The sequence below is a fragment of the Lycium barbarum genome, chromosome 1 (assembly GCF_019175385.1).
Source record: "Lycium barbarum isolate Lr01 chromosome 1, ASM1917538v2, whole genome shotgun sequence".
NCBI lineage: Eukaryota > Viridiplantae > Streptophyta > Magnoliopsida > Solanales > Solanaceae > Lycium > Lycium barbarum.
Genome location: NC_083337.1, coordinates 68,246,401 through 68,318,489, shown reverse-complemented (window position 1 = coordinate 68,318,489; position 72,089 = coordinate 68,246,401). Strand labels below are relative to the sequence as shown.

At 38.2% G+C, this 72,089-nt stretch overlaps 3 protein-coding genes across 4 annotated transcripts; 1 reads left to right on the top strand and 2 right to left on the bottom strand.

Annotated features, from left to right (window-relative positions):
• Positions 1-7,818: 7,818 nt before the first annotated feature.
• Positions 7,819-9,426, bottom strand: LOC132639616 (uncharacterized). 2 transcript variants are annotated; one of them, XM_060356117.1, is made up of 2 exons: positions 9,202-9,426; positions 7,819-8,496 (listed from the first exon to the last, which is right to left on the bottom strand). In XM_060356117.1, exon 2 carries the CDS (start codon positions 8,470-8,472, stop codon positions 8,089-8,091), a length of 384 nt encoding a protein of 127 aa, XP_060212100.1. In that variant the 5' UTR covers positions 8,473-8,496; positions 9,202-9,426; the 3' UTR covers positions 7,819-8,088. The 2 variants fall into 2 exon arrangements, with proteins under 2 accessions (XP_060212100.1, XP_060212060.1); XM_060356077.1 differs by lacking the exon at positions 9,202-9,426 and adding an exon at positions 8,606-9,189.
• Positions 9,427-32,888: 23,462 nt separating this feature from the next.
• Positions 32,889-35,439, top strand: LOC132612117 (uncharacterized). Its single transcript, XM_060326454.1, has 4 exons — positions 32,889-33,169; positions 33,496-34,046; positions 34,158-34,768; positions 34,999-35,439. The coding sequence occupies exons 1-4, from the start codon at positions 32,889-32,891 to the stop codon at positions 35,437-35,439; spliced, it is 1,884 nt and encodes a 627-aa protein (XP_060182437.1).
• A 1,663-nt stretch (positions 35,440-37,102) lies between these two features.
• Positions 37,103-42,487, bottom strand: LOC132612109 (uncharacterized). The gene is made up of 14 exons (XM_060326449.1): positions 42,161-42,487; positions 40,472-41,146; positions 40,046-40,291; positions 39,835-39,969; positions 39,615-39,749; positions 39,396-39,521; positions 38,922-39,062; positions 38,751-38,764; positions 38,430-38,640; positions 38,100-38,331; positions 37,865-37,987; positions 37,615-37,751; positions 37,471-37,524; positions 37,103-37,390 (listed from the first exon to the last, which is right to left on the bottom strand). Exons 1-14 carry the CDS (start codon positions 42,485-42,487, stop codon positions 37,103-37,105), a joined length of 2,844 nt encoding a protein of 947 aa, XP_060182432.1.
• Between the last annotated feature and the right edge of the window lie 29,602 nt (positions 42,488-72,089).

Sequence of the window (72,089 nt, the reverse complement as noted above, 5' to 3'; positions counted from 1 at the left end):
CCAAGTGTTTAACATTCGAGGACGAATGTTCTAAAGGGGGGAAGAATGTTATACCTCGGAAATTTCTCCGTGAACTTACAACGAGTAGACCAACGAAGTGTATGAGTGTGCGATGTTTTACTAAGCAGGGAATAACTATCTATGAATTTTGGAAATGAGGAAGTTACAGATCTGCACTTCGACCCAGTTGGTCATAAAATAGAATACGGCCCATAAAGTAGTTTACGGACCGTAAAGTAGTTTACAGACCGTAAACTGCCATCGTCCTTCAACATCCCAAAAACTTCAACTTTCTGCCAAATGACGAAATGGTTAAATACGACTCATAATACGGACCGTAAAGTGAAATACGGACCGTAAACCAGAATACGGACCGTAAACTGGGTTTACGGCCACTGTGCATCCCGACTACTGTTCATAAAAATCAGATTTTGTGATTAATATAAGGGACCCTTTTCATTCATTTTCGTTTCATTTCTCATCTACACAACTCAAGAGAACTCTAGAACATTCCAAACATTTCATCCACAAGAATTTAAGGGAAATTAGTGGTCAACTACATGAAATCCATGGAACCAAGGGTGTGAAGCTCATCAAAGTTCATCTACACCAAGAAATTGCAAAGGAAGTGAAATAGGGTTTTTGGCATAAAAGAGTGTTGTTGCACAAGGCTTGTTCCAACACTACCCAAGGTAATTTTGATGATCTTCTCATGATGATTGAAGCATTAATACATTGAAACACTTGGATTATAGAAGAGTGTAGTAAATGGGTCATAAAATGTGAATAGTGCCATAGTTGAATGATAGTTGGATTGCATTATGAATGTTGATGAGTTGGTAGACCATGAAATAGGTGTGATGATGAGCTAAAACCCATAAATGTGGAGAAATTAGAGAAAAATGGTGGAATGTGGAAAATGTAGACAAATGACGATTGTTGAATACAATATTGTGAACGTTGTTGTGAGCGTTTGGGAGTTAATATAGAATATGGGAAAAGTAGTATAAACAAAGGAAGTGCCGCCCAATTTTCCCTAGAAATAGTAGCGCGTTCTTATAGTCGATTAACTAACGTAAATGTGAATTCTCTTTTGAAGGTAGAAACGCGATATCGAAGGAGAACAAGCGAACGATAGCTTAGTTAAACGTTTAGGGTATGTGAGGCTAGTCCCTTCTTTCTAATGACATGAATCTCATAGCATAATTTTCCTCCTCTTCATGAGTCCCTATATTCCGGAAAGCTAAAAGCCTATATTCATGAATGGTAATATAAGATAAGAGATATGATATGATGATCTTAAAATGGCATGATGTTATTTATTGCTCACACTCACCTTATGTGTTAGTTCCTTCAAGGTGAGGCAGGATGTCGATAAATGCTACATAATGAAATCGGGGGATCACGACCTTACGTCACCCCGATAGAGTAAAGTTGTTCATAAGCCTTATGCTCGTATTGTGATAAGTATGTTACGATAAGCATATTATGATGAGCATGTATGATGATGATTTAACACCGCGCCTAGTTGGCCGGGCAGTCACCGCTAAGGCGGGCAACTATACAATACACCATGGCCAAATGGCATGGGCAGACACCACTAGTGGGCGGCATGAGATGATACCCCGGACGCGGGAGGCCTGGACGCAGGCTAATGTTATGATTATCACACTGATCCGATATGGACGGGTATCTTATACATTATGCATACATGATATGATGACGAGTATGAGTAAGACAGCATGACTTAATTCTTTTATACATGACAGTCAGATATAGATGTTCCATATTGATATTTCCTTTATGTTATTGTCATATTTCATTGTTTATGCCTCTCATACTCAGTACAATATTCGTACTGACGTCCATTTTCTTTGGACGCTGTGATCATGCCCACAGGTAGACAGGGAGGAGAGCTCGACCCAAACCAGCAGTAGCCGTCAGCTGATTGAAAGCACTCCTTTGTTCGGAGGTGCTTATGACGATTCTTTTGTGTACATTCATGTATATGTATTTTTGGGCATGACGGGGTCCTGTCCCGTCCTTATGCTTAGCACTCCAGTAGAGGCTCGTAGATGCGCAATGTGGGTTAAATGGTCTCACGAGATGCTATTATATGTATATATTATTTTGATGGCCGAGAGGCAAATGTATTTAAAAAGTATTTATGGTTCCATATAAAATATGATTTTCCTACAATTTGAGTATAAAGTTGATAAAAGAGCATTAAAGGAGTAAGACGAGTAGTAGAACGAGCGGTGCTCGGTGGCTAGCCCCGGGTACCCGTCGCGGCCCCTAGCTGGGTCGTGACAAAGGGCATACCCGACTAAGAAACCATAGGTTCTACCACTACGCACACGAGGGGTGTAACATTCTCTCCCCTTTAGGAACATTCGTCCCCGAATGTTCGAACAATCTCTAGTTATAAAACTTTCGGCAGAATTTCCCCTGTACTTATACCAATCCACCCTACACGCAACAACCCAAAATAATGCCACAGAGGGCCACCTACTGTAACAAATAATGCCATGGCCTCACACGACCAATCACGACAACTGAAATGAAATAATACCTGGGGGCAATAATGCCTCAGACTGAACCTCCCGTACTACTGGGAACAAATGCGGGTACTCCGTATTCATTGCCTCTTCCGCTTCCCAAGTCACTTCCTCAACATTCTTACTCCTCCATAAGACTTTAACCGAAGCTACATCCTTGGTCCGTAACCGACGGACCTGTCTGTCCAATATTGGCGCTGGAACTTCCTCGTTCGATAACTGCTCGGTCACCTGGATGTCATTCACTGGAATCACTCTTGAAGGATCTCCGATACACTTAAGAAGCATTGATACATGAAATACTGGATGTACCGATTCTAACTCAAAAGGCAATTCTAGTTTATATGCCACTGTACCCACTATACGAATGATCTTATATGGCCCAATATATCGAGGGCTCAACTTACCCTTCTTACCAAACCTCATTACTCCCTTTATAGGAGAAACTTTCAGGAACACCCAGTCGCCCATCTTGAACTCTAGCTTACGTCGTCGATTATCCGCATAGGATTTTTGTCGACTTTGAGCTGTTAGCATGACCTTTATGAAATGAACAAATAACGTATATGTATGCTTCTAAAGAAAATCTTATTCTTAGAGCCACTAGGATGGATAATATCTTTGACTTCCATAAGCTATTCCATATGGCTTGATACGTATTTATGATGTTCGAAGATTCTAATTGTTATGTTTCTGAATGTTGTTCGAAAGAAAATCGAGATGACTAAAGTCTTTGATGAATATTTTGATACGTAAATATGGTCCTAAAGTCTCCATTTGATTCGATCCATAATGTTATTCGAAAGTTACCTAATATGAATGATACTTGAATTTCCAAATATGGCTTATGAAATGTTTTTAGAAGGTTCTGTACTTCAAAAGCTCGCAACTTTCTTATACTAATTCCGATTGACCCGAAACTTGTTTCTGAACCTTCAGATGCGGTAAATATATTTGTCCATTGAGTTTTGAAATTTATTTATTTATATGCATATGGTTTTCTCACTACTCCGCTCGTGCATACTACTATTACATCGTTCGCCGGGTCCCGGGCCGGTTTTGTCATCGTGCGCACTATGTTATATTCTGCAGTATGATGTGTTACGGTTCCCGAGTCCCTCGCCATAGGGCCGGGTACCGCTTATATACGGCGTTATGATGTGATATGGCATATGATGTGTTCTGATGTTGTGATATGTTATGATGATACGATATGTTCGGGGATTGTACGGAGATTTGAAACCTTCTGGAGTATAATGTGTTGTGGCGCCAGTGTCGGAGTGGTGACCACGTTCCTGAGCCCTATGCATGATTTTTATTTGCATGATTTATGTTTTCAGAAAAGGTTTTAATATACTAACTCTGTATCCATTTCCCGTACTCCTCACTTCAGTTATGATTTGGATTAATGTATTTCATGCTTTACATACTCAGTACATATTTCGTACTGACCCCCTTTCTTCGGGGGCTGCGTTTCATGCCCGCAAGTGCAGACGTTTGTTCTGGTGATCCGCCAGTGTAGGATACATATTCTGCTACTTTGGAGTACTCCTTTGATCCAGAGCCCATATTTTTGGTACATATATTTTGTTGTACATGTTTCTGTATATATGACTATTTAGGGGTACGGCGGGGCCCTGTCCCGTCATATGTTTCTGTTATGGTTTGTCGAGGCCTGTAGATATATATATGGGTCATGGGTCATTATTGTCTGGTTCTGTCTGTGATCGGTGTCTTAAGCGGTCCCGTTTACTGTGATGGCCGAAACGGCCCATATGTGTGTGTATGGATGTGTATATTTGGGCGATGTATTTTCCGCCAGCCTTGCCGGCTTCGGTATGATATTTGCTATATATGACCGCTTAAGGCGATATCTGACTTCAGTATCTATACGACCTAATGTATGATAAATATGGATAAGTCCTAGATATATCGATTTGGTAAGTAAGTGTGTATGGGTGTCCAGCTCGGGCACCAGTCGCGGCCCACGGGGTTGGGTCGTGACATCAGCACCCATTGGCCAAATACTAACCTTCCAACTAATAACCCGAAACGCGCCTTGGGAACCAAACCGAACATCCCACTAAGTCACAACGACCATCCGAACCTCTCGGAATCGACGGATTTCCAAAAAAGGTTCGTTTACCCACAAGTCAACTATTGGTCAAACGTTTTTCACTTCAAGGCTCAATTTCGTAAAAGATATCATAATCTAGCCCGATCACCTTGAGAACCATACCACTCATCCCCGCGGGTCAAAATCATACTAGTAGGGCTCGGGGAAGGGTCAACGGGGGTAAATGGGTCAAAAGTGCTATAACGACCAAACGGGTCGTTACATAGAGTAACATTTTCTAAAGTTTTATTATCTATGATAGCATTGGTTTAACATAAAATAACCTTTGTTGAAATGTTTTAATCAAATCTAAACCCAATGGAGGACTGGCCGGCCGCAACGATCCTTAGAACCCTCTTTCCTTTAAACTTTGCTTAAAAATAGATGGGAAAAGCTGCAAATATGCCCCTCAACTTTGTGATTTAGAGCAGATATATCCCTCGTTAAAAAATAGGTGCATATATACACTAATTATTTGAATATACCCTTTTTGCTGACGGAAATTTTTTAATTAAAACAAAAGCCACTGTAAGGGCATATTTGCACCTTTTACCAGAGTTCCGGGGTATATTTTCACCTTCTCACACATGTTTTTTTTTATTGGCTTCTTTAATTCAATGATTAGTTTGAATTTATTGTTCTGATGATCCAATTTCTTTTTGTGCTCATCTTCTTATTAAATCTACCGTAGATGCCCCGAATTATTTTTATGCAGATGCAAAGAATAAATTGCAATTTGGTCACTTATGATTATTGGGAATAAATTAGGAAAATTATTTAATTTTTAATTTAAATCAATGAGGCGGCATGAACAAATTTGAGGAAATGAAGAGGATGGGTCATGGAGAAAAGTCGGATCAAGGAGTATTAGACAAATGCGAAATATATTCTTCTTTCCAAATGAGAGAATATATTTCTTCATTTTTTTAGATTGAAAGTTATTGAAGCAAGATGACAAGATAACCTTGTCATTTTGAAGAAAGTAAACCCCTAGGCCATTAATTTATACTCCCAATTTTTATGGCTCACATTTCTTTTTAGTTAGCCTCACAAAAAATAATACTTAAATCTTTATAAATAATCTAACTTCACACACTCATTTTATCCTTAATGCAATGTGTTACAAAAAAAAAATGTCTAGCACATTTTAGATCATAATTTTTAAAAAATCAATAAAAATCTCAAGATTCTTATTATTCCCAATAATCATAAGTGACCAAATTGCAATTTTTTTTTATTTTTTTTTTGCTTGTGCATAAAAATAGTTCGGGGCATCTATGATAGATTTAATAAGCTAAGCGTAAAAAGAAATTTGATCATCAAAACAATAATTTCAATTAATCGTTGAATTACAAAGGCAAAAAAAAAAAAAAAAAAAAACATGTGCGAGAAGGTACAAATATACCCATGAACTTTGCAAAAAGGTGCAAATACACCCCTACAGTGGCTTATATTTTAATTAAGAAAATTCGGTCAGCATAAAAAGATATATTTGCATTATTAGTGTAGCGACAGGGTATACATGCAAAGTTGAATTTTATATTTGCATCTTTTACTAAAGGATTGTGCAAAAAGGAGCAGATAGCTTGTTTCGATCCAGCGACTTCAGGCTTGAATGCAACCAAGCGCTTCTGACCATCAGACCACACAACACACTGCGTCAAGTGGTGGCATTTAATTGTATATAGGGATTTTGAAACTTGTTTAGATGTGTTTTTAATTAAAATTTCCAGCGAAACAGTGTCACCTGAACGTGCTTCCACCCCTGCACATAAGCAGGACCTTCTACTTCAAATATGCATGAAAAAGAATCACCTCATCCTTGGAAAGAAATATGGTTCTGAAGTAGTAAATTATTTGAATAGGATTAAAATTTAGAACTACAAAAGATACTAAGTTCAGATGAATTAATTTCCTGCTAAATAGAGATCTAACAGTAGAATCTGATGGTAATAAGCATTAAACATAGTGAAATTTAACAGCTGTGAGTTACTTCATGTTCTGTATTATGTACCTCATCTCTATTGCCAATGCACAGCATTAGAAGCAGATGTCTGTACTGAGAATACCTTAAAATCTGACCAACGCTTTGAATGAAACAGATAAATGGGGATAACAAATAACACACAACAAACTATTAAATTCCCTGGTACGGCTCAAGTGCCATAGATCAGCATCCTTCAGTAATTCCTTTATTGGCGGAAAATTCACAACTAAAATTCTTGTATCGATCACGTTATTTCCGTTTCATTCACATTTAAATCAAGAAAGCATTCTCTGGAAGTTCCATCATCAGATTATAGCATTAAAATCCGAGTCCTCACGCAAAGTAGCAAGTATTTCACATCAATCATCCAAAGAACAAACAGATGTTATATGCAAACGCGTTGTGGACACCACAAGTCCACAACAAGTTTAAAAACGAACCCTGGCACGTCAATACAAGTATAAAGCAAACTCAAGATCTTCAAGCATTTGATCTTAGTAATGGAAACAACACCAGCAATTCACACAACCATTTTCATAGAATTACCTTTTTAAACAATAAATTTAGGAGTTGGTTGCTGGTTAGGAAGTGAATTATCATGTTTAAAACCAGCATAACTAGTACCATTTTAGTTGCTATGTATAAAATTAAGTACACCAAGTACGGTGTTTGGTTACCCGCTTATAATCTTGCATAACTAATAAATGTATAAGTTATGAGGGAATCTATACATTATTTTATGTAGGATAGAAGATGGAATAATTGATACATGAACAACTAAACCGTGCAGAACTAATCTCTGCATTACTAATACTTGCATAAATTTAATAGGAAACCAAACAAACCCTTAGTAGGCTAAAAACTAGAAAAGAAGAAGAAAAAATCAGAGATAACCAAGCAGGCATTCACAATTGCATCTGGGACAATTGGTTTCGTTTTCCACATAATGAAAATATCAATGTGAATAAATATCAGGCAATACAACTAAAGGGATTGCTGTACCTACTCTAACGCATGTACCCTGAATTTAGCACCTACCATATGGCAGTTTTCTGGCTTCGTTACCATCTAAGTAAGGTATTAAGAGTTCATTTTGAGAAAACTTTAGTTACCAACCAAGAAGATAATTCATGTTTCTCAGATTTTCACATATATCATTAATAGCATAATACATAACTACCATTTCATATAAGGATAAAGAAACAAAAATTACAGTGAGTAGGAAAGTAAGTTTCTGATTCTACATAACACATGCGAAATGAGAGAAGTAGCTAGGAGATCTAACAGCAATGCATTCAGTAAGACTAAAACTTGCTGCAGAAATCTACACAAAATTGAATTGCTCATATTAATGTAATTGCAATAATAAAAAAAACAAGAAAATATAATGAGGGCTAACTCGCGAATTGCAATAATCATCGCATTGTTCATCTGCACTCAACACCAACTTCAGCAGCACGTCTAGGCTTGTTTTTCCTTCTGCTCCCGTTTTGTCTGAATCCGACTGACTTTATTAAGTCATTGGGGCTAGCTTTGGTGCCAATACAGTTTTCCTCTTTCACTGAATCAACGTTTTCCTTGACCTGCGAAGATCTCTTCCTCTTTCCATTCTCAGCAGCTTCATCCTTGGAGATATTCTCACCGTCATCTTCATCTTCCACTAGTTTCTGGACTCCTTCTCTGTCCTCTATTTCATCCTTCAATGGCTTCTGTGGTCTACCCCTTCTCCTCACGGGTATCTTTTCTTCTTCGCCACTTCCAACATCCTCACGAACAGATTGCTTCTTCCCCTTCCCTCTTCCTCTACCCATTGGAAACTTTCCTGCTCAAGATTTCTGCAATAAATCTGAGCTTCAGAGGCCTTAAACTAGGATTATGAACCTCAACCTAACTGAAATATCCTATGAAATAAATGAAAAAAGTATAAAATGGATGAGCAACAACCACACGATTTTACAGGACCAAATGTATGGGGAGGACGTGCTTCAACTCATGAATAACGCCTCTTAAGAAGAAAATCACACAGGAAAGAATGAAATAAAGATGAAAACGTTATCTTCGATAGAGGTATATCCGGAAAACTCAATCTGAAACGGAAACAAATATAAACAAAAATTAGAAATAAATTAATTTCTGTCAGAAACAAACAAAGCTATGTCTTCCACTAAACCCGTGGCCAAGAAAGGCAGAGAATCATTTCAATGAAACAAGATTTCATCATGAAAAACTCTAATACAAGAATAGAGCTCAAACAAACTAAAGTGACAAAGAAAACACTTTGGACAAAACACCTCAAACAAAAAACAAAAAAAAAAGATAGAAATAAAAATACCACTGAAAAGAATTAACACAAAACCTGAAACTTGAAGCAATATCAATAAAACAAATCAAAAACATCAAACCACTCATGATACCTTTACATTCAAACAAACGTTTTTTACAGAACTGAATAAAGATTGAAACTTTCAATTAACCCATAAGGAAGCCAATATAAAGTTTTAAGATGCCTTTGGAATTGAAACCAAGAGAGAAAAACATACCAAATGAAGCTAACTTGTCAAGAGATAGCCACCATTTGCATCTTTAACCAAAAACACATGCCTTAAAATCTGATCAAAGCAATCCAAAACTAACAAAAGTTATTGCGGTATAATATCTTTATATTATTTGATATTATTTGATAGCATATTTGTAGGGAGATAATTACCATATATTAGTTAGTTTCCTTGTTTCACTAATTACCATATATTAGTTAGTTTTCTTGTTTCACTAGGATCTTAGTTTCCTTGTTTCACTAGGATTCAAGATTGTATCCTATATATATTCTCTCTTGGTGAATGAATGGAACAAGTTAAGATTGTATAGTTTCTACATGGTATCAGGCCACACATTTTTTTTTCTTCTCTTCATCGTAAATTTTCATGGCCGGTGACGCCGTACCTCCTCCACCACCACCCAGAATTGAGTCTAATTCTCCCTATTTTCTCGGTCCTCAAGACCGACCCGGGGACTATATCACGCCTACTCGTTTCAAGGGCGCATCAAATAACGCTGCCGTCGGTCAGCACTTTACTTCCGAACAATGGAAGGCTATTACGGGATTTTTTAGTAATGCTACAATTCCCGAAAATCGCTTGAATGGTAAGTTTGATGTTTTTTCTTGGATTATTGACACTGGTGCTACTCATCATGTTACCGGTGAGAAATCTTGGTTGTTTGATGTCCATACTGTTGATTGTCCTATTGGTTTGCCTAATGGTGAAAAGGTGTTTGCTTCTTTGGAAGGTTCTGTTCGACTGTCAGATAAAATCACCTTACATCATGTCCTTTATGTGCCTTATTTACGTTGCAACTTACTCTCCGTCCCCCAACTTACTGATAATTAACATACTATTGTCTCTTTTAATTCTTATATGTGTGCTATTCATGACCCACTGAAGGAGCTGATTGGAACGGGAGTTAGGAGGGACGGACTATACTATTTTAGCAAACCGGACGTGGTGCAACATGTGTCTACTGTCGTGGCAACGTCCGCATTGGAATTGTGGCATCGACGATTGGGGCATCCTTCCGAGAGAGTAGTTAAGTTGCTTCCTCATGTCAGTAGTGATAAGAGTAGTTTAGCAAAGGATTGTGAAGTGTGTTTACGTGCTAAGCATCCTAGAGACAAATTTCCTTTAAGTGATAATAATGCATCTAGAATATTTGAGAAAATACATTGTGATTTGTGGGGCCCATATCGCCATGTTTCGTCATGTGGAGCTCGTTATTTTTTAACAATTGTTGATGATTTTTCCCGAGCTGTTTGGATTTACTTGTTGGTTGATAAAACATAAGTGTTTCCGATGTTTATGGCTTTTGTTGCTATGGTTGATCGACAATTTAATCAAACAATTAAAGTTGTACAAAGTGATAATGGTACATAATTTAATTGTTTGATCGATTATTTTTCCGCCACTGGTATTTTGTTTCAAACCTCTTGTGTGGGTACTCCGCAACAGAATGGGAGGGTAGAGAGGAAGCATAAACATGTGTTGAATGTTGCGAGGGCTCTCAGATTTCAGGCCAATTTGCCTATTTTTTTCTGGGGTGAATGTGTTCTTGCTGCATCTCATCTCATAAATCGTACCCCCACACCCAAATTGGAAAATAAAACACCTTTTGAAATTTTATTCAATAAACATCCTTCTTTTGATGCTATTCGTACTTTTGGGTGTTTGTGCTATGCTCATCATCAAAAAACTCAGGGTGACAAATTTGCTAGTCGGAGCAGAAAGTGTTTGTTTGTGGGATATCCATTTGGTAAGAAGAAGTGGCGGTTGTTTGATCTTGATACGAAGGAATTTTTTGTCTCTCGTGATGTAAAGTTTGTGGCAGATGTGTTTCCTTTTGCTTGTCCGGAAGATGTTAATATTTCGTCTAGTTTTTTTGATGAGGGTGCTGAAATTGATCGTGATTTTATGGTGTACGGGGATGAATTAGGGGGCGAAGTTGATAGTTCGAAGGCCGTCGAGCAGCAGCCGCAAACCACTGCCCAACCAGCGCCTGCTGGCAGCCAGGCCGAGCTGCAGCCAGCGGCCACTGTCCAGCCCGCTGGGAACCCAGTGCCAGCTGGCAGCGAGGCTGAGCGGCTGCCAACAACCACTGCACATCCCGCTGGGAACCCAGCGCCCGCTGGCAGCGAGGGGGGGCAGCAACACCATACCCCAGTCACGAATGTGGAAGGTGGTTTGGGGTGTGGTTTTCGGGAGAAATTTCCCTCTATTGTGCTTCGTGATTATGTGATACACTCAGTTTTTGCTAATAGTCCGTCCCCTACAACTCCTGTTAACAATCAATCCTCAGGTACTCCCTATCCTTTGGCACACTATATTAATTGTGACAATTGTTCTGTAAATTATCGTAAGTTTCTTGCAGCTATTATTTCGGGTAAGGATCCTAAGACCTTCAAAGAAGCCATGAAACACGAAGGTTGGAGACATTCAATGAAAGAAGAGATACGTGCATTGGAAGACCAAGTTTTTGTCAAATGGAGATGTGGAACGACTCAAATCGCGCTTGGTTGTGTTGGGAAATCATCAACAAGCGGGGATTGACTACAATGAAACTTTTGCTCTGGTCGCCAAGATGACTACTGTTCGAGCCTTCCTAGCCATTGCAGCATCCAAAAATTGGGAACTTCACCAAATGGATGTTCATAATGCCTTTTTACATGGTGACCTTGATGAGGAGGTGTATATGAAGCTCCTTCCCGGGTTTGAAAGTCCAGATCCTACGTTGGTGTGTCGTTTGCGCAAATCGCTGTATCGGTTGAAACAAGCCCCTAGATGTTGGTTTGCAAAATTGGTAACTGCTTTGAAAGGGTACGGTTTCCTTCAATCTTATTCTGATTATTCTCTTTTTACATTTACTAGAGGGAATATTCAGATTAATATCTTGGTTTATGTTGATGATCTTATTATTTCTGGGAATGATTGTGCTGCACTTGCAACTTTCAAAGCCTATTTGAGTGATTGTTTCAAAATGAAAGACCTTGGGTCTCTCAAATATTTTTTGGGTATTGAAGTAGCTCGTAGTTCATCAGGGTTGTTTTTGTGTCAACACAAGTATACTCTTGATATTATCTCTGAAGCAGGATTGTTAGGTGCAAAGCCAAGTGGGTTCCCTATTGAGCAAAATCATAAACTTGGCCTTGCAAATGGAGATTTGTTGTCGGATCCGGAGGTCTACCGTAGATTAGTCGAGCGTTTGATTTATTTGGGGGTCACTCGACCGGACTTGGCATATTCTGTTCATATTTTGTCTCAATTCATGCAAGAACCCCGGATTGAACATTGGGAAGCGGCCTTACGAGTGGTCCGTTTTGTGAAAGGCACACCAGGACAGGGTATTTTGTTATGTGCCGACAATGAATTGACTTTGCAGGGATGGTGTGATTCTGATTGGGCGGCTTGTCCGCTTACTCGTCGTTCGTTGACAGGTTGGCTAGTATTTCTAGGTCAATCTCCCATCTCTTGGAAGACAAAGAAGCAGCACACAGTTTCTAGATCTTCTGCAGAGGCTGAATATAGGTCCATGGCTGCGGTCACTTGTGAGTTGAAGTGGCTGAGAGGTCTGTTGTTGAGTTTAGGTATACAACATCCCAAGGCGATCAAATTGTTTTGTGATAGTCAGTCCGCTTTGCACATCGCAAAAAATCCGATTTTTCATGAACGAACAAAGCACATTGAGGTAGATTGTCACTTTGTTCGTGATGCAATTAATGAAGGTTTGATTTCTCCATCACACGTTTCAACATCTTCACAATTGGCAGACATTTTTTCCAAAGCTCTCGGCAAAACTTAGTTTGACTTATTGCTTTCCAAGTTGGGCATTTTTTATTCCCATGCTCTAACTTGAGGGGGGGGGGGGGGGGTATTACGGTATAATATCTTTATATTATTTGATATTATTTGGTAGCATATTTGTAGGGAGATAATTACCATATATTAGTTAGTTTTCTTGTTTCACTAATTACCATTTATTAGTTAGTTTCCTTGTTTCACTGGGATCTTAGTTTTCTTGTTTCACTAGAGTTCAAGATTGTATCCTATATTATATTCTCTCTTGGTGAATGAATGGAACAAGTCAAGATTTTATAGTTTCTACAAAAGTCCACTAATCAGATTGGTTCATTTTCTTAGTAACAAAGGTTGTAACAGTTATAGAAGCAGGAAGAGCTTCATATTTTCAGTTGATCTGAGGGAAAGCATATAGGAGTATTGGAAAGGGAGATCAGAAAAGTAGTGAAAACATTAACATGTGATTTTAAGCTGAGAGGCGACAGCCAAAGAGAACTGCAGAGAAACAGAAGCGAAGAGAAGGAAAAATGGGACAGTGTACAAGCACACATAGTAGAAAATGTTGAAAACGTATTTATTTATTTTATCTTAAAGCTACTTATTAAATTAGGGTAAGGTGTAAAAGAAGGAAAAGAAGAATACTAGTACTCCCTCCATTTCATAACAAGTGATTTTTAGGTTTATGCACACCTTTTAAGAAATTGTTCACTCCTAGAAAATTAAGAGTGTTTTTACTAATTTATCCTTAATTAATGCCTAAAAAAGAAAAAGAAAAACTTAATAATTCTTGATTATGTAAATAAGGGTCATTTTGGAAGAAGAAGAACAATTTCTTCTTGAAATCCTAAAGCACCACTTATTTTGAAACAAAATGAAAAACCTAAAAAGTCACTTATTATGGAATGAAGGGACTATTAAATTATTTGAGATAATTTTCATTGGTTTTGGAGACATTTGTGTATGATTTTAATTTAGGGTTCATACTTATGAACATTTCTGCTCTCCATACTTCACTTATGGGAGGGTATGTTGTTGTTGTTTGTATTTATGAACATTTCATGGCTTTAATTAGCTTGATAAGAAGTAAACCTAGTTAAGTTACATCATGGTTTCTTTCGTAAAACAAAAAGATACTTATGGATAATTTAGTAGACTTGAATATTGGATACTATTTTAATTTTAGATAACAAATGAAAAATAAATTGTAACCAACCAATGAACTCAGGGAACCGCAAAGATCTCGTTGATTAATAATAGGTCAATCAAATACTTAACTCAGATAAGATTTTGATGAAAAAATCAATAAAATTTATTTAGGGAAATGAAATTATTGGGTTGCCTAAAATTATGTCTTACTTTACATGATAGAGCAAAACAAACTCAGCATTAATGTGCATTTTGCCAGTATGTATGTATATTTTACCATGAAACAAAAAATTCTTTTGAGCTACTCTATACACTTGATAAAATATTTTTTTATCCATGTAAAATTAGTTTTCACAACTCTTAGCCAATCATTCCTTATCTTTTGATTATTATCAAATATGACCTAGGAGTAGTATCATAATTTCATTTCTCGACGAAATGCATATAATCTGGCTACCCTTTTAGTGAAATGTGTTTATCCTTCCGTATGGTCGGTTGTAACCATGATATTCGTAAGAGACCTATTTTCTTGGTGTATACGGTAAAAATCGGACATATGTTAGAACCGGTAAGACCAGAGATCGAAGGAAAAGAGGGAAGATCATCATCTGGTCCGATTTCTCCATAGCCGAATTGATCGTGGCCGTTGGTCCGTTTGATCATGGCCGTTGGTCCGAATTGATCGTGGCCGTTGGTCCGTTTGATCGTGGTCGTTAGTCCGTTTGATCGTGGCCGTTAGTCCGTGTAATCGTAGCCATTAGTCCGTTTGATCGTGGCCGTTAGTCCGTTTAATCGTAGTCGTTAGTCCGTTTGATCGTGGCCGTTAGTCTGAGAGATCGTGGCTGTTAGTTCGGGAGATCATGACCGTTAGTCCGTTTTGGTCATGGCCGTTGATCCGGGAGATCCGTTACGCTGTTGCCACGCGTCGATAGCATCCTGCCATGCTCAACTGCCAATCGTACGGGTGTCAGACCGTACGGCCAACCTAACCCAACCTAATCCAACTCAAAGCTTTTTCATCATTATTTTATTGTTCATGTTGTGTGAAGCCCATAGGGCACTACTATAAATAAGGGGCATTGTCCTCCTCTTAAAGGGTTGACTTCCTCATATCAAGAACATCTTGTACTAGAAAATATATGCAAATCTCTCTCTCAATATCAGATTTTGGTCTGGATTCATTGTATTCATCTTTAGATTTGTCCAATCAAACAATATCCAATATATTGGCATATACGTTTAGTGTTGAACATTAAGTATTGTTTGGATTATTCATAGGTGATTCTATTCCATTTCCTCTCAATCAAAAATAGATTAAAGTTCAACCACATATCCTATACCTCACTCAGAAATTTAATTCATTATCCAAATTCGGGGTGAACAGTTTGGCGCCCACTATGGGGCTAGGATAATAGTGGTCTTTGATCTTGATCTCTATCTTACCCATCAAAATCAAAAACATCAACTGTTCGTCTCTGAAAAAACGGACCAAATGGCTAACAGAGGGCAATCTGGTCATGTCAACAACAACGAGATCGTGGCCGAAAATGAAGGCAGCGGGCCACGAGGATTGACAAACCCCACTGACCCTTTAAATACTAACAATTCAATTACTTTGTCCGGGACACAAGTCTGGAAAGAACCGGATACCCCGAATGATAATATTGACTTGCGTTTAATTTTTGAAATGTTGCAGGAACAGAGAGCGGCGATTGCCGAACAGGGAATCACAATAGCCCAGTTGCAAAACGGAACTGATAAAACGACTCCGGAAAAGGCGAAGGGTGTTGCTGAACCCAGAAGAAATGAGGCACGGATGGTTGAAAGAAATGGCTCCGGAGCTGGTTCATCCACCGAGGTTCTGAGAATGCTCGAAACGTTGGCGAAGCGGGTAGACTCGACCGAAAAACGGGTGGAGACATACAACTCTCGGGTGGATCAAATCCCGGGGGCTCCGCCTATTTTGAAAGGGCCGGATTCAAAGAGGTACATCCAAAGGCCTTTTCCTCCGAGTGCGGCTCCGAAATTGATCCCGAAGAGGTTCAAAATGCCGGATATCCAAAAATATGACGGTACAGCGGACCCTCACGAACACGTGACCTCATACGCCTGTGCTATAAAAGGCAATGATATGGAAGAGGATGAAATCGAATCCGTGTTGCTGAAAAAGTTCGGGAAAACTCTGTCAAAAGGAGCATTGACTTGGTACGATCATCTTCCCGAGCATTCAATCACTTCTTTCGAAATGCTCGCTGATGCCTTCATAAAAGCACACGCCGAAGCCAAAAAGGTGCAGGCTCGAAAGACGGATATTTTCCGTATAGCCCAAAGAGACGAGGAGTTATTGCGTGAATTTGTCAACCGGTTCCAAAGGAAATGAGTGGAGCTCCCCCCGGTTCCGGAGGAACGGGCCGCACAAGCTTTCACAAAGGGGCTAAATGCTCGGAGCTCGATGGCTTCGTTCAAATTAAAGGAAAGCTTGCTGGAATACGAGGTTGTAACCTGGGCGGATGTCCATAACCGATACGAGTCAAAAATTCGGATAGAGGATGACCAACTCGAGCTTCCCCCGGGGCCCGTAAAAATGAAAAAAATCTCGCAGAGATCACGAAAGAATTACGAACCGGAGGCCGGACCATCGAGGGAAAGGTATCGGCCATACTCTCGAAAACCAAGCTTCAGGTCGGAAAAATCAAGGGATGGTCCGAGTCATTTCTCCGGGCGGGGGTGATAAACGGGCCGAGTCCCCGGTTCAGGTATACCACCGAGGAGTCAAACGAGGAGGCCATGGCTGTGAAACTCGATCTCACGGATGAACTTCGCGAAAACGCGTTGGTCCGTATTGCAGCCCAGAAGCAGAGAACGGAAAGGTACTACAGTCGGAGAGCCAATTTTCGACATTTCTAAGTTGGGGACTTGGTGCTTCGGAAAGTTACCTTGAGCACCAAGAATCCCAACGGAGGAAAACTGGGTCCGAACTAGGAAAGACCGTACAAGATAACCGAGGTAACGGGCAAAGGATCGTATCAGCTGGAATCCGTGGACGGGCAGCGATTGTGCAACAACTGGAATGTGGCTCATTTGAAGGGATATTACTGCTAAGGTATGGACACCTCATGTTTTACCTTTTTCTTTTTGCAGGAAGTCAAGTACCGGATAAAGTTAGGATCTAGGTCTGAAAACGCGTGTTGCACTCTTTTCCTTAGTACGGTTTTGTCCCAAAATGGGTTTTCCCACAAGGTTTTTAATGAGGCAACAAGTACAACGTGTTACTTAACAGAGATAAGGACAAACGCCCGGGAACTCGGGGTCACGACCTACGAGTGGGGGCTTGATAGCGCTCGCCTGATCTTGCAGCTCGGATAAGTACTAGGGGACTTATACCCACATCGAGGTTTACTCCGGTTAATGGAAAGCGGAGGAGCTCAACATATCAAGACCGGACCTTCTGCATTAGGTTTCGGTGCAAGGACCAAACGATCAAAATGAATCGTGTCCCCTCAATATTTGCTACGGCAAAATCAAAACCGGACCTTTTGCATTCGGTGTCGATGAAAGGACCAAACGATCAGAATGAATAGTGTCCAAAAAGTATTAGCTACGGCAAAAGCAGAAGGAACCAAAATTCTCATATCTTGTACAAATACTTGCAATACAAAAATCATCGAAAGTTTGGATAACGATATCTCGGATGTCTTCTTGTTAAAATACTCTACCCCGATGGTTATTGCCGTATTTCGGCATTACTTCATTCGTATACCCTATTCCGGGCACTACGGTCGAAATTCGACAAAGGCAACAAGGTCATAGTGAACCGACCCAAAATCGTTAACCCCTCAAACGGGGAATGTTACATCGAAATTTAGCTAAGGCTGAGATTCAGGTGTCCGAAAAATACCGGCCCTAAAAAACAGCCAAAAAATACCAGCCCTAAAAATGCCTATCGTGATTCGGAGACGTCTGAATTCACAAAGCATAAGATAAGTCCCGCGGGCAAAAACTCCATCAAATTCCCGGACAAACATACTGGATGAAGAGAAAAGCCGATATTCAGGCACAGCGCGGAATAATGACTCCGAGTCTGCTTGTCCATAAATCGGATCGACAACTCGGACAAAGGTCATAACAGATATTCAAGCAAAAGAATAAATAAAATCAAGAAAAATGCATGTTCCATTTATACGAAGGTCTTTACACCGGAAACCCCTACAAAAGCAAAAAACAAAAGGCTAAGTATAGCCCCTGGTATATCCGGTATGGCTGGATCCAGAGTGTTCGGACATTGTCCGCTCGGAGTCGTGGGAGTCAGTCTTGAGGGCTCTCTTAGCTTCTTCCTCGACCCTCTTAGCTTCAAGTATCAAGGCCGGAAGATCCGCAAAACCATGCCCGGCTTGCTCAAGGGCGATCCTCCGAGACTTCCACCGTTCATAATACAAACGATGAACCAAAGGGGATAAACGGTTAAATCAGCAACAAACTTGAGATGGAAGATGGTTAGAGGTGACGAAATAAAGAGAGAATAAAGTGAAGTGAAGAAAATAAAATGGAGGAAGAATGAAATGAAGGCGTGATTCATCCACTTCCCGTTACTCCGATAAAACTACGGTCCGGAAAGTGTGGGGGCTATCTGTATACGGTAAAAATCAGACATATGTTAGAACCGGTAAGACCAGAGATCGAAGGAAAAGAGGGAAGATCATCATCTGGTCCGATTTCTCCATAGCCGAATTGATCGTGGCCGTTAGTCCGAATTGATCGTGGACGTTGGTCCGTTTGATCGTGGCCGTTAGTCCGTTTGATCGTAGCCGCTAGTCCGTTTGATCGTGGCCGTTAGTTCGTTTGATCGTGGCCGTTAGTCCGTTTAATCGTAGCCGTTAGTCCGTTTGATCGTTTAGTCCGGGAGATCGTGGCCGTTAGTCCGGGAGATCATGGTCGTTAGTCCGTTTTGGTCATGGCCGTTGATCCGGGAGATCCGTTACGTGGTTGCCACGCGTCGATAGCGTCCTGCCATGCTCATCTGCCAATCGTACGGGTGTCAGACCGTACGGCCAACCTAACTCAACCTAATCCAACTCAGAGCTTTTTCATCATTATTTTATTGTTCATGTTGTATGAAGCCCATAGGGCACTACTATAAATAAGGGGCATTGTCCTCCTCTTAAAGGGTTGGCTTCCTCATATCAAGAACATCTTGTACTAGAAAATATATGCAAATCTCTCTCTCAATATCAGATTTTGGTCCGGATTCATTGTATTCATCTTTAGATTTGTCCAATCAAACAATATCCAATATATTGGCATACACGTTTAGTGTTGAACATTAAGTATTGTTTGGATTATTCATAGGTGATTCTATTCCATTTCCTCTCAATCAAGAATGGATTAAAGTTCAACCACATATCCTATACCTCATTCATAAATTTAATTGATTATCCAAATTCAGGGTGAACACTTGGCAAAATACATCAAATCCATCCCAAACTATACCCAAAATGTCGAGTTCACACTCAAACTATACAGGCGACCTATTACACACCTGAACATCTAAAAACTGAATTTATTACCACCTCAATACACATATAACCAGTTGCATAAAGGGAGTTGTGATACACTCGCTGCCACAACAGTGACACATCAACGCCACGTTGGATATCTTTTAAATTTTAATTTTATGTTATTTTCCTTTTATTTATTCATTTGATTTCCTATTGTTAATTCTATGTACCCTAATTAATTTCTAATTAACCATAAAATCCTCCCATAATTACATCTTCTCAATCATTAAACCATCTCACCACCCCATTTTACTAGAACCACCATATCCGCCACCACCCCCACCACCAATTTCACCACAACCATATCCGCCACCACCAAATTTGCCCCGGCCAATTTCACCACCACCATCCGCCACTACCACCACAATCAATTTCACCACCACCATATCCATCATCACCGTCAAACCTAACATCAAACCCACCACCACAAAATAAAAAAATTAACCACAAATTTCACCACCCACAACCAAATCAACCATTAAATCGCTTCACAACAACTACCACTATAAGACATTGCAAACAATCACCATAAATTCAAGATTACCGCCATTAAACCACCAACATTGCCGCCAGCCCGCCAACTAAATCCACCACTGAATTTACAAATCATTATTGATGATTTTTAACAGTGTAATATTAAGAACATGTTAAAGTGAGAGAAAAATAAAAGAAATTGAATATTGATCGAAAAAAATGGAAGCTTGCCGGAAATTTTCCAAGATCTGTTACACTATTTTCATATGATGACAATGAAGACTCTTGTCCTACAAATCTTATAGGAAGAATAATCCAAATCAGAATTCAAGAATTTTTTTACGAACAAAAAATAAATGAAAAGACAAGTTTTAAAAATAGAAGTGCAATTGAAAGAAAAAGGTCAATTTATTAGAAGAAGAGGAATTGGTGGTGAACGGTGAAGAAGAGGAATTGGTATTGGTATTTTGATTTTAGTGGTGGTGGGTTTAATGGTAGCTATTGAAATTAGTGGAGGTGGTGGCTATTGAAATCTAGTGTTGGTGATATATATGGTGAAGAAGGTGGAGGGGAAAGGGGGCGGCGTGGTGGTGGTGAAATTTGGGGCTAGGGCTGGGGGTGGCGTGAGGGTGGAGGAGGCGGGGGGGAGGGAGCAGCATGTTAAATGAAAAAGAAAAAGAAAAAGAAAAAAAAGGGAGCGGGTGAGCGTGTGCAGTGAAGAAGAAAGGAAGGAGAAAGGGAGGGTTGGGTTGGGGATTATAAAAAAATATTTTTTTAATTAAAAAAAGAAAATAATAAATAAATTTTAACTAAAACGCGCTTCTTTTTTAATTATTTTTATAATTTATGCCACATCAGTTTGTAGGGTGGTAATAAATTCAGTTTTTAGATGTTCAGGTGTGTAATAGGTCGCCTGTATAGTTTGAGTGTGAACTCGACATTTTAGGTATAGTTTGGAGTGGATTTGATGTATTTTGCCTATTTTCTTCTTTTCCATTTTTGGCACTCTAGTCAGGGGCGGAGCTAGGTATATGAACCCCCTTTGACGAAAAGTTACACTGTTTATATATTATTGAAATTATTTTCTATGTATATTTAGTAGATGTTGATTTCTCTTTGACTTCTTCGTTTGTTCACTTCTACATATTTTAACCATTTAGTAAAAATTCTGGTTCCGTCACTGTTCATGGTAACCTTTACCTTATGATCACTGTTGTGCTATTACTATCTTTTTTTATTTTTAGACTAATAATATTATACTCCCTCCGTTTCAATTTATATGAACCCATTTGACTGACACGATATTTAAGAAAGAGGGAAGACTTTTGGAACTTATGGTTCAAAATAAGCCTTGAAAGTTTGTGTGGTTGTAAATCATTCATAAAGTGAATTTGTTTCCAAATTAGGAAAGAGGTCGTTTATTTTGACACCGATTAAAAAGAAAATAGGTTCAAACAAATTGAAACAGAGGGAAACAGAGGGAGTATAATTTTCCATGCTTTTTGTACCCAAAAAAAGAAATTATCATACTTTTCCCAATCGGAAAAGGGCCAAATATACCCCTGTATTATAGGAAAAGGGCCAAATATACCCCTCGTTATACTTTGGGTCGTTATATTATTGGTTCAAATATACCTATCCACCGTTAAAGTTGTTAAAGGTGAACATCTAATCTTACGTGTTACCAACATTTGATGAGATTGATGTCACGTCATCGCCACTAACCCATTTTACCCCTCCCTTAATTTTCTTCCTTCCGCCGCCATTACCGCCACAAAAGTTGAAGATGGTATGTGTGTGTACGGAAAATAGAAATATATATAGATAGGAGTAGATATTACTGTCAGCAAATTAGTTGCTGCCCTTCCAGCATTACAAATAGACGCTGCTAAAGTTCCTACCGACAGCAAAAACTCCTCTGCGATCGATGACTAATTGACAGTCCAAGCTTCCAGTAGCATCTGGGGCCAATTAAAAAGAAAATCGAATTAAGTTTCATAATATAAATGATACAAAATAAACCACAAAAACCGAAAAGATAGAGGAATTTGATAAAGTCCATATACTGGGTTCCCTATAGACAATTTGTTTGTTGCCCCAACTAAAAGAAACCCAGAAACTATTAGTACATTCTAAGCATAATTACATTCTAAGCCTAATAAGAATAATGAACTAACTTATACTTCTCTGTCTCCAACTTTGTGGTGGTAAGTAGGAACAGTAGCAATGGTGGTAGAAGGGAAGGTAATTTTAGTGGTGGAAGAACAAATATAAAAGGGAGGGGTAAAATGGGTTAGTAGCGATGATGTGACATGTTACGTGGCATCCAACTCATCAAATGTTAGTGACACGTAAGATTAGATGTCCACCTTGAACAACTTTAATGATGGAAGGGTATATTTGAACCAATAGTATAACGGTAGGGTATATTTGGACCCAAAGTATAACGAGGGGTATATTTGGCCCTTTTCCAATAATACAGGGGTATATTTGACCCTTTTCTGTTTCCCAAAAACGCCTAAATGTTCGTGCAAAGATGAAGGGAAATCTCTTGTGGTCCCCATTCAATGTTTGACAAGTTCAAACCAAAACATCAAAGTCAGAAATTTAATTCTTTTTAATTATTTTCAGAATATGAAGGGTAATTTTGTCTTTTGAGAGACAAGCTAATTCCGATGACTTTCATTTAATTATGATTAGCAGTAATATTCCTTACGTATTTGAAAAGGTAAAATTTCTTAAATGACTACCTTATTGTAGCTTCCTACCATTTGTAGCTATCCTTTTTAATATTACCATTCGTAGCTAAAAATCAGCTGATTTGTGTATATTTTCGAATGTATTTGTTGTCAGCAAATACATGAGCATACGGTAAAAAAAAGGAACAAGTTCCTTTATTTTAGCCTGTAACGGTGGTGGTATTAAATGAGAAATTAATATATTTTTTACCTTCTTTTCCACAAAATCAGCTGTAATATTCCCTTTCCTTACACGTATCTCCTCTTCCATGCATTCTTCAACATTCAAAACGTAAAAATTCAAATTTCAAATTAAATCTTCAACACATCTGAAAATACATTAACAAACACAAACACGTCAATCATCAGTAATTCGTGCAAAAACACCATTTTTTATTTCACAAATTTCGTCTATTCAATTTGTATTTATGTGATTTCAATTTTTTTCTTGGATCATAATGTCAAAGTTGTTTTATTCTTCTGATTTTTTTTTATTTCTATCTTCATAACTGATATTCGAAAATAATGATGTAATCTCATTGTAAGCGTGTCAATGAATGAATAATGCTCTTGAAAATTTCGGTTGAAAGTATGTTAATGTACATGAATGGTTAGGAATAAAAAAAAAGATCCAGTTCATATCTTTTATTTATCTGAAGCTAAACTATGTAATTCTGAACTATTTTTCATATCAGTTGCAATTTATGCTAAAACTATGTATTTCTGAATTGTAATTCAATATGTGTATGTTATATTTCAATATGTTTTCACTTTTACATGTTCCAAAAACTTATCGAAAGCTTTTATCAATAACTTTGCGAAGATCCAGTTCATATCTTTTTTTTTTCTAAATCTAAACTATGTATTTTTGAAGTGTAATTCAATATCTAAACTATGTATTTCTGAACAATGTAAACTGAACTGTCTAAACTATGTATTTCTAAAATATCTAAACTATGTATTTCTGAACTATCTAAACTATGTATTTCTAAACTAGCTAAACTATGTATTTCTGGACTATTTTTCATATCAGTTGCAATTTATGCTAAACTATGTATTTCTGAAGTGTAATTCAATATGTGTATGTTGTATTTGAATTATTAGTGAGTAATTCTAATTTGTATAAATTGTTCAAATTTGAACGTGAATCTTATGTAGGGCATACATATTACAGGTTTTATGTTGACACAGTGATTCAAGGATTTTCTTTTTATAAAATGACCAATATTTCATCGTTGATTAGACACTCTGGTATTTGGAACGATGAGAATAAATACGTCAATTACAAAATCGCTGCTGTGACTTTCAAGGAGTATTCGACGTATGAGGAATTGTTACAAACAGTTGCAACCCAATTGAATTTGGACAAGAAAATGAAAAACATAAGCATAAAATACATGGTTGAAGGTGATTATATTCCAATGGAAATTCACAATGACATGGGTGTTGTTATATCCCATATTTTCATACATTGGGACGTTTTAAACTAAACGTGACAAGTTAAAGACAAGACTATTTTAAGGTACGAAGTAGAGACTTTAACTTCCGGTTTCGTTTCAAATCACAATTTACCTACAATTTTTTTTGGCATGAAAGTATTAATGGAAAAATTGGGATTAAACTAACCATAATTGGATTAATAAGTGGGATTGGAAAGACAAAAATCAGTCCACTTTTAAGCCATGTTTGGCCGTGCACTATAGTGGGATAGTCAAAGAATCTTGACCCAAGTTAGTGGGATACACATGTCCAAATCATGGGGGAAACATATATACAAAAAAAATCTGATTCATTAACAATACACAAGTTCATTTCAACACTTACAAACTAAGAACACTTAGAGAGAGAAGGGGAGCTCTCGGCCAAGAACTAGCCGAGAGTGAGGTCCAAAATTTGCTCCAAAAAAATCAGTTTCTTCACCAATTTTACTCCACATCTAGTGTACAAGAACGTGTAGTAGTTGTGGAAAAGAAACAAGGAGGTGTAGCACCTCTATAGGGTTGAAGATTCGGCCAAAGTGAAGAACAAGTTGTAAGGTAAGAATGTTTATTGTTCTTGTGTTGCATGATGATTTGAATGTATAGTTCATGAAGGTTGTTGGATTGTTGTTGTAGTTGAAGTAGGGGGTGAGCCGTGAGTAGTGGTGAAGTCATGGTTGATTTCATTTTGCTTGTATTGTTGATGAATTGAATATGTGTCAACATACGTAAATGAACAAAGCTTTTAGAAGTTGGTTTATGATGTTGTATGTTGGTATTGGACTGTTTTTCTTAAAATTTAAATGAGCCGTGAGTTGTAGGCTTTAATGGAATCATGTTTAATCTTCTTGTACATGTATTGGAAGTGGATTGAATGTGTTGTAGTATGGATAAATGGATGAAAATCATGAAGTTGTTGGAGTGGTGTTGTAGCCGTGTGAGGGGACTGTTTTAGGGGAGATTATGGACTGTTTTGTGTCACATTTTGATTGTTGTTGTTATGGACATTGTGGTGTATTGTATTCATGTTGAATATGTGAATTGAGGTGTTAAAGAAATGAATTATGTTGAAGCATACAAGCAGTCCCAAAACAGTGGACTGTTTTAGTGCTAGAAGTGAATTTGTATGTGTTGAGTGTTGATTCTTGTTGTGAACGTTTAGTGAAAGTGAAGTGCAATGATTCAGGTAGAAATTGGAATGATTTGTGGGCTGTTGTAAGAATGGAAATGATGCTAAAACAGTTCCAAGAATCATGAATGTAATGTCATTAAACGTGTTGTTGTTGTTGTAAGTTAAAACTGGAAAATTGCTAAGTGAGAATGGAAATGCTATGTGTGTTGTTTAGCCGTGTGTATGAGACAGTTTTGAATGATGTATGGACTGCCCAAGTTCCCTAAGTCATGTTTAAACAAGTTTGGATTAATATATGAAAGAACGATTAGCAATGTTGCTTGTAGCGCTAGTTGGTTTGAATGCGAACGAAACGTCGTTTAAATGTTAGAAAGGGATTGTGAGCATCAAAATACGTATTGAATTCCCTTGTAGACTAATTGTAGCTCCTGATATCTTGATATAGGATAAGTGTTTTTGGGCAGCAAGTACAAGTTATACTACGACTAAACGCTAAAGGTATGTAACGCCTATTCCTTCTTTCTTTTGGCATGTCCTAGACGTAAGTATGAAACGATATGAACCTTGGGGTAAATTCTACTCTCTAGTTCCATGCATGACTTATGATTCTATATTTCCTTAATGCTATTGTCACAAGCCTACTATATGATTGACTAATGAATGATGTATAGAGGTTCCTACTCTTAAAGAATTGCACAAATAGAGGCATACTTGACTTTCAAAAGCTACCACCATGTTAAGTCGGTACATGTACACGAAATCTGAAACGTTTCTTGTTATAGTTTGTTATGAGACTTAAAAAGAACTGAATATGAATATTATTTTGACACTTTAGAGCTGGTTAGTGCTTGTCCATTGAGTCTCAAAGAATTAATTGCATATATGTGGTTGCTATTTATTCTGCTCGTGCTTACCGCTATATCCTTCACTGAGTCCCGGGCCAGGACACGTTCTCGTGCACATATTTACTATATTAATCACCGAGTCTCTCACTAGAGGGCCGGGACACGTTATATATATATATATATATATATATATATGATATGATGATATGATGATATGATGATGTGATGATATGATGATATGATGATGTGATGATATGGAGATGGTGGCCAGGAGGGCATATTCCCTATTACCGAGTCACTTATTAAAGGGCCGGGACACGTCTTTATGTTTATGTTTCATGATGCTATGATTTTAATTACCGAGTCCCTCACTAAAGGTCCGGGACACGTTATATATGTTATATACAGAATGATTATGCAGCTTAATTACAAAACTCTACATTGATATTGTTATGAGAACGATACAAATGAAATATGTCCAAAGGTAAGTTTTATGAAATTCTGATTGTTGCATTGAGTCCGATACACCTTGTCTCAGTATGAGTATATTACTATGTTTCATGCTTTATATGCTCAGTACATATTCCGTACTGACCCCCTTTTTTCGGGGGGCTGCGTTCATGCCCGCAGGTACAGACGCTCGTTTTGGAGATCCGCCAGCTTAGGATATCTATTCAGCTACTTTGAAGTGCTCCTTTGTTCCGGAGCCTAGCTTGTGGTATAACTCCCTTTTGTTGTATATGTATGTGTTATTCGGGGTACGGCGGGGCCCTGTCCCGTCATAAGATACTATCATTACTCTTAGAGGTCTGTGGACATCTTTGTGGGTCCGTATATAGTTGTTGTTGCGTTGTATGACTATGACTTATGTTTGGGGCGTACCCATTCGTAATGGCAGCCTTGTCGGCTTGCATATATATGTATGTTTGGTATGTTGCATATCGTGGCAGCCTTGTCGGCTTGCGTAGAAATATATACGTTGTTGTTTAAAAATTGTAACTCCTCAGGAGACAGGTGCCTACGACATACAGAATTGTGACAACTTTAAATAACGTCCTGCCGTTTTTATGTAAATAGGTTCATGATATGCTGGTTGCAAATGATTATAGTTAACGGATGATATGAGTGTCCAAGTCGGGCACTAGTCACGGCCTACGGGGTTGGGTCGTGACAGAAGTGGTATCAGAGCGGTCCTTCCTCGGAGTGTCTACAGACCGTGTCTAGTAGAGTCTTGTTTATCGGTGTGTTGTGCACCACATCTATAAACAGGAAGCTACAGGACATTTAGGATTTCATCTTTCCTTTCATTCTAGATCGTGCGATAGAGCTGTATTATCAGGATAATCTTTCTCTAACAGATTGTTATGTTTACAGCGATGCCTCCAAAGAAGGCAACAGCCGCCCAGAAGGGCAAAGCGGTAGTTGGAGAGACCAGTGGGACCCGGAGGGTCACTAGAGTTTATTCCCAATATGTGCCTGAGATTAGGCTTCAGTCAGTGAGCTCCGCTACACCATCATTATCAGAGGAGCCTAGGGCAGCAACAGCTGCAGATCAGGAGACAGATTTACCACCAGCTCCTGAGGCTCCAGTACCCGAGCCTCCAGCTCCCCAGCCTGGGGCGGAGGATAGGGATATGCGTGACGCAGTACAGTTATTGACCAGGTTGGTGTCGGGGCAGGCTCGCAGACCCGGGTTAGGAGGTGATTATGCGGACAGACACGATAGTTTGAGGGTCCGTGATTTCTTGACTTGTAACCCCCCAGAGTTCTATGGGTCAAAGCCAGCAGAGGATCCACAGGATTTTATCCGACATATGTTGCGTACGTTGAGGGTAATTAGAGCTACCGAGACCGAGTCCGTTGAGTTGGCTTCATATCGGTTGCGTGATGTGGCTATTAACTGGTACGAGTCCTGGGTATTATCTAGGGGCGAGGATGCTCCTCCAGCAGTATGGGATGAGTTCGTGGAAGCCTTTTTGGGTCATTTTCTGCCTCCGGAGATGAGGCGGGCCAGGGTTGATAGATTCCTACACCTGAGACAGGATGGCAGAAGTGTTCGAGAGTATAGTCTCGAATTTGATTCGCTGGCTAGGTACGCACCCACTATTGTAGCTGACATGGTTGATAGGGTGCATCGTTACGTGATGGGGCTGGATCTTTATTTAATTGATAGCTGTATGGCAATGGCTTCTCAGCCCGGTATGGACATCGCTCGAGTGCAGGCATATGCACAGGGAGTTGAGGGCCGACGTAGAGGGCGCCAACCTGATAGAGAGTATGACAGGGGTCAGCATAAGAGAGTTAGATCAGCTGGGTATTCTGGTGAGTTTCGGGGCGGGCAGCCCCAGCAGCAGTATAATAGCTATCCTTCTCAGCCGGCACGGAGTGAACCTCCACGATTCACTGGTAGAAGGTTTGATAGCACAGGGTATTCAGAAGCTAGTCAAAACTCCATGACTTCAGGTTTCCAGATGCACAGGGATTCAGGACAGACGAGGCCATCTATACCACAGTGCCCTCGATGTGGCAGGCACCATCTGGGGGAATGCCGCCGCATTACTGGTGCTTGTTTCTCTTGCAGCCGTCAAGGCCATACTATGAGGGAGTGTCGATTTGGGGGTGGTGCAGGTGGTGCAGCTCAGCCTACGGGGTTAGTTGCTGGTTCTTCTTCTTCAGTTGCCATGCGTCCTATGGGACAAGGTATTCCGACACCAGCAGGCCGTGGCAGAGGCCGTGGAGGGGCTTCCAGTTCTGGCGGTCCTTCAAACTGCTTATATGCTTTAGCTAGCAGACAGGATCAGGAAGCGTCGCCAAATGTGGTCACAGGTATACTATCGATTTTCTCCCGAGATGTATATGCATTGATAGACCCAGGCTCCACACTGTCATATATTTCTCTCTTTGCTGTTAAAAAAAAAATATATATATATATATAGGGATAAATTATGACGAGTTTATAGTAAGAGGAGTAGTAGTATGATTAAGATGAGAGTACAGAGGAAAATGAATTGTGACGGATGCAAATGTATTGGTAAGACAGACTGTGAGGTTGTGAAGGATAAGATTGACTAGGAAGGGTGAAAGGTTCAGTATGCTTATACAACACTAATGTAACATTCGAGGACGAATGTTATAAAGGGGGGAAGGATGTTATATCCCATATTTTCATACATTGGGACGTTTTAAACTAAACGTGACAAGTTAAAGACAAGAATATTTTAAGGTACGAAGTAGAGACTTTAACTTCCGGTTTCGTTTCAAGTCACAATTTACCTACAATTTCGTTTGGCATGGAAGTATTAATGGAAAAATTGGGATTAAACTAACCATAATTGGATTAATAAGTGGGATTGGAAAGACAAAAATCAGTCCACTTTTAAGCCATGTTTGGCCGTGCACTATAGTGGGATAGTCAAAGAATCTTGACCCAAGTTAGTGGGATACACATGTTCAAATCATGGGGGAAACATATATACAAAAAAAATCTGATTCATTAACAATACACAAGTTCATTTCAACACTTACAAACTAAGAACACTTAGAGAGAGAAGGGGAGCTCTCGGCCAAGAACTAGCCGAGAGTTAGGTCCAAAATTTGCTCCAAAAAAATCAGTTTCTTCACCAATTTTACTCCTCAGCTAGTGTACAAGAACGTGTAGTAGTTTCGGAAAAGAAACAAGGAGGTGTAGCACCTCACTAGGGTTGAAGATTCGGCCAAAGTGAAGAACAAGTTGTAAGGTAAGAATGTTTATTGTTCTTGTGTTGCATGATGATTTGAATGTATAGTTCATGAAGGTTGTAGGATTGTTGTTGTAGTTGAAGTAGGGGGTGAGCCGTGAGTAGTGGTGAAGTCATGGTTGATTTCATTTTGCTTGTATTGTTGATGAATTGAATATGTGTCAACATACGTAAATGAACAAAGATTTTAGAAGTTGGTTTATGATGTTGTATATTGGTATTGGACTGTTTTTCTTAAAATTTAAATGAGCCGTGAGTTGTAGGCTTTAATGGAATCATGTTTAATCTTCTTGTACATGTATTGGAAGTGGATTGAATGTGTTGTAGTATGGATAAATGGATGAAAATCATGAAGTTGTTGGAGTGGTGTTGTAGCCGTGTGAGGGGACTGTTTTAGGGGAGATTATGGACTGTTTTGTGTCACATTTTGATTGTTGTTGTTATGGACATTATGGTGTATTGTATGCATGTTGAATATGTGAATTGAGGTGTTAAAGAAATGAATTATGTTGAAGCATACAAGCAGTCCTAAAACAGTGGACTGTTTTAGTGCTAGAAGTGAATTTGTATGTGTTGAGTGTTGATTCTTGTTGTGAACGTTTAGTGAAAGTGAAGTGCAATGATTCAGGTCGAAATTGGAATGATTTGTGGGCTGTTGTAAGAATGGAAATGATGCTAAAACAGTTCCAAGAATCATGAAAGTAATGTCATTAAACGTGTTGTTGTTGTTGTAAGTTAAAACTGGAAAATTGCTAAGTGAGAATGGAAATGTCATGTGTGTTGTTTAGCCGTGTGTATGGGACAGTTTTGAATGATGTATGGACTGCCCAAGTTCCCTAAGTCATTTTTAAACAAGTTTGGATTAATATATGAAAGAACGATTAGCAATGTTAGCTTGTAGCGCTAGTTGGTTTGAATGCGAACGAAACGTCGTTTAAATGTTAGAAAGGGATTGTGAGCGTCAAAATACGTATTGAATTCCCTTGTAGACTAATTGTAGCTCTTGATATCTTGATATAGGATAAGTGTTTTTGGGCAGCAAGTACAAGTTATACTACGACTGTACGCTAAAGGTATGTAACGCCTATTCCTTCTTTCTTTTGGCATGTCCTAGACGTAAGTATGAAACGATATGAACCTTGGGGTAAATTCTACTCTCTAGTTCCATGCATGACTTATGATTCTATATTTCCTTAATGCTATTGTCACAAGCCTACTATATGATTGACTAATTAATGATGTATAGAAGTTCCTACTCTTAAAGAATTGCACAAATAGAGGCATACTTGACTTTCAAAAGCTACACCATGTTAAGTTGGTACATGTACACGAAATCTGAAACGTTTCTTGTTATAATTTGTTATGAGACTTAAAAAGAACTGAATATGAATATTATTTTGACACTTTAGAGCTGGTTAGTGCTTGTCCATTGAGTCTCAAAGAATTAATTGCATATATGTGGTTGCTATTTATTCTGCTCATGCTTACCGCTATATCCTTCACTGAGTCCCGGGCCAGGACACGTTCTCGTGCACATATTTACTATATTAATCACCGAGTCCCTCACTTGAGGGCCGGGACACGTTATATATATATATATATATATATATATATATATATATATATATATATATATATATATATATATATATATATATATATATATATATATATATATATATATATATATATATATATATATATATATATGATGATATGATGATATGATGATGTGATGATATGATGATATGATGATGTGATGATATGATGACATGATGATATGGAGATGGTGGCCAGGAGGGCATATTCCCTATTACCGAGTCCCTTATTAAAGGGCCGGGACACGTCTATGTTTATGGTTCATGATGCTATGATTTTAATTACCGAGTCCCTCACTAAAGGGCCGGGACACGTTATATATGTTATATACAGAATGATTATGCAGCTTAATTACAAAACTCTATATTGATATTGATATGAGAACGATACAAATGAAATATGTCCAAAGGTAAGTTTTATGAAATTCTGATTGTTGCATTGAGTCCTATACACTTTGTCTCAGTATGAGTATATTACTATGTTTCATGCTTTACATGCTCAGTACATATTCCGTACTGACCCCCTTTCTTCGGGGGGCTGCGTTCATGCCCGCAGTTACAGACGCTCGTTTTTGAGATCCGCCAGCTTAGGATATCTATTCAGCTACTTTGAAGTGCTCCTTTGTTCCGGAGCCTAGCTTGTGGTATAACTCCCTTTTGTTGTATATGTATGTGTTATTCGGGGTACGGCGGGGCCCTGTCCCGTCAGAAGATACTATCATTACTCTTAGAGGTCTGCGGACATCTTTGTGAGTCCGTATATAGTTGTTGTTGCGTTGTATGACTATGACTTATGTTTGGGGCGTACCCATTCGTAATGGAAGCCTTGTCGGCTTGCATATATATGTTTGTTTGGTATGTTGCATATCGTGGCAGCCTTGTCGGCTTGCGTAGAAATATATACGTTGTTGTTTAAAAATTGTAACTCCTCAGGAGACAGGTGCCTACGACATACAGAATTGTGACAGCTTTAAATAACGTCCTGCCGTTTTTATGTAAATAGGTTCATGATATGCTGGTTGCAAATGATTATAGTTAACGGATGATATAAGTGTCCAAGTCGGGCACTAGTCACGGCCTACGGGGTTGGGTCGTGACAGGTGTTACGGTGTATGTGGAACTGAAGAAAGAGAACAAAGCATTACCAATGTACCCATTATGTATCATTACAACTGATAGAAGCATGAAGATATGTATATCGGATGAGAGTTGTGTTGAAGGTGATTATTTGCAAATCGGATACACGAATCAAACAGTTGGTTCACGTGATTTTGCATCATCAAGTTGTGGAAAGGCTGATTTGTTATTCGAAAACAACAAGGGTATGGTTATTGATGACAAGAACCAAAAAGTAGTTGTCGTCGATCAAGTATACAAGGATAAATATACATTAAAAGCTGTGATGGTGAATTATGCAATTACGAACAGGTTCAACTATCGGACAGAAAGGAGCAATGCAATAAGGTACTAAATGTGCATTTGTTTATGTATTTGCAACTGTGTGTTGTTATGTATTTGAACCGTGACAGTGTATGTTTGTTAATTTGTACGAGTGGAAGTGTTTCTTAGCATGTGTATGTTTATTATAAAGTAGAATCAAAACTGATTTATGTGTATTTGTACTCATAAACAATGTATTTGGTCTGGGTTGCATTTGATTAACTTATTTACATATGGTAGAATTACTCATCTGTCCTTTGTATTAATAATACAAGAATAAATACATTACTGATGTATTTTACATTAATATGTTTTTTTATTTATTTATTTCTTTTATTTTTTTGTTGTAGCTACACTCTTGTGTGCATATCAGGAGAGTGTGATTGGAAATTCAGGGCGTCAAGTGTCGGTAAGTTAGGAATGTTTAGAGTTAGGGAGTTTCAAGACAAACATACATGTCCATTAAAGGAAAAAGTTTATTCCCAAGGCCAAGCTACAAGTCGGTTGATAAGTGAGATTGTCAAACCAAAAATATCAAATCATAAGAGGAAATATACACCTAAAGACATTGCGGAGGACGTCAAAAATGATTTTGGAATGGATGTGTCATACATGGTTGCTTGGCGGGCCAAAGAAAGGACGATGAACGATTTAATGGGTGAACCGGCTGAATCTTATAAAAGAGTACCTGGATATCTATACATATGGGATAAGACTTATCCGGGTTCACATATTAGAATGCGTAAAACCTGCAAAAATGAATTTCTGTATGTTTTTATAGCACTATATGCATTTATCAAAGGCTTTGATTATTGTCGGCCAATTGTGGTGGTTGATGGAAGCCACTTAAAAACACCATACAATGGAACATTTGTCTTGGCAAGCACATTAGACGGTGCAGGTATGTCAAAAAAATACATATTAATTTATTACCTCAATATATATTTTATATGTTTTGGACAAATACAAAATGTATTTTATTAGTTTTTTTTCTTCTTAACTGTATCTCCAGACAACATACTTCCCTTAGCATATGGTGTGATTGATTCTGAGAATGACAGATCATGGACGTGGTTTTTTGAGCGTTTCAGAGAATCATATGGAATTAGAGAGAATATGTGTATCGTATCAGATAGGCATGAAAGTATAAACAAGGCTGTTTGTCGAATTTATCCAGAAGTTGCACATTATGCATGTATTTGGCATCTGTGGGGTAATGTATGTAAAAAATACAAGAAGAGCCATGATATGCTGAGTCCTGTTTTTTATTCCATGGCAAAGGCATACACGCAGGATGATTTCGATGAGTTAATGGGAAAGGTTCAAAAGGTAGATATGCGCGTGGCAGGGTATTTGGAATCGGCTGGTAGAGACAAGTGGGCTAGATTGTATGCATCTATTAATCGAGGGTGGACAATGACTTCTAACATAGCAGAGTGCATTAACCGACATCTTCTAGCAGCTAGAGAACTGCCTATATATGACTTTCTCGAAGAAGTTAGAAGGATGTTTGGGAGATGGAATTACAATAACCGGAGAAATGGAACATACACGTTCACTACACTCGGTAAAAAGTTTCAGGAGATGCTATCAATCAACGAGTATCTATGTCTACGAATGACGGTATGTTTCAGTTTAATGCGTGTTATAATTTATTTGAAAAACTTGTACTTGTACTAATCTGGTGTTTCTACACATTATACAGTTGTGTATTTGGTATCTATGAACAGTTAGTGTTAATGTAAATTATATGAATCCTTGAAAATTTATTTGTATTTGTTTAATGGTTTGTTCATTTATTTTAAAATTCTGATTGGTTCAATAACAAATACATGTAATATTTATTTTTTCAGGTAGAACCGTCAACCGAATTCGTGTACACAGTACATGATGGAGGACGGCGATTCATTCTTAATTTGAATAGCAAAACTTGCAGTTGTCGTATGTTTCAACTAGATGAAATCCCCTGCCCGCATGCATGGGCTGTCATTAAAAAGAAAAATCTGGTTGCTGAGGATTATTGCTCTGATTTGTTCAAACCGGAGACCGTGTTGAAGACATATGATGTACCTGTGGATCCTCTACCCGACGAGCGTGAATGGAACATTCCCAAAAACAACTTGGAGGATGTGGTTTTGCCACCAAGATACAAGAGACCGCCTGGTAGGCCAAAGAAGAGGCGTGATAAGCCTTTAAGTGAATTGTTGTTTGGAAAGAGCAGACATGCTTGCAGTACTTGTGGACAACTTGGGCACAATAGACGTTCATGTAGTTTTGAGCCTATGAGGAAGTGAATTTTTCTTGTGTTCCTATCCATTTAACTGTATTACCGAAGATAGATTGGTTATTTAAGTATTTTAACACTTGTGTCAAAAACTTCTATTGACACATGTTGTAGTATTATAGAAATTTTTGCAATGAAATGAATGTCCCATTCAAAATTATCTTAATTGAATTTTTTTTCCCGATACGTATGGTGTTTTTTTCAACTTCAAAAAATAATGCGTACTTGGTAAAATAACATACATATTATATCTGTAAAAATGATAAAGTTGTTTTTATTTTGTAATTTTTTTTTGATTGGAGGCTCGTAGTTGTGCGGGTAATGTCAACTAAACATTATGTATTTGTTGGCCTTCTGAAAATTGTATAAACTGTAATAGAACATACATGGTTTTTGTGATCCTGGTGTCTGAAATTACACAGTAATGTTCATGTATTTTTAACACAAAAAAAGACAACCCATGTTCCGGTATGAAAATGGTGTTGTCTATTCAACCTCATAACACAGCATATGTGGTATAAAAACGTACGTATTGTTTCCGAAACTGATGAAGATGGTTTATTTGAAGTAATATTTTTTTATTGAAATCATATAGTTGTGCTGGTCATGTCAAATACGCAAGATGTGTTTATTAAACTAAAACATATCTAAAATATACATATTTTGTGAACCTGGTGAATTAAACATACATATTTTGTGAACCTGGTGAATAAATGTATTTATGGATTCATGATGTCACATTTTACTGTATTTTTTCCAAACTTCAGATTAATTTGACAATATATGGAACTAAGTATATCAAACATATGGAACATAAAACCACTGAGATTTCTTTGGTTAAATGATAATTATCCAACATAAGTCAAAATACATCTAAAAACATCAGATTGTTTGCTGTAATGAAAAAAAGGACAAAAAACATCGAATGCACGAATAGTATTTATCAAACATCAATTGCATCTACAGTGTCATAATCGATTGCTGGCCTAATCGGTCTTGGTGGAACTTCATTATCACTCTCTGCTTTGTCAGCAACCTTGCCTTCAGCGTAGTCCCATAAGAGTACACCGTATCTCATACGCTGCATGTATGCATCAATGACATCTGGAATCCTTTCACCCGATGTCAAATACTCAGCATACGCTGCCACAAAGACACCACAGTCCCAAAAAAAAAAAAAACAGATAAGAACTTGTATTAGAAAATATATGTTTCAAGTTCTAAATAAGGTATCTCAAGTTCAAACAACTCATGTATTTTAGAAGAATAATAAATTGATATGATATATCATGTATTTGATACACTAAGATATTTTTAAAAATATATGTCTACAACTTACGTGCTACCAGCAGTTTGATGCGGCAGATTATCAACATAGACAACTTCAAGGATATCGATCTATCCCTTATCCGCATATGCTGGGTCTTTCACCAAATCTATGCTTTTTTGATTTACATAGAATCCAACCAGATGTAGGAAATGTGGCAGAAGTGTAGCAAGCTTTTTTATTTCATTCCTAACAACTGCGTTGTGCCCGGCTGATTGATACGAGTTGTAAACATACAGACGCTTGTACATTTAAAAAAAGAAGAAGAAGAATTCAGCGGTAAAATAATGAATGAAACACTAATGATAAAATATTTAATTCATCATTAAAAATACCTGTCCTTGAATTAAAGGAGTACCAATAACCAATGATTTTCTTCTTGTATATTCACCGGTATTAGCACGTTGTCAACCGTATGCCACGGGACATTGACAATAAGCCTGTGGCCCTTAACATACTCAATCAATACTTGCTCTTCATTTGCCACATTTGTCTGGGTTTCAACATTGCGATATGCGTGGTGGACCACATCAATTCTCTGCTTGAATAGGCAGTCAATAGTGGTGAAGCTGAAATTGTTCCTTTTATCATACTTTCCTTTCTTCCGAAAGTAATAGAAAATGACGTCAATGTGCTGGAATTGTCAAAAATACATCAATTAATCACATTCAAATACATAAAAAAATTTTAGTAACAAAATGTGGACTTCAGAACCTCTCTGTATTTTACAAATACACAGCAGACCGAATGTCCCTGAAAAATAGCTCTCTGTATTTTACAAATACACAGCAGCTAAAATTCACAAACTGCACGTGTAAAAAACTAGTTGATAGGCATATCATTACTGATAAAAATCACCTTGTCATTCCAAAGCTGACCATCCATCGATAACAGGTAACACCAGTTCTTATCATTGACAATTGTGATGCCAAAATTGAATTTGACTCCATTGTCAAAAACTGCCATTTTTTTTATAATGGTCTTCGTAGTTCTTTCTGCGGCAACAAAACAACCAAATACTTCAACTTATTCACAAAAATCATGCGAAATCACTATATGTAATACTGGGAGAAAAACACATACTTTCTATCGTGCCTCACAAGCAGACCGTTTCGAAGGCAAGTACGGTATTCATCCACCATCTGTACATCAAGTGGACCAGTAATGGGATCTATCTGGAATGGATATTTTTTATCAAATACATGAACATGATCCTTGCACGAACTACTACCTGTGTATTTGGTCTTTAAACATTAACAGTTGCGTATTAAAAAAACAAACAAGTAAATTAAAAATTAGATATATACCAAAATCTGTCACAAACGGTGAAGACTTGTATTTACTGGGGCGTATAGCTCGTGTGATTGATGGATGTAACATGATTTCTTTCCCTGGGGTTTGGCTTGGTAAATACTCATCAGGCAACAACCACTGAGACAACGGCTGCGCGTTACAAACTGCTGCCTGGGGTTCCTCTAAGACAGTTGAGCTGGTGTTTTCCTCGGTTTTTTCTGCATGAACTTGTTCGTTAGTCATTTCTGATTCTGCTATATTTGCTAGCACCTGTGCGATCATCTACTCAAAAAAATACAAAAAGAAACATTATTCAATCACTTGTATGATACATTTTAAAACCGAAAAAATGGCTGAATCAAAATTCGTTGTTATTGAACCTCGGAATTATTTGATTCATCAGAACATTTTTGCTCTTCCACAGTATGTTTCCCCGAACGTTCAACCGAAGTCTTCGGTTCTCCTGAAAGATCACCTCCTTCTGCAATCTCTTCGGTTGAAGCTTCCATCGTATCGCCGCTCTCATTGCCAATATCAACTTGAATATCCGGTGCAAGACCCTTTTCCTTAAGAAAAACACAGGCCAAAAGTCTATAAAATACATGAATCTAATAGATAAAAAACTATATAAAATACATAAATACATGAGAAACTATTTGTTGATGATGTCCAAAAGCAGTAAACAAATACATAAGAAAAACAGTGAACAATCTTGCTGTCAAACAAACAGTACACAAAAAAATACATGACACTACTGTTTTTCATATTAATATCAAATACATAATATTTCAAATGCCAGTAGATCCCAAACTTTCATCATACATGAATTATATTTTTTAAAAAATAACATATAAAAATGAGTAAAAATATACCTCTGTTGGATCAGCCGGATGTTCAACCGAAGTCTTCGGTTCTCCTGAAAGATCACCTCCTTCTGCAATCTCTTCGGTTGAAGCTTTCAGCGTATCGCCGCTATCATTGCTAATACCGACTTGAGTATCCGGTGCAAGACCCTCTCCTTATAAAAAACACAGGCCAAAGTATATAAAATATATGAATCTAATAGATAAAAAACAATATTAAATACATAATAACATAGAAACTATTTGTTGATGATGTCCAAAAGCAGTAAACAAATACATAAGGAAAACAGTGAACAATCATGCTGTCAAACAAACAGTACACAAAAAAATACATGACACTACTGTTTTTCATATCAATATCAAATAAATAATATTTTAAAGTCCAGTAGATCCCAAATTTTCATCATGCCTGCATTATCTTTTATTAAAAATAACATATAACAATGAGTAAAAAATGATAAATACATAAAAAAAAAAATATACCTCTGTTGGATGCACATCACCCGTATCAGTCTCCATGTGAATATCGTCACCATGGTCCATGTAATCATCTGCTTGTTGATGTATGTTTCCATCATGTAAAGGAACATGAGTTTCACTGTCATCATCCTAAAAAAAAATGATGCATTTGTTAGATACATATGCTTCCTACTTCACACTGAAGGCAATCGTTTGAATACGTATTTATTGATTTGTTTTTGCCTTTTCTGAGTTTTGTTTCCCTTTGACATGTTCCAAAACCTTTTCGAAATTTTTATCAATAATTTTGCGAAGATCCTTGAGCTCAGTAAAAACAACCTTGAGCTCAGTAAAAACAACCTTGAATTCAGCAAGCACCTAAATGGTAAAAACAATAAATTCATTGTAAAAATCCTCATTTTTTGTAGTTTGATGAATATCAAAATAAAATTAAAAAACTTACTTCCTGTTTAAATTGATTAAGTTCCTGCCTCAAACTTGTGAGGTCAACTGATTTACTGGTGGATACGTCATCAACAGGAACGCGGTGGACACTTGGAGCAGTTTTTTCTTTTTTCCTTTGATTGAACCGGCTTATCTACCACCGAAGCAGATTTTTTAGATGATTGTCCAACTGTAGATTTTTTTGGGATTGTGGTTGGTGACTTTTGAACAAGCAATGCTGTCGTCAACATCTTCCCAAGCTTCTTGTGCGGTGGAGATTTTGAAGCATCGTTCTTTTGAGTTTTCTTGGCAGCAGCAACATGGGGAGGTGTTGTGGAAAAATCTGCATATTCATTTTCCTCCTCTTGGTGTGTTTGGGGTGGTGGTGCAAGTCTGTTGACCAAGTATGCACGCAGACCAAGCTTCTCAACCTCTAACATGGTCAAAACAATGTTGTTGAATTTACAACAAATGTCCTGCACATAATATATTGTGAATTGTCAGTTTAGAACCTCTCTGTATTTTACAAATACAGAGCAGACCGAATGTCCTAAAAAATACCTCTCTGTATTTTACAAATACACAGCAGCTAAAATACACAAATTGTACGTGTAAAAAACTAGTTGATAGGCATATATTTAATGTAAGTATTTTACCTCACCGTCCTTAAACATGCCCAACATCAAGTAGTTAACATATGACTTTTGGTTCACTGTTCTCCAATTAAACATTTTTGGGATTCGGCTTCCGCTTTTAACCATTAAATTAGGGTCAACATTAGAGCAACACTCATATATCCACACTTGCATAGCAAAAGGGAAACCCCGTAGACAATAAAACTGCTTCGGCTTGTCCATCTTGTGGTGAATACTCTTAATCAAATCATCAAATGCTTCCTTACTCCATGTATATTCATTGTGCTGTTCACTCTCCACCAAGTCAAAATGATGTCTTGGGACTGTGACGTTCCTCTTTTCACTTGAAAGTATGTAATTATGAATGAAATACAGGATCTCAATCTTTACAACATCTTCATCTGCGTTATCACCAACACCCCAATCCTTGTCTTCAAAGCACTTATTTAAAGTCATCTTTAAAACACTATTATCAGAACCACCGAAATATTCATCCAACAATCTGTTAGGACCCTCATAAAAAACAACTTCATCCCCGTAACACTTCAAACCAGTAATTAAAGCAAATTCAAAAAGTCCGAATGTCAATTCCGTCCCATTAATATCGATAACAAACGCATAGCTATTACTACGCTTCAACTCCCTAACCATAAAACACCTAAATAACTGCCCCTGCACGTCGGTGTCAAATTGCATCTGCATATATTGTCCAAAAACAGTTTTGAAAAATAACTTGAATTATCTATCGGTTAGTTTGTCCTTCAACTCATCTATAATGTTATGGTTCATATATGAAGCGTAACGTATCGGTTGAATGGGGCGACGTTTAACCAGGAATTTAGAGGCCTGAAAGTTTGAATATAATGGCAACACATGAGATACAAAAATATAGACGAATGCTATCCCATATGAATTGTTCAGATCAATAAATACATGCAAACAAAAAACAGTTATTAGGATGTTTAGCTGACAAAAGTTGAACAAATACACCTTTTATCGGACACATACACATGCCTGCTTTTTAAACACATACATAACCTGTTATTAGTTTGAAAAAAATACACAAATGTGAGGAATTACAAATACATGATACATAGTTTGATATTTTGACAACAAAAATGGTTAGTGGAATACATTACACAGTTGTATGTATGTTTCATATACATAACTAATTCAAACAATACAAAAATACATACGAATGCTATCCCATATGAATTGTTCAGATCAATAAATACATGCAAACAAAAACACAATTATTAAGATGTTTAGCTGACAAAAGTTGAACAAATACACCTTTTATCTGACACTTACACATGCCTGCTTTTTAAAACATACATAACCTGTTATTAAATTGATAAAATACACAAATGTGATAAATTACAAATACATGATACATAGTTTGATATTTTGATAACAAAAATGGTTAGTAAAATACATGACACAGTTGTATGTATGTTTCATATACAAAACTAATTCAAACAATACAAAAATACATACGAATGTTATCCCCTCTATTAATGAATTGTTCAGATCAATAAATACATGCAACTATACTTACGCATGCGGTCAAAAATACATGAATCATTAACCGAATTTGGGCAACATGTAAAATACAATTTTATTCACAAATATATATATATATATATATATATATATATATATATATATATATATATATATATATATATATATATATAATGAAAAAAATACCTGCTTGTTCATAGTTAATTGTTGTTCTCCGGTATCTGTCTCTACAACATTCTTCCCTTTGCTACTATAAGCAACATCGGATGTTTTTCTCCTCTTTGTGGCAGTATCAAAATCATTTTTTTCGAAATTAACAGTTGAAGGATTTCTGATTCTGGCAGGATCATGGATTTTCTTAGATCTCCTTTCAGCAACCAATTTCTCAGCAGAAGCTGCATGAACATCATGTTGTTGCTGAGAAATACCCAAATCAAAAGAAGGGGAATCTAAATTTTGAAGAGTATGTGGGATACCTCTTGTAACCCTACCAGATATGCTTTCATCCGCCATTAATTGATGTTTTTCACTACTCAAAATGGGAAACCCTAAGCATTGAAAGTTATTTTTTTTGAAAAAAGTCAAAACTATTGAATTAAATTGACCAAAATACACAAAATAATGAAAACTTACACAAATACACAGCCACCCACGAATCTCGGCACAATATATTGTAGTGGAATCGTGCTTGAAGGTAATGGATAGATTCTGAGGAGAAAAAAAGGGCTAAAATTAATGGAAAGGGAGAGGGAAACTAATGTATATTACGTGAGTTTCAAAAATGGGAAGTTGGGATAGTGTTTACCTTTTTTTATGGTGTATTTGAGAACTGATAAGTGCAAGTTACTGTTGTATCTAGAATGGGTAATTTAGAAAATTAATTAGCTATTATTATTAATTTTAATAAAAGGTAGTTATTAACATTAAATAGGTAGTAAAAGTAGCTATAACAAGTAAATTTTCCATTTGAAAAAATCCCAAGAAACCAAGTGGTTTGTAGACCATAAATACTCTGGTAGGCCCAATTATTACTGGGAAATTGGCACTGTGTACCAACTAAGGGACCAAATTGGCATGGATTAGCCATATTTTGAGTATTTGGCACAAAATGATCATTTTCCACTTTTTCGGTCAATAAAAGTAGCAACCACCCACAAACATTCTCCTAAAATATCTCTTACTCATTTAGAACGGGATATCTCGTCTTGTTATAAAATCATAAAACTAGAAGAAGAATATTATAGAGAAGAGAGGAAAATTCTTATTATTTCTCTTGAGGGATGAATTTATAATGAAGGATAACCTCTATATTTATAGGGGATACCTGATTTGATCCCAAAGTCACTAACCCTAATTTTTTTCCATAAAGATAAACATTCACAATCAAAATTTTTTTTTATAACACTTCCCCTTGAATGTCTATTTGATAGATAATGTGCCTCATTAAAACCATACTTGAAAAAATTCAATGGGAAAAAAATTCTAGTGAAGGAAAAAGAGTACACATGTCTAATAATACGCATTTTGGCTGCTTCATTAAAAACCTTACCAGGAAAGCCCAATTGGGACAAGACCTTGGTTAAGGGAAAAAGAGGACAACGCATATTAACTCCCCCTGATGAGAACCTTGATAAAAAACTTGAATCTTCGCATCCCAATCTTGTGCACCATCTTCTTGACAGTTGCAGTTGGTAGAGACTTGGTGAACAAATCAATCATATTATCACATGAACGAATCTGTTGCACGTTGATATCACCATTCTTTTGGAGATCGTGTGTGAAGAACAACTTTGGTGAAATATGCTTTGTCCTTTTATGAAACCTCTCTTTAGTTGGGCTATGTATGTTGTTGTATCTTCAGTCTTTAGATAGAGTTGCATCGGCATATAATATTGTTGAAATAACTCCAACTGCATTCCTGACGTTCTTTATAAACATATGTTATCTTTATATGATTTCACTGTCATGTAGAACAACATCGTTTGATTGTAATCCCTCATAGTCATAGCAAAATAGATAAATGCATCAATTGCATAAAGATATGGCTCTTTAGAACCAAAGAATTCTGCAAGTTTCTTATTTCAACTTCTTTCAGCAGATAATCTATTTCTTTTGGAAACTCTTCAAGAGTTTTGAATAATATACAAGTCATCAACTTACACAACAATATAACAGATTTTTATTTTCATAAAAACGTAAGGATAATTAGAGTCATTTTTACACTTGGTCAGTGAATATTCATTAAGGTGATCAAATCGCGTCCACCTTGCTTAACTTAATTCAAACAAGAATTATGAATAAATTTCTAGAACTTGTATATGCTTCAAGCATTTAAAATTCTTCAATAACTTTCACAAAATTTTTGTCATGTGACAATATTCATTAATATTTAAATGCATGACATTTTCTAATATCTGGACTGCAGGTCCAATAATCTTGAAGCTTACCAAAATGCGTCATTTCACTTTGTAATAATGTCTATGTTAGCATCATTTATAGACGTAGAATTCAGATCCTCACAATCTTTTACAATGTTGCGCTATATTGTACCAAATATATCGTCGACGATATATCATTTGTATTGGTTCGCAATGTGACATAACTTATTGAGATCTCATCACTTTCATTATTTTTAGGTACCTAAACCTCTCACGAAGGTTAATGAAGCGGTATGTCGTATGCTCTTCAAGAGCAAATTGCCTCCTTATTATGACCAGTTTGATCAATTGCTCCTCTCTTTTAGGTCAACAAATGCTTCTAGCATTTGACTTGAATTACCTTTGAATGAGGATCAACACTAATGATAATTCATAGCATATTTCTTAGCTTCTTATTCTAACATATATTGCATATCCTCTTTGGGGAATTCATATTCGTGCATCTGCTAGATTATTTGGATATATTACTGCACATCAAAAGCTATTAGATGAGAAAATATTTTGTTGCTGACCCTGAACCAATTGTGAGGTAAGAATTTATCTAATTTATTGATCTGATGCATACAAGTGTTGTTGTATGCAATATATCTTCTATCAGACCAACATATGAGCTTTGTTCGCATAATCAATTATTCAAACCTAACCCAGCTTGGATATAAACCAGCATTATCAAGATGAATAGTCTTGATTACCTAATCTGAAGATTGTGCTCTTAACTCTATTAATTTGAGCAACCAATTATGCAAATGTCAAATTGCAGGTTGACAATAAGGACCCATGTGACTATCTCATGATGCATCTATCTAAGATATCACATAACATGTGAATGGACCCATATTCACCTAGTATAATTTTTTAGAATTTAGGAATCCAATCCCATCATTAGCTAGTATAATTAATAAACCATGAGAACAAGCAACACAAATAAATTGTTGAAGAATCTCCTAGTTTTTCAATATATGTCAAATACTCAATCTGCACATCATATTTGAATCGGATGGCCAAACTGCTCATGCCAATGGATTAAATTATTTATACTAGTAAACGTCAAGTTTACCATGTCATGTGCTATTTGTTTTAGTAAACTTTTGATTTACTATGACCTGAATTTTTTTTTTGTATCTAATAACGACCCGTTTGGTCGTTTAGGCATTTTAATCCTTTTACCCATGTTGACCCTTCCCCAAGCTTTGGTAAAGCATATTTGACTTGTGGGAATGGGTGGAATGGTTCTTGAGGTAGTCGGGCGAATCTTGGTCAAAATTGAGGAAATTAGAGGCTTAAAGTGAAAAACCTTTGACCAATAGTTGAATTTTGAGTAAACAAACTTTTTTGGGAATTTTGTCAATTTCATGAGGCCTAGAGAGTCGTTTATAACTTGGTGGAGTGATTGGTTCAGTTCTCGAAGCACTCGAAGCAGTTTGGTCCCTTGGTTGGAAACTTATTTTTTGAGGTTTTGGGGTGTTGACCGGGTCAAGATGACATCCGTTGGGAATTCTGAGGGCACGGGTGAGTTCATAGCGTGTTTTTACATTGGTATGCATGTTTGATTTGTATCCGGGAGGTCTCGGATGAATGTCGGGTTTTGGGTTGAACTTGGTGAAAAACCAGATTTTGCTGGTTTCTAGTGTGCCGCTTCTACAATGGTTTGGCCACATCTGCAGGCCCATATCTATGAGGCTTGGTCCGCACATACGAGGGTTTACCTTATCGAGCAGTTCTGCGCCTGCGAGGTCTTTTCCGCAAGCGCGGGACCGCACATGCGGAAGTTGTCCCGCATCTACGAGATGCTGAGTTGTTTAATGAATCTGCATCAGTGGAGGTTTCTCCGCAGATGCAAGGTCGGGTTTGCGGGTACGAGTTCTGCAGATGTGAAAATTGCTGTTTCCAGATCCTTAAAATCCCCAACTCGAACCATTTGTTTTCATTCACCAAATTGAAACCTAAAGGAGATTTTGGCGCAATTTTGTGGAGCTTTTGGGTGAATCTTCTTTGGGTAAGTTCCCTACTCTTTCTTTTTTATTTAATTATAGTTAAGTAAGGAATCTATGGTAATTTTTCACGAACTAGTTGGGGAAATTGAGTCATAAACCCTAAGATGTTTTTATGAATCTTATTCAATTCAAATGAGTTTTGTTGGGAAAGTTCTTGAATTCTAATCATATAATCAATGGGTAATTAGTTCGTAAGCTTGAATCTTCCTTTATCTCAAGAATCTAGGCTATGGAAATTGGGGGCTTTCTCTAAATTGGGAATTTTCGATTGCTGATGAAATTAATGCTAAAATGGGACTAGTTTGTGATAATAATTAGTGTTTGGACTTCTTAAGATTTTGGTTAACCTTTTCCAACTTGAAATTTTCGATTTTCCCTCGTGGGCCTGGCTTTCCTTTTTGAAGGTTGTTTTTTACTCGAATAATATTATGGTAATATGGGTATCGTTAGTCTCGGATTGTAATGTAGAATAACAATTTGATAGAGTTTGACCGTTTGAAGGAAATTCGCAAAGGGAAGGCTAGAGTTGGATAGTTCGTAGCACCCGCTCGGCACTGAGGTAGGTTACGACTTACTTGGTGGTTAGACTTCGATTAGTGAAGCATATGTAGAAGTTAGTTATTGATGGGGAATGCATGATAGGCCTTCGAGCATGGCGTGGAGGTCAAATCCAAATAGGTTGGTTCCATCAGCTGTTATGTGGGCTTGTCGCCACTTTTGCTATATTTGTGATCTGTGTTTGCATTCATCTCGCTTGGCATCTCACTTATCATCGAAAAATGGAAGGATAATGAAAATGGCTTGAAATTGTGTTGTGTGTTTCATGAAAAGTAACGAATGATATTTTGGTATGATTACAGTGTTGTTGATATCATGCATGGCATTCATTCTTATTTCATATGGTGACATGATATGAGCTGTGATTTGAAATGATGATAACTGTGAGAGTGTAGCCTCCGCGGTCTTTTTCGGAGAGCGTAAAAGAAAGATGAGAGTTTGTGATCCGAGTTTGTTACCCACGCAGAATGTGTGCTCGTGATCCGAGGTCATTTATCGGAGCAAGAGAGTCCTCGTTGCATAGGTATTTTGCCGGGACGAGGGGCACATGGACTTCGTGAGTCCCTCATGGGTCATGACTTTGAGGCATTGCCCTTAGCATATGTGTACGGTAAGGAAAGTTGGCCAGTGCATTGCATTGCACATACATTCACTCATTTACATTGATTGATCTTATACATTAAATGATCTTATACTTGAGACTGTTCATTAAGGGTACTTGATTGCTTATCTGTCTACTTGTTAGTTTCTGTCCTTTATATATGTAAACTAATTGTTGTCGGCCTATGATGCTTACCAGTACTAGTGTTGTACTGATACTACTCTTGTTGCACTTGTTCTTTGAGTGCAGAGTTCGTCGCTGGTTCTACCTCTCAGCCTTGCGAGTGATTCAGAGGCCTACCTGCCAGAGTTTCCAGGGTGAGCTACTAAATGGATCCGTAGCCCGGAGACTCCTCCTTACATGCTTGTCTTTCTTTTGCACTCTTGAGACAATATTTCTTAGTATTGAGAGTTTAGTATTCAATCAGACTTGTATTTATGTTAGTGGCTCTTGTACTATGATCCAGACCAGATCCTTGGGGTATATGTTATGTATTTCCGCACACCAATTAGTACGTATATATCGAGACTGATTATGCATTTGTGTTTAATTTCCACATAATTTATTCAAAAAGGGGTAGAGTAAGGGAAAGGTTCGGCCACCAGGTGGGATAGTGTGGGTGCCCACGCGATCTACGAGTTGGGTCGTAAAAAAGTTGGTATCAGAGCGGTGCTAGGTTACTGGTCTTTCAAGTACAAGAGCAATGTCCAGTAGTGTCTTGCGGATCGGTACGATGAGCTCCATACTTATCTGCGAGAGGCTATAGGAAATTTACAAAACTTCAAATTCTTTCATACCTTTCGTGCTACTATATTCAAAATGGTATCTAGAAGGTTGAAATTGGTATCTGACTTAACTTCTATTCTCTCACAGATGGTGAGGACCCGTGCGACTATTGCGAGGGATGTGTCATGACCTGTCTAGAGGGCCGCGACGAGCGCCAGGTGCTAGCCCACCCGGGCACCCCCTTAACTTACACTTAAGCTTACATCTAGGTGACCCACATAATTAAACACATAATTCTACTCATTCATCATGCTAGTCCCATTGGACGACAATGCTTTTATATCATAATTGGCACCTATGCCACGTCAACGTACATGAGCCAACAAGGCTATCAAATTGACATACAAAATATAGGCCGACAACGCCAGACATATCTAACCATATACACGTGACTACGAGCCTCTAAGAAGAGTATAACATATCACATAGGCGGGACAGGACCCCGCTATGCCCATAATTATATATAAAAAAGAATAAGTACCCAAAAGCCATGGCTCCGAATGCAATGGAGCTCTACTATGTAATCTCTGAGAAAACAGCTATGGATCAAGCCTGTCTCCCTGTGCACCTGCGGGGATGACGCAGCGTCCCCAAACAAAAGGACGTCAGTACGAAGAATGTACTGAGTATGTAAAGCATGATCAATATCAATATAGAAGCATAAATAGCAACATAAGAAAAGCGTAGAATGGGAGATGGCAATATCATCGTCATATGCACTTACTTGCCTTTCATAGGAACTTTCCATTTCTAATACATGTTTGTATACATACATCATTATCCGCATTCATAATAGTACCCGTACCATATTTGTGCTCGTATTCGTATACATGCCCCTTATTCACATTCATATACATAGTCATATCATATTCGTATTCATATCATATACATAATCATATCATATACATAGCATTTACATAGCATACCCGACCACGTAGGATCGGTGTTTCATACATACTTGGCCAACCAAGGCTCAAGGTTACTCATACCTGGCCCTACCAAGGCTTCAGGGTTACATCTACCTGGCCTTACCAAGGCGTTAGGGTTATCCGTACCATCTACAGAGGTGTGCGCGCGTATCTTACCCGACCTTATAAGCTCAGGGTTCATAGTAGTCATACATAGACACATATACATAATAGCTCATAAGCATCTTTACTATTTACATCATTATCATAATCGTCATCAACATCATTATTACTACTATCGTCATCTATCACATTTACCTTAATAGGCCTACTTGTCATACGAGGAACTTAGTACAATCGTAGCATATCGAGAATCATAAGCTTAGTAGCTTTGAAGATAAAAGCATTTGGAGAATATCATAAGCTAGTAGAAGATTTAGATGATTGGCCAAAGAACCATGCCTTATGAAAGAAGGGTTAGCCTTACATACCTTTTCCGTTCAACTACTCTATACTTGCGCGTTCTCCTCCAATGCTAGCGTTTCTACCTTCATTAACGTCATACTATCATTAGAATTGATATCTAGCATATAAGACTAAAGCTAGAGAATATGGGACAGCATCTCCTCTATTTATACGACATTCCTCCATAATGTATATCAACTCTCAAACGTCAACGATACATTCACAATACCATAACAATAGTCATTATTCATCCACATTATCCACATTTCTCAATTTGCTTTCGATCAGTTACATCTATGGCTATAACACACGACTATGTCCATTCATGTACATTACTCATCTCATGTTCTCCACATCATTTATAACACATTTGCATCATAATACTTCAAGATTCATAACTCAATTCGAACTATTTCTCAAAATGACACTATTCCATATTCATGACCTATTTTTCCATACCTTTCTACAATCCAAGTATTTCAACTCTTAAATACCTTAAACAACATAGAAATATCATGAATCTTACCTTATATGTTGTAGGAACAAGCCTTGGTTGATAATACTCCACTTGAGCAAAAACCCTAGTTTACTTCCATGAGATTTCTTGACTTTGAATGATCTTTGATGGTTTACTCATACCTGGCCCTACCAAGGCTTCAGGGTTACATCTACCTGGCCTTACCAAGGCGTCAGGGTTATCCGTACCATCTGCAGAGGTGTGCGCGCGTTACGTAATCATATACATACTCATTTACATATCTTACTCGGCCTTATAAGCTCGGGGTTCATAGTAGTCATTGTCACGACCCAACCCCGTAGGCCGTGACTGGTGCCCGAACTGGGCACCTGTATACAAACCTGTTACATATAATCAGACTGAAACTACGATAATATGGAAACTTATAAAGGAACTCCAAAGTTCATAACATCGTCATATAAATATATACTTCCAGATCAACTGTCTCCTGAGGAGTCACAACTACTCGTATCATGAAATAATACGCAAGCCGACAAGGCTGCCATCACATATCAATATCGTATGCAAGCCGACAAGGCTGCTACTATAGACGAACAACATATCACAACACATCGTATAGACACAGCTGAACAAAACCCATACACAACCCACACATATGTCTACAGACCTCTAAGAGTACGAATAGCGAAATATGACGGGACAGGGCCCCGTCGTACCCCTGGATAACATATACATATATATCATAAGATTTAAACCAAAAGTCTAGAATCCGGAACAACGGAGCTCTCCAAGACAGCAGAAAGGGAATCCTAAGCTTGCGGATCACCAAAGCGAGTATCTGCACCTGCGGTCATGAAACGCAGCCGCCCCCCCCCTCGAAGAAAGTGGGTCAGTACGGAATATGTACTGAGTATATAAAGCATAAGAACATCAGGTACAGATGAATCATGAAAAACAGTCTCAATGATTGAATGCATCTGTGGCCATCATGTGACAATATCTGCATAACTCTATATAACTGAATTTGACTTTACGGTGTATGATGGGCATAGATTATAGTATAACTGTTAGTGCTGTGGAACGTACGACCCGATCCATATATAATATAATAGTGCCGAGGAACGTACGGCCCGATCCATATATAATATAATAGTGCCGAGGAACGTACGGTCCGATCCATAAGTATAATATATTAGTGTCGAGGAACGTACGGCCCGATCCATAGATATAATATGTTAGTGCCGAGGAACGTACGACCCGATCCATAAATATAACATGTTAGTGCCGAGGAACGTACGACCCGATCCATAAATATAATATGTTAGTGCCGAGGAACGTACGGCCCGATCCATAAATATAATATGTTAGTGCCAAGGAACGTACGGCCCGATCCATAAATATAATATGTATAAATGCATGTAAAACTCGGAAAAGGATACTCTGAACTCGTCTGGCAACATAAGAAGCTAACATGAAAAGTCTCTGGGAATTATGGACATAAAACATAAGAGGCCAACGATACAAATATCTCCACAGTCTCTAAGGATAGAGTGTTATATATCAACTACTATCCAACGCATAGAAAACTCGAGGGGAAAACTTAATCACTTAAGGGTTCTAACATCAAGAAGTGAATAAGAATCATGAATCACATTCGGAACTTATGAATAGAGTTACCCCAAAGTTCATATCATTCATCACTTAAGTCTAAGACATGCCAAAAGAAGGAAGGGACAACTTTACATACCTGTTAGCGACTATTAGTAAATCCGTTCGCCTCGTCGCTCTTTTAGCCTATTTAATATAAGAGTAACGTTATCGTTAGTAACTATATTTTCTAGTTCGTAAATCCTTAGGCCATCGCTTATAGAACTTATTCTTTTAACTTATATTCCTCGTTTAGGGTTTTTCACTATTTAAGGCCTTAGCGAAAATCGGGCAACATTTCCCTTATATATTTGCCTAACCCGAATTTCCAATTATTCTTTTGTCAACACAGAAATACCAACAACAGCGATATACATATGAAATTCTCACAATTCAGCCCATAACAATTCTAACAACCCAACAACCTTTTTGAATCCATTTCAACCCACAATTTCCTATAACATCGATTTCAGGCATTTTCTAAATTCCAATTTCGTCCAATCCAATTTTAATAATTCCATTACAATACTATTAACACAATTACACCATAAAACAAGAAAATCTTACCTAAATTTTCTCGGAGGAATTTCTACTCTTAATTGCTCCAATTTCGCAATTTTCTTCTTCCTCGATTCAATATCCAACGTTGCTATCACCTCCTTGAACTTGCAAATCATCTTGGAATTAAATCAAGGCAACACAATAACAAAAATTTCTTGGCCATGGCTGGCCATGAGCAGCAGCCATGACCATGCCTTCTCCTTTTTTGTTTTTTCTTTTTTAAGCGTAGTTTGTAAAATGAAATGAAAATGTTCTCTTGCTCATTATCCAACCATTTATATATGGTTTACTTCAATTTTCCACGTGCCCCCCCCCCCCCTTTATGACTCACCAAATTGCTTTGTTCCATTTTTTTTAAATTTCGGGTGGGGCCCACTTTCCATAATTTGATTTAATTCATTAATTAATCAATAATCCTCACTTAATAATTTAATCACAATTTATTAGTTGCTAATCTCCAATAATATTTCTACACTAAATAAAATTTATAAACAATTTATGTTTTAATTAAAATTGAAAATTAAAGATTTCTATTTCGTGTCCGAAAATGATCTTGTCTTTAACTTGAGTCGATTCTCTTGCGAATAATTCGACGAATAAATATACGGGGTATAACATCCTTCCCCCCTTTAGAAAATTCGTCCTCGAATGCTAAACCGGTCCTGAACTCCCAGCACTTTCTCAAGCGTTCTCATATTTAATTATGCCCTTCACATACCTTTTCTGTTTGTCGATTTGCTATAATCTACTATAACGCATCCCAGATCTCTACATCGTTATTCCTGTAATTGTCACAACCCAGCCTCGTGGGCCGCGACTAGTGCCCTACTTGGACACCCAAACAGACATACAAACCAAATCATCATATTATAGCTTGACTCAGATTTCATATTCGTCATTTTAAACAGAGTTAAAAACAAATATTATCTTGCGCGATTGCGCGTACAAAACGTCACATCAGAACCAAAAGAAGCGGCGGAATATGCATCGCCGAATATATGCACATATACAAATATACAGGCCATTCTGGCCGTATCCAAATCTGATAGGTTGGCGGAATATACATCGCCAGATACATATAGGTATACAGACAGATGGGCCGTTTTGGCCATAATAGCAAACGGAACTGCGCTAAGACGCAGATCATACACAAACAAACACACACATGACCCATGACCCACATATATGACTACAGGCCTCTACGAATCATAACGAAATCATATGACGGGACAGGGCCCCGCCGTACCCCAAACAGTCAAATATACGGAGACATATACACCATAAAAGATATGTACCAACATATGGGCTCCGAATCAAAAGGAGCACTCTGTGATAGCAGAATATGTGGCCTACACTGGCGGATCACGAACCTCTGTACCTGCGGGCATGAAACGCAGCCCCCCCGAAGAAAGGGGGTCAGTACGAAAGATGTACTGAGTATGTAAAGCATAAAGTACAGAAATACCAACCATAACTGACATAAAAAGGTACAGGGAGACGATACTGAATCAGTAGATCAGAGTCTGTGCTGAAAGCATATGTATATATATATCATGCAAGTAAAAATCATGCATAAGGCTCAGGAATGTGGTCACCACTCCGACGCTGGTGCCACACACAGCATAACTCCAGAAGGTTTCAAATCTCCGTACATCTCCGAACATAACACATCACATCATCAATCATATCATAAGCCATATCACAGCATAACTCCATAAACGGTACCCGGCCCTATGGCGATGTCTCGGGAACCGTAACACAGCATACGGCTGAATATATCATAGTGCGCACGATCACAAAACCGGCCCGGGAACCGGCGAACGATGTCATAATAGTAGGCACGAGCAGAGTAGTGCGAAAATCAGATGCATATACATAATTAAATTCCCAGACTCGACAAATAAGTACGTATACATATATTTTGAGATCAGAAAGTCCAAAGTAAGTATTGAGTCCGTCAGAAGTAGTATACAAAAGATATAAGCCTTTAAATTTACAAACTTTCGAAAATATACTTCATAAGCCTTTTTCTGAAAATTTGGTATCATTCACATTGGGGAGCTTTCAAATAACTTATGGAGCACATCAAACGAAGCCACTAAAATACCATTCTTTGATAGCCAGAATCATAAACAAAAGTTCCTTCCTAACATTATACCAAAGTAAGTCGGATAGGACAAACGAAGGAAATCTCTGAGCTAGTGGGCCCATCTCGGGTCAAGTCGAGGTGGCGGACATGAATCACGAACATTAGACTCTATGGAGTCATCCATGAAAGTTTCAAAGCGATCATATTACATTTGTGAAAGTTACGGATGCTTGATCATTTTTTCCAACAAAACGTACCATTTATAGTTCAATGGCATTAAATGAGTAGTACCAAAAATCAAACTCGGATTTCTATGAACAGAATTGTCCCCGAGGCTCAAATCTCAACCTAGTAAATCTAGGACATGCCAAAAGAAGGAAAGGAATAGCTTTACATACCTTACTTGCGTCTTACGCTCGTCCAAACTAAACTCCCGTTTCGTCCAAAATCTACAATTGGTCATAGTTGCCAAATATGAGTTTCAAGCTTTTAAGAATTCAAATTTAAATCCATATTTGTCTACCGAAATTTCGGCAACATTTCCCTTATAAATTCCATATCCCCGAGAGTCATCTCGGCCCAAAATATCAACAACAACAACACAACAATACCAACAACCACAACCAAACACATTCTAACACAACTAGTCTTCTTTTCTACATAATGCAACCCTTCCATTCCAACTCCACAATTCCAAACTAATATCAACACTTTCCATATTCATTAACTAGTTCAAGATTATTCAAACATATTTCAATAGCATTCTAAACAATATTCATGGATTCAAGTATTCCCGCCACTTCCATATTCCATCCGAAACTTCTACAAATGCAACGAAACTACCAAATCGCATTGTTTTCCTCCAAATTCATTAATGACAACAATAATTCTCATTTTTGAATCCTACTTCCACAATTACATAAAATCTTTATTAAAAATCACATAATTTCCCATAACGACCCACAACCATTTTCAATACCAACTTGATTCATTAAACCCTTATTTACATCACAAACACCACAACAACACAACTAACAAACTAAATGGAATTTAATTCCTCACTTTCCATCATCACCATGGCACACGGCCATGCACCTACTCACACACATGCACGGCTATGCACACACACATATATACTTATTCCATGACACAAAAGAACCTTACCTTTTTCTTCAAACTTCCACTTGCCAACACAAGCACTTTCTTGCCTTAAAGCTTATACCATGTTGAAGAGCATCCTTGAGTTAGTAATATTGCTAGAAAATTATGATTTTTGGATCACAATTGAAGGACTTGGAAAGTTTTTCTCTTTTTCTTGAAGGGGCCGAAACCCCTCTCTTGCCCTTGCTCTCTTTCTTTTGTTTCATCTTCTTGAATGTTCTATGGATGAACATGTGTAATTGCCCCCTTATATCAATTGATCACATGGACCATTTAATTGTGGGCTTGGGCCAAAGACTTGGCCGACCACCCTCAACTCTTGGGCCTCAAATTTTTCTCATTTTTTTCTTGAGCCCAATTAATTAGAAATCTTATTTTGTAATTCCCGAACAAATTTCCAAAATTCCAATTTTTCCCTTAGCCTTCCTCCGTATTTCCACATAAATAATTCTCACGAACAACAACATACATATTAAATGAAATCAAAGTGTGGCCTTATTTCTCACAGGTCACAATTATTTAAAATTTCCGAATATGCGAAAATGCGGGATATAACAGTAATATCTCTTCTTTCTATTGCTTCCCGAGGTAATTATTCCACGTCGTTGTCTTTGCTCTTCTCTTTATTTCACAGTTGGTTATCAGATAGCGCTAGGGTTCCCTCATATCACAACTTTACTATCATCCAGTAACTCGTAACCCGCTTGTTCTGATTGTCTCGGTTAAATCATTTTGTAATTTCCTCTACCCTAACTGGCAATCCTTTAGGCATATTATCTCGTGTTGTTTCTCTATTTTTTTTTACTCAAACTCTTTTATTGCCTTTTTACTCAAATTTGCTCTTAGTTCTCGTACCACGCACCCTATTGCAATCTTTACACAAGTATGTGTAAGTGCTCAAATCCGGCCGGAAAATACCTTAGTGTCCCTCGCCCGACTTTATGTAGACCCTATATTCTTCCCTTATATCTTTCAATTGATATCAAGGCTGAACTACGGCTTTTGCCCTCAGTACTAATTATATTTCTGTAATTTTGCCTCAAACCACCTTACACCTTTCTTTGACGTATCCAAAATATCGCAACCGCATTGTTTCTACTGAATTCTTACTCTTCTTATCAAGTAATCACTTGGTCTCATCCTTAGTATACAAATATTCGTAGGTGGCATAACTATTCATGTACCACTTGTACAAAGTGCATCCAATCTTAGTCATAGTCTTTCCTTCTCCTAGCTTATTCTGCTCTACATATCTTATTGTACCAACACTCACTTACTGTCTATTTCGCCATACTCCTTTCCCTTCCTCTATTCAAATTCTCAACACTGTCTCAAATGCCATCTTGGCTTCTATCCGTTTGTCGCTGGCTTTCAGATCTCACTAACTTGTTTCAGCATGGGATCTCACTTGAAGTTTAAGTATTCACATTAAACGTGTTGCAGTGTCAGTTGATTTCATCTTACACTTGCATTTCTCTCATCCGCTTCCCCTCTTTTGGGTGTACTCACACCATTATCTATTTCTATTCCATTCTATGTCCCCATTTCAAACTTTCAAATTCATATGATTCTTTTCCAATACATTTGGTATACTGCACCATATCCACGTCTTCCTTTATATCATCTATAACTTAGATTATTCATGTATGAAACCCTAACACAATCACGAGGCGATGAGGACTCTCGATATCTAGTACAAAATCTAATCTGACGGTTGGTACTCGAGTAATATAATTAATGTAGCAATTTATCCAAAGCCACATTCCATCCATTCCAATCAGTAGTTAGCTAGTGCTTATAGTCGTTTCAAATTCTCCATTCGGTAGCACTTATATTCTAATGATAAGTGTCCCAAGCTTTCTTATAACACTATCTTTATCCCAACGGATGTCACCTGTTTCCTTTAATAAACTCACAATACATCAGTTGTTTCGCAAATCTACAATCCTTGTTCCTTTAAAGATTTCACTATCTTCCGAGGTGAAGTCACATATACGCAGTACTCCTTTATGCCTCCTGCACTTTTACCCTTGTTGTATACCCAATGCTAACTTCTAACTTACTCAAAATCATGTCAAATTCATTTTAATAGTGGTCTTGCCTTGTCACCTTTCCGTCGTACTACACCTTTAGTTCGTAGCTATATATTTCCCTTTTTATCCTATACTCATACTCAATTAGTTACGTTCGTCTTGAGTGCTTCCTTTAGTATTCCTTTCATTTCTCCAATTTGTGCCCATCTTTTATTTTGTACACGAGGAATCTCATGCTACTCCTGTATCCTTCAAAAAATACTACTTCTACATAACCCCTTTCTCGTCTTCAAATCATATTCCGTTTATCTCTATTTGTTGTTATCACACCAGTCATTCCTGGCATTCATGCCGTTTTGTTGCTCATCTTCCATTGGGTTGGTCTTTCACAATTCTGTCACTTGTATTACTCGTTTTCCAAGCTATACATGTCATAACGCATCGCTACACTATAATCCCACTCGCTTTCTTCTTATCTTCCTCTTTCGATTAACTCATTTTCTTCCTGTGCTCGCTTTCACTTTCGTCACCATTTGACTTTTATTCTGAACTTTCCCTATAGAACTTTGTAAGTCTCTCTTATTCGTTCTACATTTGCTTTTCCATTTCACACTAATCACATCGTATTCTTTAGTTACTTCCTTGCTAGGCTTTACTCATTTCTATGGCAATCCTTATGGTGTTCAGATTACGTCCTGTTCATAATCCATCCGATAACATAACACTTCTTAATCTTATTCACGATTCTTAACATGTTTTAATTACACTCTGTGAACTAGGTATACTTAACCCTTCACCCTTTCTGATCGATTTTACCCTTAGTATCTCACAAGCTGTCTTATCAAGACCTTCATAATTTGTCATCACTCTTCCTCCTCCGTATTTTTATCTCAATCATACTACTACTCTTTTTAACTGTAAACTCGTCGTAATTTACCCCTACTTATCGGTTCACTCGATACCTCAATAAAATTTTCTTTTACGAGTTGCCACCTTTTTCTAAATCATCCCTTAGTATCAAAAGCCCTTCCGAATCATCCTAGCATTTCGTCTACAACATATGAAATACATGATCCTAGATGGCCCACAAGTTTGAGTTTTCCTTCCACAAATTCCATCTCCAATTAGTTGATTGAGAACTAATAAAATGTTACTATGAAGCATTCTCCAACCACCAGTAGAAGAAAACTAGAATCCGACAAGCACCACAGGACTTCTTAGTGCTTGATTTACATAGTTTACCTCCATATTTGTTCTTGGGTCGTGAGCGAACCATTTAGTTCACAAACTACTTGTTGTATGCTTTGTACTCTTCCAATAAAGTGAAACTTAATTGCTGGACGCTTTTGCCCTTCACCCTAAGCTTTTTCTAAGGCAAAAATGTGGCTGGAAGGTATTCTCGTCCATTCCAATGAATTCCAACTTCTGCTGCTCATGTACGCTTCTTGTAAACAAGGTCTCCCAAACAAGAATGATGCCCCTTATGGATGACGTGGGGGTATTTCTTAACTCTTTAGTCCAACATAATAAATTTACCTTGTCGGTATCAACCTTCAAAACATATTATGAGCTTATGTCTCATTCTCTTCCTTTTTCCTATTTCTGGGAAACATTTCGGCAGAGTTTCCTCTGTACTTCTTACTATCCCAGAACCTGCACGCAGGAAATACCAACAATGCCTCATAGGGCCAACATATATACACATATATCCTATCATATCATAGCCACACAGGGCTCCCAATTTCCAGTAAAAATTATAAAGGTGTCAGGACTCACATATCGCACCTCGAGGCGCACCTGATTCTTTAACGATCCATCCTGCTATACCTTCCTATCTACCTTCTCTTTCATTCTTCCAACCTTACATCTCAATCATGTTTCAATATTCTTACCTTATCCAGCATGCCTCTTTCGCACCGTAACTTACCTGTATACCTTGTAACTGCCAATATCATTGGTCATTTTTTTTTTCTGTCGATGTCGTTCTTCAGCTGAAATCAAAGGTTAGTATAAGGAATTTCATTTCCTATGGCTGGGCTCTATCGCTCGATCTTAGATATGAAAGAAAGGTAACATCCTAAATGTCATGTAGCTTCCTATTTATAGATGTGGTGCACAACACACCGATAAACAAGACTCTACTAGACACGGTCTGTAGACACTCCGAGGATGAACTGCTCTGATACCACTTTTGTCACGACCCAACCCCGTAGGCCGTGACTGGTGCCCGAACTGGGCACCCGTAAACCAACCTGTTACATATAATCAGACTGAAACTACGATAATTTGGAAACTTATAAAGGAACTCCAAATTTCATAACATCGTGATATAAATATATACTTCCAGATCAACTGTCTCCTGAGGAGTCACAACTACTCGTATCATGAAATAATACGCAAGCCGACAAGGCTGCCATCACATATCAATATCGTATGCAAGCCGACAAGGCTGCTACTATAGACGAACAACATATCACAACACATCGTATAGACACAGCTGAACAGAACCCATACACAACCCACACATATGTCTACAGACCTCTAAGAGTACGCATAGCGAAATATGACGGGACAGGGCCCCGTCGTACCCCTGGATAACATATACATATATATCATAAGATTTAAACCAAAAGTCTAGACTCCGGAACAATGGAGCTCTCCAAGACAGCAGAAAGGGAATCCTAAGCTTGCGGATCACCAAAGCGAGTATCTGCACCTGCGGTCATGAAACGCAGCCCCCCCCCCCCTCGAAGAAAGTGGGTCAGTACGGAATATGTACTGAGTATATAAAGCATAAGAACATCAAGTACAGATGAATCATGAAAAATAGTCTCAATGATTGAATGCATCTGTGGCCATCATGTGACAATATCTGCATAACTCTATATAACTGAATTTGACTTTACGGTGTATGATAGGCATAGATTATAGTATAACTGTTAGTGCTGTGGAACGTACGACCCGATCCATATATAATATAATAGTGCCGAGGAACGTACGGCCCGATCCATATATAATATAATAGTGCCGAGGAACATACGGTCCGATCCATAAGTATAATATATTAGTGTCGAGGAACGTACGGCCCGATCCATAGATATAATATGTTAGTGCCGAGGAACGTACGGCCCGATCCATAAATATAACATGTTAGTGCCGAGGAACGTACGACCCGATCCATAAATATAATATGTTAGTGCCGAGGAACGTACGGCCCGATCCATAAATATAATATGTTAGTGCCAAGGAACGTACAGCCCGATCCATAAATATAATATGTTAGTGCCGAGGAACGTACGACCCGATCCATAAATATAATAGGTATAAATGCATGTCAAACTCAGAAAAGGATACTCTGAACTCGTCTGGCGACATAAGAAGCTAACATGAAAAGTCTCTGGGAATTATGTACATAAAACATAAGAGGCCAACGATACAAATATCTCCGTAGTCTCTAAGGATAGAGTGTTATATATCAACTACTATCCAACACATAGAAAACTCGAGGGGAAAACTTAATCACTTAAGGGTTCTAACATCAAGAAGTGAATAAGAATCATGAATCACATTCGGAACTTATGAATAGAGTTACCCCAAAGTTCATATCATTCATCACTTAAGTCTAAGACATGCCAAAAGAAAGAAGGGACAGCTTTACATACCTGTTAGTGACTATTAGTAAATTTGTTTGCCTCGTCGCTATTTTAGCCTATTTAATCTAAGAGTAACGTTATCATTAGTAACTATATTTTCTAGTTCGTAAATCCGTAGGCCATCGCTTATAGAACTTATTCTTTTAACTTATATTCCTCGTTTAGGGTTTTTCACTATTTAAGGCCTTAACGAAAATCGAGCAGCATTTCCCTTATATATTTGCCTAAACCGAATTTCCAATTATTCTCCTGTCAACAAAAAAATACCAACAACAGTGATATATATATATATGCAATTCTCACAATTCAGTCCATAACAATTCTAACAACCCAACAACCTTTTTGAATCCATTTCAACCCACAATTTCCTATAACATTGATTTCAGGCATTTTCTAAATTCCAATTTCGTCGAATCCAATTTTAATAATTCCATTACAATACTATTAACACAATTACACAATAAAACAAGAAAATCTTACCTAAATTTTCTCGGAGGCATTTCTACTCTTAATTGCTCCAATTTCGCAATTTTCTTCTTCCTCGATTCAATATCTAACGTTGCTATCACCTCCTTGAACTTGCAAATAATCTTGGAATTAAATCAAGGCAACAAAACAACAAAATTTTCTTGGCCATGGCTGGCCATGAGCAGCAGCCATGGCCATGCCTTCTTTTTTTTTTTTTTCTTTTTTAAGCGTAGTTTGTAAAATGAAATGAAAATGTTCTCTTGCTCATTATCCAACCATTTATATATGGTTTCCTTCAATTTGCTACGTGCCCCCCCCCCCCCCCCCCCCTTTATGACTCACCAAATTGCTTTTTTCCATTTTTTTTGTTTTTTTTTAAATTTCGGGTGGGGCCCACTTTCCATAATTTGATTAATTCATTAATTAATCAATAATCCTCACTTAATAATTTAATCACAATTAATTAGTTCTTAATCTCCAATAATATTTCTACACTAAATAAAATTTATAAACAATTTATGTTTTAATTAAAATTGAAAATTAAAGATTTCTATTTCGTGTCCGAAAATTATCTCGTCTTTAACTTGAGTCAATTCTCTTGCGAATAATTCGACGAATAAATATACGGGGTATAACAATCGTACATAGACACATACACATAATAGCTCATAAGCATCTTTACTATTTACATCATTATCATTATCATAACCGTCATCAACATCATTATTACTACTATCGTCATCCATCACATTTACCTTAATAGGCCTACACGTCTTACGAGAACTTAGTACAATCGTAGCATATCGAGAATCATAAGCTTAGTAGCTTTGAAGATAGAATAATTTAGAGAATATCATAAGCTCGTAGAAGATTTAGATGATTGGCCAAAGAACCATGCCTTATGAAAGAAGGGTTAGCCTTACATACCTTTTCCGTTCAACTACTCTACACTTGCGCGTTCTCCTACAATGCTAGCGTTTCTACCTTCATTAAAGTCATACTATCATTAGAATCAATAACTAGCATATAAGACTAAAGCTAGAGAAGATCGGACAACATCTTCTCTATTTATATGACATTCCTCCATAACGTACATCAACTCCCAAACGTCAACAATACATTCACAATACCATAACAATAGTCATTATTCATCCACATTATCCACATTTCTCAATTTGCTTTCGATCACTTACATCTATGGCTATAACACACGACTATGTCCATTCACGTACATTACTCATCTCATGTTCTCCACATCATTTATAACACATTTTCATCATAATATATCAAGAACCATAACTCAATTCAAACTATTTCTCAAAATGACACTATTCCATATTCATGACCCATTTTCCCATACCTTTCTACAATCCAAGTATTTCAACTCTTAAATACCTTAAACAACATAGAAATATCATGAATCTTACCTTAGATGTTGTAGGAACAAGCCTTAGTTGATAATACTCAACTTGAGCAAAAACCCTAGTTTACCTCCATGAGATTTCTTGACTTTGAATGATCTTTGATGGTTTCCTTACACTTGATTCACTTGGTTTATGTTGTTGATCACCAAATATCCTTGAATTCTTGTGGAATATATGTAGAGATATGTTTTAGAGAGAAGGGGTGTGAAGTGGAAGTGAAATGAAATAACCTTGGTCCCTTTATTTAATGCACTAAAAATCTGCCCCGACCACTTATACGGACCAACATACGGTCCGTATAATTTATATGGACCGTATGTCTGGCCTTATATTTGGTCCAGAAACTTTTTGCCTTTCTGGGCTGATTATACGGTCCCAAACATACGGACCATATAATTTATACGGCCAGTATGTTTGGCCATATAACCCCCAGTGGTTCCGAAGTTCGTTTCGTCGATTCGTTTGATCTCCAATCCTTATGGAACCTTCTTAACACTTGTTCAACACCTCAATACCAATCTAAGGGACGTTATCACTCTTCTCCAAGTCATCATTTAGGACTTTCTAACTCGTTACTCGTATTTCCTTTCTGATACCTATCGTATGCCTTTCCTCATCTTAGCCAACTTTCTCGTCTAACATCGGATGCCCTTGAAATCTCACTTAGGGTCATCAAACGTTGTTTCTTACTTATGGAAATATCTTATACTCATACTCCTCACTAGTTCATTCACTTGCGTACCAACGGAAGATTTTCCGAGGTGTAACATTCTCCCCTCCTTAAGAACATTCGTCCTCGAATGTTGAAGGCTTCGGGAATTCTACTAAAATTTCGTCAGAGTTTCCCCTATAATATGGCACTACCATCCTGTCACAACAACCCATAATATCGATGCCTCACAGGGACACGACACAATAGCATAAAAATTTGGCCACACACGACCAAAAAGCATAAAAGGAAAACATACATACCTTAAAATCTTGACGTCTCATCTTGGATTTCTTCCAAGGGTTGAAATAAATGCGGACATCTGGATCGCATACTCTCTTCCGCTTCCCATGTCATTTCCTCTCGTTTACTGCTTCTCCATAGAACTTTAACCGAGGCCACTTCTTTGTTTCTAAGCCTCCGTACTTGCCTATCTAGTATGGCAATGGGTACCTCTTCGTAAGTCAATGTCTCTGTCACTTGTACATCATTTATTCGCACAATCTTAGTAGGATCTCCTACACATTTTTGAAGCATCGAGACATGGAAAACTGGGTGAACTGACTCCAAATCCGGAGGTAGATCTAATTCATAGGCCACTTTGCCCACTTTGCGCACAATCTCATAAGTTCCAATGTACCGGGGACTAAGCTTCCCCTTTTTGCCAAATCTCATTACACCTTTCATCGGTGACACTTTCAAGAATACCTAATCTTTCACTTGGAACTCTAAGTCTCTTCGGCGATTATCCGCATAGGACTTTTGATGACTTTGGGCTGCTAACAACCTATCTTGTATAAGCTTAACCTTCTCTATGGCTTGCTGGACCGGGTCTGGCCCTATCAATTTAGTCTCTCCGGTTTCAAACCACCCAATTGGGGATCTACACTTTCACCCATATAAAGCTTCATATGGTGCCATTTGAATGCTAGAATGATAACTGTTATTGTAAGCAAACTCAATGAGTGGCAAGTGGTCATCCCAATTTCCTCCAAAATCTATCATGCATGCCTGCAACATATCTTCAAGAGTCTGAATGGTACGTTCGGAGATAATAGATACCGGAACACCATGGAGTCTCACTATCTCTTTAAGGTAAGGCTTTGCATAATCTTCTGCCACATAGGTCGTTCTGACCGGTAAGAGATGAGCTGACTTTGTGACTCTATCCACAATCACCCATATGGAATCATACTTACGTCGAGAACGGGGTAAGCCTGAAATGAAGTCCATGTCAATCACTTCCCATTTCCAAGTTTGGATTTCTATAGCTTGTAACAATCCACCCGACTTTTGGTGCTCGATTTCCTAATTGCTGACAATTAGGACATTGAGCTACGAATTCCGCTATATCTTTGTTCATCCGATTCCACCAATATATAGACTTGAGGTCATGATACCTTTTCGTCGCACCGGGGTGAACAGAATAACGGGAACAATGAGCTTCCCTCAATATCTGGTGGCGTAGACCTGCCACATTGGGAATGCATAATCTGCCTCGACAGCAGAGAACTCCGTCTCCTGAAATATCAAATGATGACTCCTCTTTCTGAGGGAATGTATCTATGTACTGCATTAGCATGGAATCTTCGTATTGTCGCTCTTTCACTTCTGCTACTAAAGACGAGACTGCAAAATTTTGAATAGTAGCTCCCCTGCTACCTGAGTCCACCACTCGAACTCCTAGGCTAGCTAACTGCTGGAGCTCACGGGCCATTTCCCTCTTCTCTGGTCGTACATCACATAAACTTCCCATCGATCTGCGGCTAAGAGCATCAGCTACAACATTTGCCTTTCCAGGGTGATATAAGATATCAACGTCGTAATCTTTTAGCAATTCTAACCATCGTCGTTGCCGTAAATTCAACTCTTTCTGCTTGAAGATATACTGAAGGCTCTTATGATCTGTATAAATATCCACATGGACACCATATAAGTAATTTCTCCATATCTTTAGTGCATGAACCACTGCGGCCAATTCTAGATCATGGGTTGGATAATTCTTCTCATGTTTCCGCAATTACCTTGAAGCATACGCAATCACTTTACCATGTTGCATTAATACACAGCCTAGCCCAACACCTAAAGCATCGCAATAAACAACATATCCTTCCAATCCCTCTGGAAGTGTCAAAATTGGGGCAGAAGTTAATCTACTTTTCAACTCTTGGAAGCTATGCTCACAAGCATCTTTCCATTGAAACTTTGTCGATTTCTGGGTCAACTTTGTGAGTGGTGTAGAAATAGAAGAAAAAACTTCAACAAATCTCCTGTAATAACCTGCTAAGCCCAGAAAGCTATGAACCTCCGTAGGAGTTGTGGGCCTTGGCCAAGTCATCACGGCCTCAATCTTTTGACTATCCACTCGAATACCATCGGCTGCCACAATATGCCCCAGAAATGCCACTGAGTTCAACCAAAACTCGCATTTGGAAAACTTTGCGAACAACTCTCGAGTTCGAAGGACTCCGAGGACAGTACGCAAATGATACGCATGTTCTGCATCGGATCTAGAATACACCAAGATATCGTCGATAAATACGATCACAAATAAATCCAGGAAAGGCCTAAACACATTCTTCATCAGATCCATAAATACTGCCGGTGCATTAGTGTCACGTCCCAGCTAGGGGCCGCGACGGGTACCCGGGGCTAACAACTGAGCACCGCTCGCTCTGTCACTCATTTTACTCATTTAATGCTCTTTTTATCACTTTTATACTCATAGCGGAGGAAAATCATATTTCGTATGAAAACATAAAATAATTTCATATACATGTGCCCTTAGGCTATCAAAATAATATAGATATGTATATAGTAGTGATCTCGTGAGACCATCTAACCCGCACTGCGTATCTACGAGCCTCTACTGGAGTGCTGAACATAGGGACGGGACAAGACCCCGTCGTGCCCAAAAAAATACATATACATGGCGATATATACTCAAAAGAATAATCATAAGCACCTCCGGGACAATGGAGGGCTTCCACTCAGCTGACAGCTACTACGGATCTAGATTGAGCTCTCTTCCCTGTCTACCTGTGGGCATGAACACAACGTCCAAAGAAAACGGACGTCAGTACGAATATTGTACTGAGTATGAGAGGCATATTTAATGAAGTAAGACAATGATATAAGGAAGATACTCATATGGAACATCATAATCTAACTGCCAAGTATAAGAAAACAAATCATGCTGTCTTACTGATGCTCAACATCATATCATATCATATATGCATCATGTATAAACTACCCGTCCATATCGGATCGGTAGGATAATCATAACATGAGCCTGCGTCCAGGCCTCCCGCGTCCGGGGTAACATCTCGTGCCTCCCACTAGTGGTGTCTGCCCACGCCATTTGACCATGGTGTATCATATAGCTGCCCGCCTTGGCGGTGACTGCCCGGCCAATTAGGCGTGGTGTAATAGTAGTATCATCATATGCTCATCACAATATTCTTAGCTTATCATCATACATACATAAGGCTCAAGATCAACCATACTCTATCAGGGTGACGTAAGGTCGTGATCCCCCGATTGCATTATGGAACAATCATTGACATCCTGCCTCACCTCGAAGGAATTAGCATATGAGGTGAGTGTAAGCGATAAATAACATCATTAGACTTTCTATACTTTAACTCATTACCTTGTGTAGCTAACTATAGACATAGGCTCGTGGATAAGAAAGTAGTTACACTATAGGATTCATGCCATTAGAAAGAAGGGACTAGCCTCACATACCTTTCTCGTTTAAGCAATCTAGCATTCGTTTATTCTCCTTCAATGTCACGCCTCTACCTTCAAAAGAGGATTCGTACTAACATTAGTTAATCAATTATAAGAACGCACTACTATTTCTAGAGATAATTGGGCAGCACTTCCTTTGTTTATACTAATTTTCTCATATTTCATATCAACTTCCAACACCCACAACAACAATTACAATATAACAATCAACAATCATCATTCATATACAATGACCATGATCCACCATTTCTCTTCTTTTTCCCACATTTATGGTTTTGGGTTCGCTATCGTATTTTCTCATGTATCACACTTACCTCATGGTATACATGTCATTTATAACCTATTCATACTCACAACACACTAACATTCATGATTCAATTCAACTACCATTCACTCATGGCACTATTCACTCATTTATGACCCATTTGCTATGCTTTTCTACAATTCGGGTATATTAACCTTCCAATACCTTAAACAACATGAAATGGTCATTAAAATTACCTTAAATGATGGTTGAACAAGCTTTAAATGGATTTACTCCTCTAGCACCAAAACCCTACTTCACTCCTTTTGGGTTTTCTTGAGAAGGATGAACTTTAGTGTGATTTCACACTTGATTTCGTGGGTCTCATGTAATTGATCACCAATCTCCCTTGAGTTCTTGTAATTGAAGAGTAGAGAGTATTCTAGGAGTTTCTAGAGAGAAATATCGTGAAGATGAAATGATTTAAATGAGCTTGGGTCTCTTTTTAATGACTTAAAATCTATTCCGGAATGAACAGTGACTGAGGTGTACAGTGGTCGTAAACCCACTTTACGGGCCGTATTTTGGTTTACGGTCCGTCCTTCGTGACCGTATTTAAGCATATCAAAAACCAGAAAGGCATGCTGGAGATCATGGCAATTTACGACTCAGTTTACGGTCCGTATTCCAAGTCGGTTTTAACCATTTGAAGCATTTGACAGAAAGTTGAAATTTTTGAAAGGTTGGAGGACGATAGCAGTTTATGGTCCGTAAATCACTTTACGGGCCATATTCCACTTTACGACCAACTGGGTCAAAGTGCAATCCTGCAACTTTTCATTGTACGTTCGTGGGGAAATTTCTGAGGTGTAACAATTAGTTAGCCCAAATGACATTACCCGGAACTCAAAATGACCATATCTTGTTCTGAAGACTGTCTTAGGGATATCCTTCTCCCTAACTCTCACTTGGTGATACCCGGACCTCAAATCACTCTTTGAAAACCATTTGGCACCTTGAAATTGATCAAATAAATCATCAATCCTCGGAAGAGGATATTTATTCTTAATCGTCACCTTGTTCAATTGCCGATAATCAATGCACATTCTCAAGGAGCCATCTTTCTTTCGGACGAACAGTACGGGTGCTCCCCACAGGGATGAACCAGGCCTAATGAAGCCTTTATCAAGCAAGTCTTTTAATTGCTCCTTCAACTCTTTCAATTCTGCGGGAGGCATTCTATAAGGAGGAATAGATATCGGCTAGTGCCTGGTAACACATCAATAGCAAAATCAATCTCCCGCTCGGGAGGAGGGCCTGGAAGCTCTTCCGGGAACACATCCGGAAATTCATTTACTACGGGAACTGACTGAAGAGTTGGCGATTCAGCTTCTACATCTTGAACCTGAACTAGATGATAAATGCAACCTTTCGTGATCATTTTCCTTGCCTTTAGATAGGAAATAAACCTACCTTTTGGTGACGCCGTATTCCCTTTCCATTCTAAAACTGGTTCTCCCGGAAATTGGAAACAAACCATTTTCATTCGGCAATCAACATTGGCATAACAAGAAGCCAACCAATCCATGCCCATAATAACATCAAAATTCACCATTTCTAGCTCATGCAAATCAATCATGGTACGACGATCACAAATCATAATTACACAATTCCTATATACTCGGCTAGCTATTACCGATTCACCCACGGGTGTAGACACCTCAAAAGGTTTGATCGTGTCACACCCCGACCTCACTAGGGTGTGATGGGCACCCGACCCTTACTTAGGGCCGAGCGAACCCTCAGACTCTTGGTACACATAAAATCACGTCATATTTTTTTTTTAAATCAAATAATAAAGTACATAGCAAAACTTTTCTTTCAGAAAAATTCTTTCTCGTGGCCCTCAGGCCGAACAAATTTGTGAACATACAAAATTCATTACATACACTGACCGACAACCAACACCCACAACACTGTCTGCAAAGTCTCTAACCAGATTCCGAGCGCATAACATACAGACTCTGACTCGACAGCACTCCGGGAACAAATGGAGCTTGCCATCTGTGCTGGGATATCTTCCATCTGTCCTCACCTCAACTGGGAGTACCTGCGCGGCATGAAACGCAGCCCCCGAAGAACAGGGGGTCAGTACGGAAATGTACCGAGTATGTAAAGCGACCATGTAACAATATAATCAAAACCCGAGCCAGAAGTATAGAAGTACAACAGGTAGGATCGGACCCGAGTCCGAAACAGAAATACAGAGTGTGTGGGCAGGACCACGACATATATCATAAGCACGGGGTGTAGCCGTCTGAATCGTGATATGAAACAGAGGCACAGAGCTGAACTGACAGGATCATCGTGCGGATCGGGGCACAGAGTGCGACTGACATACCCGCAACCAAAGCTAGGGGTGCAGAACTATAGCCGACTGAATCATAGTCCGGCTCAGTCATACAGAAGCAACACCGACAGAATCATTCTCTGAATCAACTGTCTAGCAGTGTAACAGGCAGAACCATGCATACAGAATCATAACTTACACAAGTACAGATAATATACATTTATATCAGGTTTCGGCCCTTTAATGAGGGGCGCAGTAGACAGTGCAACGGAGTGTGCACGAATAACCAGGATGCCACAATGTCACCTCTGACGTGCAAGTCACACACAAGAGGTTCCGGCTGACGAATACGGCAATTAGAATGCCAAAATGCTTTACTTTCTTTTGAAAATCATTTTTGTTTCATGCATACAAAAGAATCAAACGCACACTTACCGCAGCCATAAGTCCAGCGGTCGCCATCACGCATACCGCGGCCAAGTACCCAGCGGTCATTATCACACATACCGCGGCCAGGGGTCCAGCGGTCACAATCACACATACCGCGGTCAAGTATCCAGCGGTCACAATCATACATACCGTGGTCAAGTATCCAGCGGTCACTACCACAATTTCGACATACCGCGGTCAAGGGTCCAGCGGTCTATGTCGGGCATAATCACAAGTGCGGCAGACGCGGTCAAGGGTCCAGCAGTCAATGCCACACGTCCGGCATGATGTCAAGGGTCCAGCAGTCAATGTCGGACACGCCGCGGTCGAGGGTCCAGCGGCCAATATCACATATGCGCATATTCACATAACCGGCCCGGGACTCGGTAAAACAGAAAATAACCATACAGGATACCAAATCACTACTTCCCAAACATAAATCACACGTGCCAGGATCATGCGTCACACAAGATTCAGGTATGCCAAAATCGTATATCAGAAAATACAAAAGATAAGTAGTTTATCCAAATTATCAGGGTAAGATTTTCAAAACGGTTTAGATGTCAAAATATTTTATAAGGCTCATAAAGGTGGTCATAGCACCTATCGTGTAGTGAACAACATAATAACCAGGAGCTACCTGTGAGCTCCGGACAAAAGTGAGCTGGCTAAATCCATTCCGAAGATATCAAGGTTTCTGTCTCCACAATCGTTTCAATAAACATTAAATCAAACTCAGAATAGTTAAAATAACTCCCGTTTAGTGGTCGGAACAATAACCATAAGTTCCCTTGACTTATCGTACAAGAATGAAACAAACAGGACCATAGAAGAGAAGTCGGGGATAGCGGGCCCACCTCGGGTCAAGTCGAGGTGGCAGACATGAATCACACACATTATACTCTACGGAGTCACACAGGAAAGTTTCAGAGCGATCGGATTACATTTGTGAAAGTTACGGATGCTTAACCATTTTTCTAACAAAATGCACCTTTTGTAGTTCAATTGCATTTAATGAATAGTACCAAAAATCAATCTCGGATTTCTATGAGCAGAATTGCCCCCGAGGCTCAAATCTCAACCTAGTATGTCTAGGACATGCCAAAGAATGAAGGGGAAGGCTTTACATACCTTAGTTGCGCTCTACGCTCGCCCAGACTCGATTCCCGTTTCATCCAAAATCTGCAAATGGTCACTTTTACCAATTGTCAAATTCAAGCCTTAAGGACCCAACTTAAGCACATACTTGCCTACCGAAATTTCGGCAGCATTTCCTTTATAAATATAGCATCCCCGAGAAACATCTCGGCTCAAATAATAGCGACAACAACCCAACAGCATCAACAAAGTCAACAACCATTACAAT

What these genes read in the sequence shown, in the direction of transcription:
- LOC132639616 (XM_060356117.1), bottom strand. Translation starts at nt 8,472, where the DNA reads ATGGGTAGAGGAAGAGGGAAGGGGAAGAAGCAATCTGTTCGTGAGGAT.
- LOC132612109 (XM_060326449.1), bottom strand. Translation starts at nt 42,487, where the DNA reads ATGGCGGATGAAAGCATATCTGGTAGGGTTACAAGAGGTATCCCACAT. An exon ending in ATGAATCAAATAATTCCGAG is followed by an intron (nt 38,332 to 38,429) that starts GTTCAATAACAA and finishes TTTTTTGAGTAG; the next exon opens with ATGATCGCACAGGTGCTAGC. An exon ending in GTCAGCTTTGGAATGACAAG is followed by an intron (nt 37,525 to 37,614) that starts GTGATTTTTATC and finishes TGTAAAATACAG; the next exon opens with AGAGCTATTTTTCAGGGACA.
- LOC132612117 (XM_060326454.1), top strand. Translation starts at nt 32,889, where the DNA reads ATGAAGATATGTATATCGGATGAGAGTTGTGTTGAAGGTGATTATTTG. An exon ending in AAGCACATTAGACGGTGCAG is followed by an intron (nt 34,047 to 34,157) that starts GTATGTCAAAAA and finishes CTGTATCTCCAG; the next exon opens with ACAACATACTTCCCTTAGCA. An exon ending in ATCTATGTCTACGAATGACG is followed by an intron (nt 34,769 to 34,998) that starts GTATGTTTCAGT and finishes TTATTTTTTCAG; the next exon opens with GTAGAACCGTCAACCGAATT.